Here is a 72,089-nt window from a genome sequence, read left to right as displayed (position 1 = left end):
GAGTCCTATTCTGTCTTGAAAATTTTACTTGCCTGCTTAAGCTTTTTTGCGAAGTCAAAGTAAAGCAAGTGTTCCACACATGCATTTAGTCTCGCCTTTGGCACATGCATATTTCTAATATTAGGAGTCACTTCTTTGCACACACTGGAAAATTTAAATTTGCTCAGGTTAAAGTAACAATCTCTAAGATCTCCGTTTCTCTGTTTTTGGCAGCACCTATAGGCGATAAGCGGTAATTGCAGGTGTGTTTTTGGACTTCACTTCCCAGAGATCCAAACAGTGTCGCCGGTGTGACATCAGTCAGTTGGCACCTAGGCCACTCCTCCATAACAATTTGAGGTCACCAGTACACATGAAAGCGAAAAGGGAATGAAGGCTTCTGAGATGGTAACTATAACACTTACTATTTACTAAATAAAAAATGTTTGTTATAAAAGTAATGTTATGTACATACTCATTCATTGTCTAACATTAGGCTAACTTATTCCGATCATTATAATATATTGATGAACTTGATGGCAATGTAAATAACAGTAACATTAGTTAGCTACATTGCAACGTTACAAGGTAGCGTTGAATTTGAGAGACGATTTGCGAGGTCATTACCAGTCGGTAGCATTAGCTAGCGTTTTTTATAATTGTTAGCTGACATTAGATTATGGTAATTACATTAGCTAGCTAGCTAACATAACGTTACCTGATATGAGAGATGGCTACTGTGCGCAATGTTGTCTAAACTAATGTTGCCTTTCTTGACATGGTCCGGTAGCTAGCTATTTTCTGAGGTAATTTGATCATAGCTAGTTCGCTAACAGTGAAAATAAATTAGCCCCGAAACAGTCCTGTTCATTGTTTTCAAACCTAATGACGAACAAACAGGCAATCTGCGATTCCACCTGGGGACTACCCCAAAACAATGGTCCACAATTTAGGTAGAGTGGATTTCATATTTATAAACGTTAGTAGGACCTACCAGTCCAAGAGAAAGAGAGCCACATCTGTATCTCCGCTCAGTCCCTTTTCTTCTTTCAATGGCCTCCACCTTGGCAAGGCAACGCTGATGGTAACTCTGGTTTTTCCTCGCAGACGGTCACTTTGCTTTTTTGACTGTTTGACTTCATCTACAAGTCGAATTTGTTTCTTTTTCTTTGGATTTGCACTTGTTTTTGAAGTTTCATCATCGGCAGAGACCGGAAAAAAACAGTACGTTGCTCACACACAAGTGAGTTGAAGAGCAAGCCTGTTGCGTTAGCTCCGTCTACCCTCTCTGGCAGACCAACCACTGCTGGGTGATGGAAAACACGTCACTAACTGTGCACTGTTTCTGATTTTTCCTGGGAACATTGCCACAGACACCCAGTTCATAATATTGGTAATACTGCAAATGCAAGGGCTTTCATCCGTGGGCCATAGGCTCAGTCACCATTGTGTTACCTCATTACTTTAAGCAAATGTCCTCTGGGGAACAAAATTGTTGGTTCTTGAATTCCAATTACAATGTATCTATAATATACTAACATGGCCAAACATATGCGGCACATGACATCTAAAATCTCTTCCAAAATGATGGGCATTAATATGGCTTTGGTCTATCCTTTTCTGCTATAACAACCTCCACTCTTCTGAAAAAGCGTCATACTAGATATTGGAGCATTGCTCCAGGGATTTGCTTCCATTCAGCCAGAAGAGCATTAGTGAGGTCGGGCGCTGATTGGGTGACTAGGCCTGGCTCGCAGTTGGCTTTCCAATGGATCCCAAAGGTGCTGGAAGGGGTTTGAGGTCAGGGCTCTGTGCAGGCCAGTCCAGACTAATCCGAGACTGATTTCATGAAAGCAGATCTTTGAACAATATTTCAGTAAACTTTCAAATAACTAATGTAAAAAGAAAGAAATATTTCTTTGTAAAAACATGCAATATTAAATCACACGTATATCACCTTAAAATGACCACTGACTACCAAAAAGCATGGTTAATTACATTTTTGTTTTAATATTAAAGCAAGCTGGTGAGTAGAGAGATTACAGTTTTGTGTCTACAACAACATCATCTGGTATTGCAGTAGGGATGAGGAAAATGTTCTAATATGTTAATCTACATTTATATTTGTGCCTTGATCTTATTTTGAAAGTAACCTTAAAATCACAAGTAGTTAAAATTTTCTCGCCAGCATGCTAACCTCATCAACGTTAGATATAATTAGCTAGCTTTTACCAAAAACTAATTCATTATTAGTTTTATGGTTCCCTTTATTTTTCTAATGTTTCACTTATGAATAGCCTGGTTTCTCAGTGGTGGCTGCCTAGATCTTTGGGACTACTCAAGCAAAACATCAATCTTTGCTGAGGTTATAACAACTACCGCTGCTATCATTAAATGCCTAAACTTGTGGGGCGGGGGGGTTCAAATGGTTACACTTTTTGACAGTTTTTTGTAGTACAGAATTTGTATTACATAATGCACAACAGCACAATGGAGGCATTGCACAGGCCAGACAAGAGGCCTTCGTAGCAAAGAATTTAACTATTTTTATTTTGTGTCAGAAGCAATGGGGGGCGGGGGGGTGTAGCTGTGGCAGGAAGGTGAAGTGAGGATTGGAAGCCATGCCTGGGTCCTGTCTGGCCGCAGGGTTACCTGGTTTGACCGGCAGGTGGGCAAGCGTGGAAAAGGATGGGGAGTTCTGAGAAAAACAAGTGCCTTTCTGTGAGACTAAAGACCTTTTGTAGGGAGGCAACCAATTATATGAATGGGCTTCATCTGTTCCTCTGGCTTTGAGATAATTGGCTGCCTGATTCAATAATTGCCCCTTGTGGAGCTGTCCATGCTTGTGTGGGGAGCAGGGGTGCTGAACTTTCTCCTGGTCCCACTGATGCTATCCATGGTGCTGATTTCCCCTGCTGTGGAAAGGAATGGCAGGATTTGATGCTGGCTGCATGCAGGCAGGGGTGGGGAAACTGATCACTACTCCACAATGTGTAAGTGTTTCCATAACAACTGCTATATGCACTCATCACCTTGGTCAAATCGAAAATATGGGCTTTAAAAATATGTGCTTTAAATCAAAATATAAATTATCATATTTTGCCACAAATGCAATAAACTGCCTCTTAAGATATAATAATGTGCTTTTGTGAGTAGCAATAATATATTATAACGCAAACAATTGCATGCACTTTATAGATTCGTTATGGGTAAACCAGTTAAAGAATACATTTGAAAAGAAGCCACGGGGATATGTAAAGGACTTTAAAACAGCATGAATTCAAAAGGTCAAACATAAATAACATCTAATCTGTACATCAATATTGACACCACTAGAATACACAGACTATTCCTACATACAACTAGTCAGGATATTCATATGGATATCAAAACATTATTTTGACATTTTAATAGCAAATATTTAAAATACCAGCAATTTGTATTTATGTCCAGGATTTTAAGATACACGACTGTAAAAAAGCAGTTGCTTGCTTGCTGTTTGGTTATCTGCAGTATCATTGCATAAGCTTAAAAATCTAAGCCTGAAGAAACCATGGGCTGTTAAAGGAGAGCCTTGTACGGCAGCCTACAACAATGACAGCATGCAGTGATCTCTGAGATGGATATGCTACTGGAGGAAAGCGAGACATGGCGATAATGTATGTTGCTGCCCCTAATAGCTGAGTTAGCAGTATATTCCTCTATTTGTCTTCAAAGGAACCCAACTACATAGAGGAACTGGATTAAATTGTCATAGCGATATAGTATAGATGCCGTAAATGATGGTGACTGAAGTTAACCTAGCCCATTCAAACTGCCAACTATAAAACCCTGTGCTGATAAACAATTAAACGCTCTGGATAGCTAAGCATCTTTCATCTGCAGTCTCAGGTCCTCAGCCATGTTCTGTGTCTTACAGTATTGGCAATGCATGCGTTTTTCCCCCAAAGGAAGAAGAATTAGCTGGAATAGGTTAAGCAGTTCAAAATTTGTTTTAATAATAGTTGTGGACAAAGAAGAGATGTATAAAATTTCATACATGAAATGCAACACTTAATCGCACCTAATAGGATCATTAAAGTCTCATTCTCAGCTATTGGGCACAATCAAATGAAGACAAAGTACCCGAAATCTAAATGTTGACATTTTCAGATCAAAGACATATTGTGCTGTCATTAGTATCATTTAGTAAACATTAATTCAGAGAGGGGCTGGCTGTGCTCCTGCTGTAACCCGCAAATGATGCACAACTGTGTTTGAAATTATACCGGATACGTATCTCATTAAAATGACAAAATAGCTTACAGTTCAAAGCAAAATGCTTGGTGTGAGGCAGAGCAAAACGAGCAGTATACCCTGTAATTCTACTGTAACACAGAGGACATCAATGAATTTAAAGTTAACTTTATCATGTTTTGCAATTATGCCTTTATTTTACTGAAATAACTTATTGAGATGTTGCTGATGAGTCATAAGGGAAAGAAAATTGTTATTTGAAATGACGCTTTAGTTGAAACTATCAGGTCAGAAGTGAAAGCAAGAATTATGTAAATAAAGACCTACAACCTAATAACTGTGCTTTTAAAAAATCTTCCTCCAGGTAACAACCTTGATGTTGCCTGGCCATGTCTGTTCTTATAAAGACATCAATTACTGTATATCATGCAGCAATAATATCAATTCAGCTCCTGCTGGTTTTTTCAGATCGGTTGACTGACATGGCAAGTCAAGAATTTTCCCATTTTTGGCTTTGAAAAACTTGTTAGTCAGTATGTTTTAGATCATTGTTTTGCTATAGGGTGAAGCACTGTCCAAATCATGGAGGTGTTTGTTTGAATATTTAGAATATATATAAAAAGAGGAACATTATGCAACCATGACAACAAACATACACAGACTGCCAGCACTTCAGAGCAGCCTGAAATCCAATAGTGCAGAGTACATTGACATAGAAATACAGTAAATGTCAAGCGTTGTAACAATAACAACATTTTGATGACTGCTGCTCATAGTAATTATGCTGTACATTTACTCCCTTGCAGTTATGGCCATTATTGTGATAATAAAACAATACATCAGTGCGGTGGGTGGAACTAAAGTCATACATTCAGCTACGCTGTAAGTAATCAAGAAAAGGAAAATAAAATCTTGTAGTATTTATCGACAAAGTTTGTCATGGTGAAATGGATCGTTTCCATGCGCGGCAAGAAAATCATCTCAGCTTTAAAACATGGTGGAGAGGCTGATCTCCACTCTTTCAGGATCACTTTTTCGCTAACAACCATCCCTAGCGTAGTTATTGCAAATTGATCCTCATAGGCTCTGCTCTGCAAGCTCTCAGAACACCCAAACACAGCGGTTTTGAGGTCTGGAGTGATGTCACATTTCAATACAGTAACATTTGAAAATATCTACCCAATAATTGTAAAGTAATGCAATGTAATTTACTACGCATGGCGCAAATTACCATCAGGGCCGCAAAATTATGTCAATGTTTACGTCTTCTTTCTCATGAATAAAGTGCCATGCTTATTGTCTAAGGATGTGGCTGGTCTCACATTACCATTAGAATTGTGTTTCCTTGATTAATATTAGCATATGCAGAAAAAACATGCATTATCAAGAAAACATGTCCTTGCCCCCAGGTTCTACAGCCTTGTACAGCCATTCAAGTACATACAAATTCACCAATAGGAATGCAAATTCATCCATCCTCTGTTCATGTACATAAAAACCAAACTTTCCCTTTTGCCTTTCAACTGGTCATTCACACAGCATTATGTCAGTCACCATGACCATCTGTAGACCAGCAAGAAGCTTATTACCATTCCGTTCAGTCTGAGTTTTTATTGAAATTGAGATTATTTAAATGTCAGTATAGAATGGCCAGGCCATCATTGCCACAGACCTCTGATGCAGTACCTCAAAAACAGATCAAAACTAGAAATCCCTGTTTATCTGACCATACCAGGTGGGAGCTGGAAAGAAGTCAAAAGCTCAGTGCTGCGAGTCCCTCCTGCACGTTGGCATTTTGACACAGTGTCCGCCAAACATGCAAAAAAAAGAAAAGGTGAATTAATTTCCTGTTCAGTCAGGTACTCAGTCTGGCTTGCTCACATCAATGCTGTTTCACTGTTGACTTAGTCACTAATTGATCTGTGGCCTCAAATCTCATTTCACTAATAACAGGTCTGGATTCACCGAAGCACCATGACCACAACAAATTGCTGATTAGAACTAAAGACTGTGGTACAAATACAAATGAAATAAATGCATCATACTCCACTGTTCATTCTCCGATGGAATGCTAGCTGCTACTATAAGAATACATTAATAACGTACTGAAAATAAATCATTATGGATGCAGCCTCTTTAGCTTGTAAGTAATAACAGTTATTGAAATGGAAATTAAAAATGCTAATCAAATTTCCCAGGTATAATTACTGGGGGTAAGCACAATTTAATAATCCTGTTTATAAGCAAGAATGCCTGGCTCTGTTGTCATCAATTACATTCACCATGTGAAGAGGATGGAGCTAGATGTGTTTCAAAATGGACCTATGGCACACTTGAGCATTATACCAGGATGAGTAAAGAGGGAATGCAGGTGTAATCACATGGGAGTTTATCATAGCCCATACCAGTGTTGGGCAAGCTATTGGAAAATGTGGAAAGCTACCGGGTACTCCACAAAATCATATCAGAACTACAACAAAAATTATTATTATTATTGATAATAAACATATGCTTGCCACCTTTTTATGTGGCTGTGTGAAGATGCATCCAATATGAGGTCAGAGGGTTGATTAGGATGTTGGTTAGAATAGAGACTGAGGGCCCAAAGATATTTCTGTGGGAAACCCAAAAAATGGCAAACTGTCAGTACTGCATAGCTTCGGGCTATGCTCTGTAACTTAGCAGATGGCATAGCTGCCATCCCAATAAACAGAGCTAGCATTAAGGGGGGGGGGGGCTTAAGCCAGTTTGGGGCCAATTTACTTTTGAAATATTAAAATCACAGAAAATGACTTGTTGGTGAGGGTGAGGCATGATAAGTTTTCAATTGCAAACTGACCTTATGAAGTATTGGTCTGTGCTGCTAACTGTGAGACAAGTTAGCTAACCTTTCCCATGGAAGTCACAAGGTCTGAGTTCTTTCAGAAAGCAGTCCTTGGTTAAAAACTTTCTATGATCATCAGCATCCCAGGAGAGACACTGTTCTTCCTTTAATTAACACTGAAAAGGAATTGGAAGTTGACTTTAACAATGCCGTGAGCCCTTTTTCAGCAGACAAAGTGTGCATCAAGTCAAACAGAATTGATTTACATTACAGCCTGTTGACTGTAAAGTTAAACTGTCTTATTTTATATTCAGGCTCAGACAATAGATATCAAAAGGTTTAAAAATCTAATTATGAGGGTCAATGATTGATGAGGCTTTCAAATGGACACAAAAAAATGTCTAATGGAAAAATAGTGAGAAAAAAATGTTTTATGTTTACTTGAGCATTGCCTATGCATTCGTTTTTTTATTCAATACAAAATTGTGGTAATGCATTGTGAAACAAGCTGGATATGTTTACTCCCCCAAATGGTGTTGAATAATATATCTTCTGTGCATTACTCATAAGCAAAATTTGATAAAACATCAACATTTATACTGGCTGAAATGTATAATAATAATTGGGATGGCAGATGCACCATCCCACCAAGTTATGTTTTGGTGGGGCAGCATACCCCTTACCTATATTGCACCAAGAGTTTGGCACTTTTCAGGTAGGGGTGTGTCATTCATGAACGATTTGTTCTTTTAGAAAAAATTATTTTTAGTGAACGAAACATACTGACTCATCTCCATGTAAAGATTTGTTCATTTGATTCAGCTCTCAGTAAGTTGCGAACTTGCCATTTGCTGAAGCAGCAGCTACTCCTTTTTAGCTATTTTCACCATTAGGCTGTGTAGTAGCATTTAGCCAGCAACAGCATTTATTCGTTTGAGTGGGCCGTGCTTTCCAATCCCCTCCTGTCTGTGTGATCAAAAGAAACAGTCCCTAACTGAAAGAAGCGGCAACGTTGAAGAACAAATGAGAAGGAAATGGGACCAATGAGTTGCTGGAGACCTACCACTTTTGGAACCTCTTGGACAAGATTAAGTTAGTTTGTTTTCAGTGGTACAAGCCTGATATCATATATTATATATCACATATGGGAAACACTTCTTCTTATCTACCAATGGTGATCTAGGCAAACACTACTAGGCAAATTCTGGCAAACCAGAGGAAGCTTTATTATAGTTGTATACACCAAATTGATTTTTACAGTCTGTCCTAAAGCAGAATCTACTCTTCAATTCCAGTGATCAAATGTTAGCAGATGGTGTTTCGGGGTTTCACAACTTACAGTATAAACCCAAAAAAAAGGGTCTATGTCATGTGTGAAGTGCTTTATAAACCATTTCTACTGAAAGCCAGATGACATTATCTCCACACAAATGAGAAAAGTTTGACTGATCTGGATGGCTCTTTGGATTGGAGCATCCTTCAACTTCTATGGTGTGAAGCAGTTACTGTAGTCATAAAAACTGAGCAGGCCACCTGTCCATCAAGGTTCATTACCCCCATTGATTTATCCAATGCTGGGATTCATGCAGAGAGCTGATAAGGACCCTTCTTTTCAAATGATGAAATTGAACCAATCTACCCCTCAAACAACAAAAAATGTCATTGCTGAAAGTTGCCAGCTTGTGACTGCACTTTATATGTATTACATCTAATTCAGGCACCCTGACTCAAATTAAAATCTGTCTTTGCCAATTTAACAAGAACAATGGGAGTTTCACAAGTTTTGAAATTAGCAGTCCAGTGAGATTAATTTCCATCTGTTTTCCAATGACTATTAAATTCAGAAATTATTGCACATACAGTAACATTATACAGTAATGTGTGGTCGACGACTATAGGGTGCCATTAAGGGAAAAAAATGAGATAAGAGTGTTACTGTACAAATGTATTGGTTGCTTGGCATATATATTTGTTTTATATGCATATTGGTTGTAATTGACATCTATTGGTTTGTAATTGGTGCTTCTATTGGTTTGATTATCATGCATATTGTTTTGCTTCAGAAAGCAGCTCTTTTATATCTGTAACATTGTGTAATAATAATGATCAGGACAGCAACAGGAACAAGTAAGTTTTCTCTGAGAAGATACACTAAATTATACATGCTGGAAACTAAAAAATCTAAGCCTCAGTATAGTCTTTGCATCCGGGAGCTATAGTGTAGTACATGAAAACAGAGAACACATTCTATTTTCTTTAACATAAGTTCCTTCGTGAAAACTGAGAAACAGCAACTGGCCTAAGCTGAGGATTTAAAGCATACAGGGTTTATTCTGGATATCATCAGAAGGACAATAATTTACTCTTAGGTACACTCTGTAGTCATGTCCAAATCTTTGCTTGATTTTTCTTTGGTCACTCAATTCCTTATGTGAAAATGATATGATCCCTGCAGTGGCTGGTCCAAAGTTCCAAAACAATTTTGGAAGTAGAAAGTGGGTACAGCATGCCCTCCCCACACACAGGTGCTCATTTCTCTACTATTCTATTTGTACCTACTTTATCTGTCTTCAAATTAAATTCATCTTAATACAAACAACAAAGTCACACTTGAGGGGCTTTCTGCAGACCCATATAGTATGCTTTCACATCATAGGCTTTAATAAAGACTTTAATAACCAAGATTTAGGTACCTGATATGTTCACCTGATAGCATGGCACTAACCTGAATAATGAATACAGTGTACAAAAATTTCTAAAGCTATTTGAAATTGGATTTTAATATCTGTGGCCATGCTTTACGTGCATGTTGGGTCCCTCAACCAACTTCGAATGGTTATCTCTTTCTATTCATTCCTAACTGTCATGCAAGCCAGAGCTCAATTAAACATAAAGAAAGTAGGTAGCTGGATCAATTCCTTCCTGATCCAAAGCCAAAAATAATAAGAAAAATAATAAAATCCAATCCATTAATTCATGTGATGAATGGACTCTAATTAGCCACCTTGACAAAAATGTGACCCTTGCTAAATATGTAAATGCATGAGCATGTCTGGTTAGTAATCATGATGAAAACACATTTCAAGAGAAATACTTAACTGAAATTCCATTCTAATTTTGATCATTTCCATGTTCAATCATTAATTCACAAGACTGGTATTAAAATGATGACACTGATCCTGCCTGCTGTGTGGTCCATTAGAATTCCATCCATTTCAATATTTGTGATAAATGTTAACTGATCTGGTCAGATTATTTTGGTGTTTGTCTCAAAATGAATAGCCTAGGAAGGTTTCATATACAATGGAGTTACACAAGTGGGAGCATAGAATGTGTACCAAAGAGTACAGCGGGTGAGGTACACAACAATATCACCGAACAAGCCAACTAAAATACAAATATTTACACCAAATACTATAAAAACATGGAGAGTCAATGAGGTTTCACGTAGGATAATTCCTTGTATTAAAAGACATCTCTGGAGACACATCTCTCTTCTAAACCAAACTTGCTAGGCATGTGGACAGTGGACAGAGGGCTATCAAATTTGGCATTAGAAGGGAGAGAAGCTTTGAGAAATAACACAGGAAAAGTTATATATGCTGTATACATATTAGTGCATAATTCTATTTTCTCAATTATATCATTTTAAGTGCACTCACTCTATTAGTAAAGCCTGAATAGGACATACGTGAGTGACAGAGTTCAACTTTAAATAAGACTCAAGCATCATGCTGTACCCCACATAAACTATTGTTCTTCTCCCTCCTCAGCCCAATCCTAGCCCCAACTCCCTCTCCTCCCACTGCAGATGACTTTGCGACCTACTTTGACATGAAAGTAGAAGACATCCGTGGTTCCTTCTAATCTCCAGCACAGTCTTTTAGCCTCCTCCCCATTGATGCCGACACCAGTCTACCCTCTCTGTGCACTCTCCCTTTACAGATGCTGATGTCTCAGTACTTCTGATGGCTCACCAAATTAACACCTGTTCACTGGGCCCAACTGGTGACACTAAACTGTTTCTCTTCTTTCCTCTTTTGACACACAGATCTACTCACGTATGCGCGTCTGCCTTTTGATATCTCATCCTGGATCAACAGCTCACACTTGAATCTTAATCTGGCTAAGACTAAAATGCTCTACATCCCAACCAAGTCTACTCTCCTCCAGAACCTCTCCATCACCCTGGACAATACTATAGTGCAAGCAATGCTGCTCAACTCCAGGTCCTACAGTGCCGCAGTGTCTGTAGTATTCGTTCCAACAATGCACTACACCAACTTATTTCACTAATGAGCTTACTACCTGTCATTGGTCACAGCCTGTTTTCATTAATTTCCATTGATTAACAAGTGTGCCAAAAATCTGAATAAAACGTACATTGGCAGGTCAAAACACAGCTTTTTTTCTTCAAATCATGTCAGGAAGATTAAATTATAAATTTAAGAAAATCTTTCAATCACTAAGTACACGTAACAAAAAAGATACCCACTCAGTTAATTACCACGTTTCCTTTCAGCACAGCCGTGACAATAGATACGACCACAACCGCATGATAGATACAAAATAGATGCAAATTTGTTGTGAGACCAGGATGAACATTAGCTTGTTAACGTTATCAGTTAAATACAGTTAGTTAGCTACAGTAGCTGTTAGTAACATCATTAGTTTACCGTTCCCTTTATTTTCACATCATTTCTGTTTTTGTACCACGGAATGTACTAAAATTAGGCAGTATGCAATGTTCACATGGGTGTGTGTGCACATATATGACAATACTGTGTGACCTATTTCACCCATTTGTGCATTGAAAATCCAAAGTGGAGGGAGATAAACACCTTTCATGATGTGTCATGCAGCTTTATTTCTCAAATGATCTTTTTTTTTTCTTTTAACACACAAGCCATACATGGAAAGAGCCAGATGATTGCACTCTCATCAGACGGTATTTTAATAGAGGAAGGGGCTACATTCAACTTTGTGTTGAGGACCTATGGCGATATTTTACCACAAATTCACAAAAACAGCCTGTAGATTTCAGAGAGCTCTAATTCCACTTTTTCGTAGATAAAGCCCATTCTGTGTTTAGAAGTCTAATGGTCCAGGAGTGCAGTGTCCTTCCGTTCCAGTGCCCTTTTTTCCACCCGTGTGCTGCATGTGCATAACCTAAACTAAATGTGCCATTTCCATTAGTTGCAAGGAAGCATTTCCTAAAATCCAAGACAAGCAAGTGTGCAAGGTGAGACTGAATGCATACTGTACGTAGTGATGACGTGAATCTGCTAAGACTAAATAAGTCTTGCTGATTTATAACATGTCTTACAACATTTAACTATTTCAAATTTCAGACTTACATACAAAACATTACATTTTTTATCACTCTTATCTAAAAGAAGATACAATATATAGTGCAAATGTGTCACCTTTAACAGTATTCTTAACTATTAGAATACATGCCAGCTAATTCTTACTGGTAGCGATAATCTATGAGGTAACTCCAATCCAATTCTGCCTAAAATACAAACTTTATTGAACCCACTTGTAGATCTATTATAACGTGCTTTGTGGTTTTCGCTAGCTATGAATGCTGGCTATATAAGACTCCATGAATTGTGGCGTCAGCTTTACAGCTGCTCACCAAAGCGTGTGTCCAACTGGCCATAAATTTTCTTCAGACCGCACCTCAATTACATGCCAATCCCCATTAATTCACCTACTAGCCTGCTCTTAGTCTCTTGGATTGTAACACTGTGATCCTTCCTGTTCATTGCATATTGTAACTCGTCCGTTTGTCTTCGTGGCTGTACGCCGGCGCGGATGCTAACCTAAAAAGAATTGTAGTTTAGGCACCAACCTCTGAAATAACGAAGGTGAGCAGTTTTGGAAATAAACTGACTTCGTCCATTCTTAAACTATGTCTGAATAAGCCGGACCCAATGGGCGATAATGAGTGAACAGTAAAATTGTTATATAGATTTTGGCAAAGCCATGGACTCTCTGATACTTTTTCATAATCTGGCATATTTTAAAATTGTGACAGCGGTAAATTACACCTGCAGGTAAACAAGTGATCATACAGACGCAATCAGATGACTGCACTGCTCCTGGTTTCCTTCATTCCTGCGCAAGGACACTAGAGGGAGTCTTATGATGTATAAAAATATAATGAAGAAAGTTCAACTTCAAACGCGTTAGTGTAAGTATTTATTTATTTATTTATTTATTTATTTATAGAATGTACTTATCAGGAACTTGTATTCGTAATATGCCAGTCGGAAGATCTGCAATCCAAAGTTACTACGTGATAAGAATATGTCACTTTAATAACAAAGCTGCACATATGTCACAATTTGAAGCGCATAAAGGTTACAAATTAGGAATACGTATGCGCATGCTGTGATTCTGTTTTCTCTCTATTTAAATCCCCTGTGTTATTAATGATGACGTTGATACATCCTCGTTGTGTGACTTCTAATTAAAAAGAGGGGAACACTGCACCAATTTTGAAAGTATCACAAGGATGGACTGTTTATAATAGTATGTGTATTTTATTGTATAATTATACATTAATCTTCTGATTTCAACTCCAACCACAATGCGGAAACAACATAGATGTTGGCAATTATACATTTTATAAATGTACTACTCGGTAATTCATAGTATACTACAAAGATTTGAGGGCAAGGCTATACCTAGAATGTACTCACGAAAATGCACGGCAGCATAGGTGAACAGAATATACGCTTAAGTAGCCTGCGCCAGTTATTCTGAATCTATAGGCTTAATTAACAGCAATATACGAAAGCGTTGTGTTTTACGCGTTAGTATTTCAAGTGTGAAATGTTCAGGGTATTCCTTTTATAAATTAAGGTATTTAGGAGGATAAGTACTGACGTCAGCTGGCGCCTTTAAATATTTATCATCAGCTCTTTGCTACTGCAAAGGCATTCTTGGGAAGTTTGAGAGAGCAGGCACCGAAATGAGCAGCCTCATAGCTCTGAGATATTGTAAAAGTAGAAGGAAGCAGTCCTGGCAGAAAGACATGAGACAGAAGATAGCATAGCGCATGTCGTCATACTAATAGTATATATTTATTTAATTTATTGGGTTTCCAGTATTGTACGCAAGAGTTCCAAATTTACAAACTGAGGAAGCACGAGAATCTGTTGGACAGCACGGAATTGAAAGTCGTTTGCCCTCGGACAATGCGTAATTGGCTCACATTTCAATTGGTTCAGTTCTGTAATTTAAACTACGATATAACAACTGACCCATCCGAACATTTTTTTTATACAAACGAAATGACTTGGCAGAATGTTTTATGTGGCAAATCAGCTACCTCGAGATCACTTACTGGTCTTTTGCAGGAAAATGTAGTCAATCTATCTAGGCAATGGTAATGTCTCAATCTAGCGCGCTGGTTTCACCGGAGCTGATTTCAGCCTGTGTATCACATTGGAATGCTGCTTGATCCTACAGATGTCCTGGGAAAACAGACCTGCCCAGGGAAAATCCAAAAGGAAAAACATGCAACCTTTTAATCCATGGAGACATGGCATATAGGTTCCTCACTAGCCGAGTTGTGCCATCTTCAAACAGGCTAACCAGAAGATTTCTTTTCGTATTCACGCTGTCTTTGTCCTTCACATATTTATGCTACAGTCTCATATTCTGCTCTGATACCATCATGCAAAACCAGAGTGATGAGCAGCACAGGTGCCTGCTTTTCCAGAATGTCGGGAGCAAAAAACTTCTGCAAAAATCGCATTACTGCACTTTGCCTGTGGATGCGAAAGGAATCCGGGATGCCACTTCTAATATGGGTCTTACTCGCCAGGGAACAAGTCTAGCTCACAACCAAAGTAAAAACTTTGTACCGTTCCTCAGCACCCCGCGGAGTATCAGCGCGCCAGATCGGAGGTCTAATAACAACACTGGCTCTCCAAAATTTGGGAACAAAAAGTTGCCAAATGCCATCATTGTTGGCGTAAAGAAAGGGGGTACTCGAGCTGTGCTGGAGTTCATTAGGATCCACCCGGATGTGAGGGCAGTTGGCACAGAGCCGCATTTCTTTGACAGAAATTATGACCGAGGTTTGGACTGGTACAGGTAAGCAACTCTCCTTGTGCTGATTTGTTTTCTTTTGTGGTTTACAGTATTCCGGACTCACACCCACACACAGCATCATTTTTTGTATATTTACAGAATAACATCCCCAACTAATTGTTTTAGTATTAAGGGAGTAAGGACAGTTTAAACTATGCAGATTCACACACAAAGCTACGCTTCTGTGTGCAAATCCAATGAAGACTCACATAGTAGTGTCGGTTGCTCTATTCTACACCTACAGTAGTTATTTCAACAACCGGACCATGTGTAAATTGCTAGCGGTGTGTTACGGGGTTGGGGCTCTGTTCACACAATCTACAGAATTGTGTGACTGAGGAAGTTTAGGTACATATCACCTTTAAGTCACGTGCTATCTGATCAAATGATTTAAAGGCGTTTGATCCACTAACCCAGCGAGAAAGTGGTGTTGACAACGTACTTTATTACAATTCGTGTTTTTGTGTTTCAACAGGCCTACTAATTTATTCAAGCGGTAACTGGATGATTTATTCATCACAGCAGTCAAGCATAATGACCAAGTTGTCCATTACCCAGACAACATTGATATCAGTGAGCACAATCCTTTGCGCGCACGGGAAGTGGACATGTACTTTTGGATTACTGACATAGTTTAATTTCTTCGGTATCTTATTGAGCATTTGTTTTTCAGTCCCAGAACTCTCCATAACATAGAGAAGGGCACGGAGAAATATACCGTGACCGGTCGAGCTAATGTATAAATTGTGGAACTATTTTATATAGAAAACAGTGTTTCCATGTTCTTAGACATGCATTAGAGTGCATTTTTCGTGCAATGACAACATACTGTATTATGCAATGTTTAAAAAAAAAACAAAAAAAAAAACGAATTGACAACTCGTGAAAACAAGCGTTTTTCATTATTTCCAATTTAGCATGAGAACGCACTAGAGGTCGGTACTCGGTAGTAGGATATCTCTCGTCCTCTCTTTGTCGTAGTCGGCACTTAGTCTGTCTCCACTACACAAGCACAGCTAAAAGCATCTTAGCATTTCCCCCAACATGTATCGAAAAATTTAACCGTAACGTGGAATTTTAACAATGTATTCAACCGATACAACTAGCTATATTTTGACAATATGTCCACCAAACAGATTTGCCACTGAAAAGGAGAATGTTGATTATTATTATTATTGCTGTTGTTGTTGCAGATATATTGTATGCAATATAAACAAGAATCAAAGATTGAGAAATGGCACTACACATTATAATGTAAAACATGTAGAATAAGGATGTTACCCAGTAGTAAAAAATAATATAAAAATTGACTTTTTAGAGATAGCATTTATCCTTCAGGAAGGTCAAAGCAAGAAAGGATAATGGATTGAAGAAAGGTAAATTTGGTCTATTGAACTGTACACCAGTGGCACAACCAAAAAATTTAATGTATTACCTTAAAATTACATAAAATGAATGTCCTTAACTGAAAATAGAATAGGTCGTCATTGTGAAATTAGCTGCAATTAAGATGCTGTCATTATAGTTTTCTTGGAATTCTTTGATCAAATGATTGTAAAACGAAACTCATAATGTTGGGATTTGAAGAATGAAACTGGTGGTATAAAGTAGTATGTTGCATGGAGTACTGTAATTCAACATATGACTAGGTCAGCCTTTTATTTACTAATTTGCTATTTACTTGTTTTATAATATGTGCAATTAAAATACTGGAGAGTTTTAGGTTTCTTCACAAGTAGTAATGATTTGTATCTCTTATTTTCTATAATTAAAAATGTGAAATTAGGTAGAAAAAAAAAAAAATACAGTGCAAAAAATACAGTGTAATGATGGCCTGTCAGTCAGAGCATGTTGTATGGCTTCACAGGGATACTTCACATTCTGGAGTTTTAGTTTATATTTTCCACTGGCCCAGACAGTTACACAAAAGATTGGCCCTGACCAGGATGAAGGATATTTACAGAAGTTTCTGAAGCATTGTCAGCTTTATAAGGGCTGGTATAGGGGTGAAAAGGGTTTCATTGTCTTGTAATTTTGTAGTCTTTCTGTAAGCAACAAAATACTCTGCAAGTAACTACAAAGTACAGCAATGTTATGTCTCCAGAAGTTGTGTGTGTGTACATTACGTAGTTATTCTTCCAAAAATTTTGTTTAATAATATTTTCAGTTTGGAGTATTTTCGATGGTACATGCAACCTGAAACCACAGTGCTTAAGCAAAGATGTACTGACACAATTTAAAAAGTGATATTTATGTTTACCATTGTGAATAAATGCTATAAATTAATGTGTCATATAGAGAGCCTCTGGAAATACATTGTTGCTGCATAGCCTGTTCTGCAGTTATTTGAAGTATATTTTCTTCCTTTAAGTCACAGACCTATATAATAATAATAAAAATAATAATAATAATGCCTATATCCCAGGCATTGTAAAGCAGGCAGGTTGTCAGAAACTTAAATACATCTAAAATGTTCTTCATCACACACAGAAACTGTCTATGCTAAGAAAAACACACTAAAACTGAAACACCAGTAAATTAACTATCCTTTTAAAGTTTCAATGAGCAGATATTTCCTTTCCGATGATGTGGCAGTCCAAATATAGACTGTAATCCGTAACTCTGATTAAAAACATTCTCGAGGGGGTTTATTAATAACTGGGTTATTGTACATTTTTGCTTCATAACCTGTGATGCAATCTTAATCCAATGGGTGGGTGGGTCTGAAACATAAATATGACCCATCAGCCTCCCACGGATGATGACAGATTGTTCTTTGGATGGCGGGATGGTTGTGCAGGTTGTGTATGAAAGGACAAAAAAAGCCGCTCGCTGAAATTTTCATATACCATGTGTCTCGCTCTAAGCCACACATAAATACAGGCAGCTCATCCCTGCTGTAAATTAATTCACTTTGCACCTGGCTAGAGCAAAAGTGTCCGTCTTTAATGCAGTAAGCATGCAGAGTCTGACAGAGAAAGAGGTAGTAAGAATACAGGTATTTCACCACAGTTATGGCCAAAGGACCAGAATAGTTCTTAATGCGTAGTTTTTGCTTACATTTTCATAACATCATCACTAATATCATAATGGGAGGAATCAACTTGTTGATTCTTATGATTTCCAAAATAATTTAAGGGACATACATACCTAATTACACATATAATGCCCCATATGCGAGTACTAATATTGGGTACAGTGTGGTTCCTCTTGATATTTAATCTTAATTTATTATTTGGATTTATTGATATTTAATATGCTTGAATTGATGTCTGCACATTCACATGCAGATTCTGTTAACTGGAAGAACTGCTGCAACTTTTCAAATTCCACGGGGTATATGGTAGAGGTGGGAAAAGACATACCATGGCAAGTTACATTCATGGACTGCATAGATATATATTAGCAAGTCAATTTAGCATTTTAAAAGCACATCATGCAATATGAATTATACATTTTAAATTAGGCCAATGTCGGAAGTGCCGCCAGAATGGAGGAAGTGTGTCCTTTTACAAATGTATAATATACACACGCACACATGCACAAGCACATGCATGCACGCACACATGCATGCATGCATGAATGCATGCAAACACACACACACAGTAAAGCTGCAAGCTGTACTATTCAATTTTTGTCATATTTGAGCATTATAATCAAACGTTGCATATTTCACCATAATTATCATTATCAGGAGTTTGTTCCAGGAATTTCCATCTGAAAATGTGTTCCTTGTCTAAAATCCACAGTGACAAAGCTGGAGACATTTTGCTGTTAATAGGGATGAGTAATGGCAGACAGGAGGGGTGGCTGTAAGATGGGAAGTTGGCATGGGAAATACATTCAGAACATTTTGTCCATGTCGGTTGCAGGATTTACTAGTAGGACTAGTTAGCCTGCAGTTATTTTTTGGCTGTATTATTTATTTTTTTTAAATAAAACAGAGTAGTTATATAAGTATGATAAAGACCCTTGCCTTCAATGTCCCCTGTAAAGTTTTCTTTCCATATTTTTGTTGGTTGCTTTTGTTTTGCAACAAGTTATATCACACTTTCATATGTACGGGATATTGGTGAACTACAAATTAGTCTTCTGTGTCTCGTAAAATCATAACGAGGGTAGTAAACTTGCCTAATGCAGCTTTTCATATTTGCACAAAACATTTGTGTACAAATTAATATAGAAGGACAATACTGGGTTGGTTCATCCCTACTTATTATTCACTGTAAATATCGAAGTCACATTTAAAGTTCCTTCCTAATCCTTCCTGAAAGCTACATTTCACCCTTCTGCACCACTGCATTGGTCGTTCTGACATGTGCAGTCACAAGCTAATCAGGGAAGACAGCAGGGATAACATGGCCTGAAGTAGCTCTGATTCTATAAGAACTGGACCTATATCTCAAGACTGACTATCAACTATCATTTTAACTGAACAGTTCTCCTGTTGCTTCCTCCTTTTATCCCATTTTGCTACTTTTGTCTTTTTGAAGCTAACCAAGAGAAACATCAATTTTGCTCACATTTCCAAAACAGTATCAGGATAATCCCCAAGCCTTTTGGTATAATGTTCTATGGACAGACGAGTCAAAAGTGGAACATTTTGGACAATGTGAGTTCCATTATGTGTGGCCTAAAGTGAGTACAACATTTCACAGTAAGAACATCATAACAACTGTAAAACTTGGTGGTGGTAGTGTGATTGTGTGGGCATGCTTTTTCCATTATGAAAGGAACCATGAACTCTGTTCTGTACCAGAAAATTCTTAAGGAGAATGTCTGGTCATCTGTCCTTGAGCTGAAGCTGAAGCGTAATTGGGTTATGTAGCAAGGCAATGATACAAAACACAAAAGCAAGGCCACATCTGAATGGCAGGAAAGAAACAAAATGAGTCTTGGACTGACCTAGTCAAAGTCCTGACTTGAACCCAGTAGATATGATATAGCAGGACCTTAAATGAGCAGTTGAGAAATAATTGTAAAAATGTATTTTGTGTTTACTCAGATTCATTTTGTCTAATATTACACTTTATGTAAAGATCTGAAACAAGTCTGTGTGACAAATATGCAATAATAGAAGAAATCAGGAAGGGGGCAAATATTTTTTCATGGCACTAATATTGTCTTTTATCACTATTGCAGTGATTTATCTTTATATATTTATTTGCATAGAAAGGTCATTAATGTAGTATTATCTGTTGTTGTGGACAGTTATTAGATTATAGAATACCATAATACTCAACCTGGGGTGGCAAAATGACACTCCAGGTTGATTATTATGCCTAATTTTTTCTTTTGTCATCTCAAGAGGTTTTACCAACTGAGATGGGGATTTTTGCATCAAAGTGCGAAGAGTCTAAGCTTTAAATCGGTATATGGATTGTAGTGCTACACCTTGAATCAATAACAAATAAAAGCAATAATTTAAAGCAATGTTATTTTTAGATGCCAGCTTCTAATTTCATGGCCAGTGGGCTTTCAACCGATTCTCAAAAAGCCTAACCTTGATGCAGACATTCTAAAGAATTACAGACCAATTTTGAATCATCTGTCTCTGATAAAATTATTTGAATGGGTTGTCACTAAACTGACTGAGCACATGTCCAATCATAATCTCTTTGAAATGCTTCAGTCTGGCGTTAGGTCATTTCACTCTACTGAAATTGCATTTACTAAAGTTGTGAATGATGTACTCCTTGCTATTCAAATGCAACATCTGTTCTTCTGCTACCAGCATTGAAAACTGTTGACCATAAGATACTTATAGATTGCCTAAAAATGACTTCGGTGTTCAAGGCCTGGCTCTTTCCTGGTTTGAGTCTTACCTGAATGAGAGAATAATAATACTCTGACACCTGTATGATGAAATACACTGTCCTAGAAGGGTCAGTTCTGGGTCCACTGCTTTTTCTCTATCTACATGCTTGCACTTGGCAACATTATTCACAATCATGTTATGCTGATGATACCCAATGACATGTATCAATTAAACTCAATGATATCACTCAACTGCTAAACCATGAAAACTGTCTTCTGTCTATTATAAACTGATGTCCTCTCAGTTATCCCTTCACCTGGTCATAAGCACCCATGTCTGAATATTGTCAGAAATTTGGATTGTATCATCTCTCAGAATGCCACAGTTAGAAATCTATGTGTTACATTTGATCCCAGTGTGTTATTTAACCTGGACATCACACAGATACCCAAAGCTACCTTTTCCCACCTCAGAAACACTGCGAAGATCCAGCCAATCCTAATGATGCCCGATGCTGAAATACTTGTTTATGCCTTTGTTTCCTCCAGGTTTGATTACTGTAATGTTTTCTTCTCTGGCCTCCCATCTGAAAAGCCTTCAGCTTGTGCAAAATGCTGATGCCAGAATTCTTACCAAAACTAAAAAATGAAACCATTTAACACCTGTCCTAGCATCCACAGCTTGGCGTGCAAAAAGGCAGATTCAATTTTAAGGTACTTTTGCTTACATATAAAGCGCTGCACAGGTTTGTGTCAATCTACTTGTCAGACCTCATTGCACCTTATATACAATCACAGGCTTTAACCCTTAACCCAGTATATAGGGGGTACGATGTATAGTTTAACGTTCAGTTTGTGTGTTGATCCAATATTTTTTTCTTGTTTTTAATGCGTCTTTTAGCCACTTACAAATGTGGCAATATAAAGCCCTTTGAGACATTTTATGTGTAGAGGGGCTATATAAACAAATAAACTTAGAAAAAAATAAATAAAATAAACATTATGATAAGCGCCATAAAGACTGCTCAGCCCCTGTAGTAATGAGGAAGATTATTTGGCTGATTGAATCAAAAGTGCTTGTTTCTATGGCTATTATAAACTATTTCAATTTGGCAGTGATTAAATTAAATTTAATTAAATTTAAATTAATTAAACAGAAATGTGTCCAAGATTCAAGATTGCGTCTTTATCTTTTATTTTACTGCATGTTGGCAACAGGAATGAATGCAAATCCTCATTATTGTCATCCTGTGTGACTGGAACCCATAATTAATTGCTTACCAGCACTGACTGTTCAAAAGCAGATAAAGCCTTGTTTATTTCATTTAGTTAGCACCAAAGGTATTGAAATGACATCTTCTTTAAATGGCAATAAAGTACTGGAAACAAGCAAATTAGCATAGTAAAATACTTTGTTGTTGGGTAAAAAATCCTTTTTAAAAAGAGTTCCTCCCCTCTGAATTTGTGAGAACATCTATTCCTTAGTACAATCAAAATGGTGTATTTAGTACTGCTGCGCAACGGGCCCAACATGGTCTTCTTTCGGCGGTGCTGAGTAGGCAAGGTAACTGCCAGGTAAGACAGCTATTGGAGGGTAGTAGGAAGAGAGGACTGGATCAACCAGAGATATATTACATCCAGAACTGTATACAACAAATATATGTGCTGATTCGGATCATTTCCATCAATAACTATGGAAAGTATTGAAAATACAAATAGAGGTGTGAAAGTATCCATATAAGGATTGTAACTCAAAGTATTCAATACAGGTAATACAAGTCATATCATATAATACAAACAGAAGTGCATGTAGTTATAACAGTAGAGGCTATTATTATATATTGGGTTCTCCTCAGAATGCTCTGATGCATTGGCTAGTTATTGTTTTGACTTTGCTGTGTGTATTGGTTTACACTGTTTAGTTGTTCAGCCTTATTGTATGTTTAGTGTACTGCGATTTTTCTACTCTCAAAAACCATGTCACATAACAAATCCCTGAACTGTGCCAATGTAGCAATATTTGATGACCATCCCCAGGTCCAAAAATTTTGACTAGAAATAGAGGTACTGGGAATGGTACCACAAAGCAGAATACCCACTGCCCCATCTCATTCTGCATGGTGCAGGTGAGATTTTTATTGGACGGTCTAAACCTTTCTCCATTAGTGCATTCCTTGGAGCCGCTGTGTAGTGCAAATTTCTGTTTTGACAATGCTTAAAAACCTTTTTAACAGCCCCCACAAGCCATCTACAACTGAACAGTCATTTACTGTACAGCAGCAGCGCTCACCACATCAGCAAGGACTACTTTCAGACCTGATGCAATTGATTTTCCTTGCAAAACAAATAAAATGTTCAAAAGATAATTGTCTGTGCCATTGATTGACTCGTCTGTGACCACAGACATGCTGTCAGCTGACTAGAGAAGTTCCTTTATGTTTTCTTTATGCACACTAGCCTCCCACAGCACATAGTTCTGCCTAACCTATTTTGGCATGGTGATGGCCCTGCCATTGATTACATGTTTATTGATATTCTGCTAATAAGCAATTCGAGAAATGCACACAATTTTGAGTTACATAGTTTATCAAGTGGAATGTTTACAATCAAAAGTAGAACTGTCAAATCATGGATGACATCTATCTCAGCTCAAAGCACTCTTGTGCCCTGTTGCCCTGTTTGTGATGTTTGTTTAGTAAATGTCAATCTATCGTAGTTGTGTGTGTGTGTGAAGGGATAAACTGCAAACTGCAGAATATTTTTGTGTGCAGTGTATCAGGTGGAACAGCATTGCACTCAGTCACTCAGACGTTTTCTGAAATTCCGTCCAAGTTTTCTTTGCTTCTTCTCTGTGTCAGCATACCAAACTTTTATGATGGTAAAAATTAACCACTACTTTTATGATTAGTCTGGGGATTGCACTATTCCAGTACTTATGGGGATCCTACAAGGACATATTGTAATGCAAGTTTAAATCTTATTTCAAAGCGAGAAGCGTTGTGCTAATGTAAGTCAATGAAGCCATTATGAGGCTGAGAAATAAGAAAAAAACGTAAATGTACACCATGAAGGCCAAAGACGTAGGCCAAACTGTAGGCTTACCAAAATCAACTGTTTGGAACAGCATTAAGAAGAACGAGACCACTGGTGAGCTCAGTAATCACACAGGGCCTGTTAGGCTAAGAGAGACATCTAGAGTTGATGACAGAAGAATTTTCACCATAATGAAGAAAAACCACCAAACATCAGATCAGCAACACTATTCAGGAGGCTGGCATGGATGGGTTAGTGAAGCCTGCCTGCTGAAGACTTCACTAACAGAACTACAGAGGCTATACTGCAAGATGAAAACCAATACTTAGCTGCAACAACAGGAGGTTACAGTTTGCTAAGTACCTAAAAGTTCTGGAAAAAGAAGGTCTTATGGACAGACGAGAAGATTCAAGTGTATCAGAGGGATGGCAAGAGCAAAGTAAGGTCAAAAGGAACTTCCCAAGATCCAAGTGTTATATTTATGGCGACTCTCCCCTTCATTTGTGAAAGGATAGAATCTTTTTAAATATTTTTAAAACACGTCTCCTTCATTTTAGGAACAGCTGCCTGTTAGAGAAGTTGAGAGACGGTGACTTTGAAGATGGTTGGCTATTGGGTGCGGAATTAAATAACATGAAATATTAAAATTGTGTTCTGAAGTTTTTACTAATGAGACATGTTATCATTTAAAGGTGACAGTGCCTATACATTGCATCCATGGATCCTGATATCTGTTCAAAACCTGACGTCTCCAGAGATGGAGCAGTACAACAGAGTTGCTTTAAATACCAGCAGTGCATTTAAATGAACTTGCTGAGGCTATGCTCATTTACATAACCAGTCTTATTAAATACCCCACTAAACTGAAAACATGCGGCGATGCAGAATTTTGTAGCACTGACAGCAATTTGTGGCATGCTTAGTAAATATGGCCCTAGATATCATAGATATTTTGCTAAAACATATTTCTTTGCTTACTTTACTAACTGGCCGTAAACTGCTGACTAGCTAGGTAGTAAACATATGTAACTAATTATATTTGATAATAACGAGCACTAGCTAGCACTAATCTAACACCTGCCACCTCAAAACATTAGAGTTAAATGTTAGGTAATATTAGGTAACTAATTTAGCAAGTTAATAGTTGCTCACTTTGATACACTACATAGCTAGTTTCCTATGTCAGCAAATTAATGCTAGCTAGCTATTTGTGCATTTGTAAGTAATATATAATTGTGGCAAATGATGTTGTATAAGCAGAATAAACCACTTGGTTAACTACTGTGCCACGGGGCTCTCATGTTATGCTTGTGTTTCTGGCCACAAGGTTTTCTGCCTTTTTTGTCTGGGCAATGAGGTGTGCACGTGTGCAAATATATCATAAGAACCACACACACATGCTCTATATATAGGAAGAGAGAGAAAGGCTCACTCTTTTTTTAACAACTTTTATGAATTAAAACCCAGTTAAAAGAAAAAAAAGTGCATTTCAGCTCTATTGATTCAGCTAATGTCTGAAGTACTGCAGGTAAAAGTTTTAGAATAGTGCTTAGATCAAGCAAGTAGCCTTCCAGCATTTACTGCAATTGTGAATATCATCCTGCTCTACCATAATTGACTCAGGGGGGGTAAGGAGCTCATAAATATCACCTTCAGAAAGGCTGACGAGGAAGGACTCTTTGATGGTCCTCATTTAATGGCTAAAATGGGACATTTTGCTGTGTTATTGTAATAGCCTAGCACCTTCTATGCATTATTAATGTACAATGTTAATTCCAAAATAGCCCTGAGCCTCCTGAGTGAGATTAGCAATTCACATTAATTGCCTGCACAACCCCCCGCATGAAGGAACCTGAAAATATTCCCAGGGAAGTGCGGGATTAGGTTTAGCCTACGTTTTATTTATTTATTTATTTTCATCTCAGTAATTACATTGTGGAGTGAGAGAGGTCAAGAGTTGTGGCAATGTCCTTAAGTGAATGTATTTTTTGGAATTCACTTTGGTATATTTTGATGATAAATAACATCCTAAAAACTAGCAGGATGACAGACAGAAAAAGAATGAAAACTGAAAAGCATGAGTTGCATCATTGCATCCAGTGGCATGTTAAGTAAAAGCACCACCCAAAATTCTAGATCAATAAAATGCTGATCCAGAATCTCATGAATCATTGTCATTATTCATGAATAATAGATAGTTTAACTAAATGGTGTCTGTAACCCCCCCTTTTCAGAGTGAAAATCAGCTGTAGCTGAGAAGTGAAGTGAGCTTCAGCCGAACAAATTTGGCACACAAAACCAAGGGTAACAGGGCTCTAAGGAATGTTTTAAGTTTGCTTAACATATCTCCCTCTGTCGTGCTGCTTTTCAGTTCTTTCCCTCCATGTTATGCTTCTGCATTTTCTGTACGTAAAAAAGCCAAATTGTTTAAGTGCTCCTGCTTTCAGTTTTCATTGATTGATGTGCAACGTGATCTCAAATGGAAAGGAAAGGCCACTAGTCTGTAGGTCTCATTTCTTGGCAACCACATAAGCCCAATGACTTCCTTTTCCTGGGACATGGGAAATCACTATCTGTGAGTGTGGGGTTTCAATAAAGTGTCTTTTAGGGTTTCGATCATATAAAAGGATATGAATCCGTTTTAAAAATCTGACCCTGTCTGGAAAAACAAGGTGTCTAAATTGTGATCAGAAGCACTATATTTACATCATCCTCAATGTAGTAGGCATTACCTGACTACATACTGTAACTGACAGTGATGAGCTATTTGGATCTGGGGGCTCGAGGAAAACAAGATTATCTGACTGTTCACTGCAGCTGAGGATACTAATAAGTGCACAGAGAGTGTTTCCTTTTCTTTATGACTCATTTTATGTGCATCATCATCTTCATTGGTTGAAATTTCAAAAGGCTGCCCCAGTGCAATTTAATTTGTGTGGTTCTCATTTTAATTGTATTCTTTCTTATTGTATATTTGAATATAGCATCTTTATCATTTGGAGCAATAGTCCCAAGCTACCCAAGCAGTAATGAAGTAAAACACAAATCTTAAAGATACTGTATGTTTGTTAAAAGGTTGGAATGTACAATGAGATTCAGGACTGTTTCTTGCCCTTTAATGGCATTCTGAAATTTTGCTCAATTATAATCAGATTTTTTTTTTTTTTTTTTTTTTTTAATAAAGAACTTTTTGCCCCATATTCTGTCACCTTTTACAAATGCTCCAAAAGCTCCTAAACCTTCATAAACAGTTTACCAATATATAGAAATTGTGTTTCTTCTTTGCATTCATCCCTGGTTCCTATCGAGTCCTGCCTGAAGGAAGCTTAATGTCTGGACAGATCAATAATGAAATGAGCCTTAGTGGCTGCATTCATTCCTGTTTTATTAGAAATATTACAGCACAACAAACATACTCATATACAGAAAAGGGCAATTTAGTTCCAACCATCTATGTGGAGGCCTCAGGCAATTAAGTGATGTAAAACGTTTTCCCAAGGTTAGCCAGAATAAATGATCAGACTTCATTGTCCTCTAACATGAATGCTCCGACTCAGAGGTTAGTTTATAAAGCATGACTGCCTCTAAATAAAGCCTAAAATAATAATACATACATAGCTAGCTATCTTGGTATATCTTGGCCTTGTTGGTCACTCTCTAAAATGGCATCTGTCAAAAAATAAAATGAATAATGCTTTTAGGTGAATAAGATGTATCGATTATGTTTGTACTTCAATTAAGAGCACATCACAATGTCAGTCTTAAAGGGCCATGGTCAATACTGCGATGTATATTAATTAGTATTATATGATAATTGGGCCGATATGCATTGTGCTTTGTTTTTTGACAATTTTAAGTCATAACCTGTACACAACAAATCTTTGTTTTAAGGGGTATGCGATTACATTTGTTTCATACAATGCCTTACCATGGATCTTGTAACTTTTCTGGCACAGCACATTTATCTCAGCTTACTTGAAATTATGGAACATTACATTGCCCTCCAAATGTATTCACACACTCCTTAAAGATATTGTATGCTCAAAAATTGAGAAATCATATACTTTTATACTGATATAGTTTCTCTGAGAAAACAAAATGTTTAGCAAGTAACATTTTTTCAGAAAAGATAGGTAGAGATAGACAAAAGATAAGTGTCAATTATTCATGCCTGCTTCTTTCATAATAAGACTACTGACTCATCTTCTACAGGGATTTTTGAGATGGGTGAACATATTTCAGGATGGAAGGATTTCTCCATACACTCTTCAATTCAAAAAAGCTTTTATACAGACTCCTTTATTCATCTTTGTCAATGCTGTGAATCATTTTGGATACATTTTATCTACTTTATATCATAACTACATCACTATATACAATAAAATTAAAAATAAAATATATACTCCTTGGACACCACAGTGGCAGCTTAATGAATCTAACAAATGTGCTCCAATCAGTGGAACATACATTTGAATCATTCCACCATGTAGATTTGGTTTTCATTGACCCTCTAGTTTACTTTCCTCAAGCATGGAATTGGGTTATTTGATTTACTCTCTGCACACAATATCCACTTTTATTTGATTCATTCAACGAATGAAGTTCAATGAAGTTGAACTGTATATGAGGGGAAAATAATGGACTAGAATAATCATTGGTCACACCCATTTCAACGTTGGCATACATTCAGTCAGACTTCTGCGAAAAAAGCAGAAGACATCCCTTGGAGTGTTAATTTAGCCTAGGAAATGCCCGGAATCCACTGAGTAAGCAGTAATGCTAAGGACTATTTAAAGAGCATAGTCAGCCACGGATGACAGGCTGCCTAATTTAAAAAAAAGAAAGACACCTCCCCCCTCTTTCTTCAAAAAGTGGTTGCACCCAAACCAAGCAGAAAGAACATCATATTGAATCGACTTTGTTCAGAGCGCAAGATATGCACACTGTCCACCAAACCTGCTTCAAAGCTGAGAATAGTGGCCTTAACAGCACAGGTATTCATGATGTGATGTTATGAATAGCATACAATGTATTGAATGCATAGCAGGGACATGCATAGATAGACACCAATGTATGCTGAAGCATATGCCCCCTGCCCAGAGACAGCAAAAGTGGCCCTTTGGCTGCAGCATTGTCTGTGACTGCAATGTCTCCATGGCCACCCTCTGGTCTGCCAATGATCACAATACTCCATGGTCCCTCTCCCACCCCCAGTCCATGGTCACAATCTCCATGCATTATCAGATCAGAACGTCTTTCTGTTATAATATAGGTGTTGTAATTTAATAATTGACTCATTTCTGTTTTCTTGACTAGTTTGGGAAAATCTACATGACTTGGCTAGTTGTGCTGCTTCCTGTGAGTGACCTGCGTGTTTAAAAAAAAAAAAAAAAAAACATCTGAATAGGTCATTTCTGGTCCTTGCACTCTAGAATCCTGTAAATGTTAGTTCTTTTACGCTTTACCGCATTGGTATGTTTGTGGCATATATTGAATCCAATATAATAAAGAGCAGTTTAGACAACTGAAGGTACATTTGTTCCACTTACAGAAATTAGAGCATTCATGAGAAGATACTTAGGTACAGAATTTATAAATTTTAGATTGATTTCATGAGGGAAAATGTTTTCTAGAAAAACACATTAGGACAATTTCAGTGTGCTTAGCGGGAGTTAAAACCACACATTTAAACCTCTGGGCCACATAACTGCATTACAGCTGGAAAAACACACCAAAGCTGTGGAATAAGATTAGCTGTTCCGGTTGTGATGCAGTTTTACAGTTTTAGACTCAAGCTACGCACACTGCAATTGTCCAAGAATATCAAAAGGGCACTGGAAGTACTAGATACATATCATTTATTGTTATACATGTTTCGCACAGTATCATGAAAATATTTTTATGCTGCGCTAGTATTACATTCAAAAGATTAATATCTCTTTACTGTTTATGTGATTTTAACTGAAAAAGGAGAGAACATTTAAAACTTAGGAATGACCTTGAAATTAGGCTGACTCTAAGTCTACTCAGAAGAATGCAGGCAAACTACCTGTAGTCCTCTGTTAAGGTGACATTTACAAAAGGAAAGCATCTCATCAGTAAAAAGTATCAAATATGTGAAGAAAAAAAATTCTGAAAGGTGGCACATTCTTCACCTGCCCAGTTAAGAATGCTGATTAAGAGGAAATTAAACTTACTTTTTTAAAGTACTTTTGTAAACTCAATCACTTTTGTTTCTAAAGCCTTCAGAATTCAGCAAGCAGGGCCTTTCGATTTACAGCACTGATGATGGGGTGCTAGCAACTGTACTTGAGAAAACCAGTGCAGAAGACGTCTCCACACAATGAACCCTTTAAATTCTCTTGGTTGCTTTCTGGAATTAATCTCTGACCAGAAACTCATTTTTACATTTTCTCTGTACATCCTGTGATTGAAAATATATTAACAAACAGCCCTAACAGACAGACATGCTAAACTGTGAAACACCATAACATACAAGGCCGGGTCTGGGAAGGGAGCCAGATATAAAAACATACAAGGGAAAACTAACAAAAAACCTTTTAGACATTATTGTTGTTTGGAAAGTGCTTGCTACGTAATTTATTATGTTTCAGTGTAGTAGCTTTCAATGAATGACAGTAATGTATACCCAGCCCCTTTTATAGACAGTCATTCCACTGTGCCTCCACCTTGCATTCACACCGCTGAGCTTCAAAGCATTTGAACATACAGTATGGATAAATACTTGGAAATACTGAAATTGTTATTTATCTGTAATATGAACTTATGTTATATGGTTCTTGTTATCATTTTGAGAGAAGAGGGTGGCAATACTGTTAGATTATTATACTTTGAGCAAGAGAGGGTCCTGCTCATTTGGGCCACTTCCCACTGTTATGCTGTTACTGTGATAAACTCTGAGGAGAACTGCCACAGAAATACTTGAAATGGTCAACTTTTGGTTTCATAGAACATGAATCATTTATCCATTTGAGAGCAGGCAATTACTGGAAATGTGTCATGTTACAAGTGCATAACCATGGTGATACCTTAGTTTAGCATGAAACCATGTATGCAGTAGTATGCTGAATATACTTCCATAATTTGTTCATAATTATAATTTGATATAGTTATAGGTGTATATACTGTAGCTCATCATTAACAGTAATCACCAAAGAGGAGACGAGACGGTGGGGAAATTCTGTAGTGGCAGCAGTCTGATATTATCATTTTGACCTCAAGCAAAAAACTTGGTCTGTGTATAAAATTCATAGGAAAAGATTGAGTCACTGATTATAATTATAAGCATTGCTTAGTGATTTTATTTTTTTAAATCAGGTAGGTGTGTAATACATTGTGAATTGAAACCTTTATTTGTATTCCTTCTTGGTCACCTATTACCCTGTGTGTAGTGTTGCACTCTTCATTTTTTGTTGAAAATCAAGATGAAATTATTGACATGCTGGTACCAGGGAGGATGCAGTAGACCTGTTGACACCCTGATATAGAGGTGCTTGAAAAGGTTGCTAGGACTGCAAATACTTCAGCAATCCATCCACCACGGAATGATAATGAGCTGAACAACCTTTCAAAGCAATTTTGTGCAGCTGTTGTGAAGTGTGGTGCCCTGAGTACATACAGGGCATACTTATATGCAAACAGTTGCAAAATTCAAATTTTAGTTTGATTAAAAGCATGAGTTCTGATTGACTCAGCATTTTCCCTTAACTCTTTAATGTTACTTTTTTCAATGCAAGTAACTCTGATTCTTTTTGGTGTTCACTATACTAGCCAACTATAAAAAGACAAAAGTATTGACTTAAAGCCATAATCTTAGTTCAATTGAGAAACCTTTTTAAAACTCATTGTACTGGTTTCAGGGTGGACAGCTGTGTGTTAACTGCCTTTTTGCAGAGCCTGTCAGCCAGACAGGTGTAGAAAAGAGCATTATCTTCTGGTGGCTTATAGAAGGAGCTAGTTAATGCCAAACCCCAAAGGATATTTAGCCACTTAAAAAAAACAACATCCAAAGATGTATAGGTAGCACTCACCAACTTAGAAAAAACGGAACAGGGACAGTGCCTCAATTTCACCAGTTTATTTTGGCCATCCAAATAAGTCTGCTAACGTTTCGACCTAGTCGGCCTTCATCAGAGCATCACTGCGATATTTAGCCACTGTTTTAGTAATTTAGCAAAACTGTAGGTTGTGAGCATAAAGAAAAGATACCGTGGTAGCAGTATGCCATGGAAGAGACTGAGCAAGGACTCTGAGTTAAGTAAAAAGGTCTGAAGTTTCCCAACTCTTGTTATTTCAACAAAAACAGATCTGTTATTTTCTGAACACTGAGCATTTTTTAAAAGAATGAGATTTCTGGAAGGTTAATTTATGGCCATACACCACTTTCTGTACAAATTAAACATATCCCAGTGGAGTAGAGAAATTGAAATGACCAGAAACCCATGGAATTCTGATTCCACAGTTAGGATTCAGCCAGGACATGACTGCAATGGTAAGGAGATGCAGTAGTAAAAAATTCAGCCTTTCTAGAGATAAAGCATTATAGGCACAGGTTGTCTGCTAATGACACACCCAGCACTAGCTCATGTGGCTCTAAAATACACTACATGACCAAAAGTATCTGGACACCCCTTGGTCTGTGGTTGTTTTTCATGGCTTGGGTTAGGGCCCTTAGTTCCAGTGAATCTTAATGCTACAGCATACAATGGCATCCTAGATGATTCTGTGCTGACCAACAGTTTAGGGAAGGCCCTTTCCTGTTTCAGCATGACAATGCCCCCGGGCACACAACGAGGTCCATATAAAAATTCAAGAATGGTGTGAAAGCACTTGACTGGTCTGCGCTGAGCCCTGACCTCAACCCCATCCAACACCTTTGGGATCAATTGGAAAGCCAACTGCAAACCAGGCCTAATTGCACAATAATAACATCACTAATGCTCTTCTGGCTGAATGGAAGCAAATCCCTGGAGCAATGCTCCAATATCTAGTATAAAGCCTTACCAGAAGAGTGGAGGTTATTATAGCAGCAAAGGATGGACCAACTCCATATTAATACCCATAATTTTGTATGAGATGTTGGATCTCAGGTGTCAACACACTTTTGGGTAGTGTATTTAGCCTGCCCCCCAACGACTGTTTCCTCCAAGCAACTTTTTCAACTTTTGTTGTATCTCTCCGTTGCTGTAGACTGCTCCCAGCCCAAGTCTCAGGAGCTTGTCTGGAAGTTTGAGTAAGAGCACAATAACTGAAGATGTTCTCCACCCAGGGAAGCTTTTCGATTTTTTCATTAATTTATCCAAGCTTATGCTATTTAAACATACAGGTAAAGTGGGGCTTCAACAAAGACAGGAGGAAAAAGTATTCAAAGTATTTGTGTCTATACATAGGGTAGCAGGACGGCACTTCATCCTATAACAAGACAGTGATCCTAAGCATACAGCTAAAACACCAAAGGAGTTTTTCAGACCCAAACACTGGAAAACATGAATCCAACTGAACATTTGTTTTGTATGCTGAAGTGAAAACATAAGGCAACTAGCCCCAGAAACAAGCAGGAGCTGAAGTTGGTTGCAGTACAGGCCTGGCAGAGCATCACCGGACAATATACTCAGCAGCTGGTGATGTCTGTGGGTCAGACTTCAAGCAGTCATTGCATGCAAAGGATATGCGACAAAGGACTACTTTGACTACTTTCATTTGCATAACATTAATATGCCCCAAACACGGTGCCCTGAAATGGGGGGCTATGTATAAAAACTGCTGAAATTTCCACAAGTTTAAACAAAAATGAATACTCTCTGCACTATATATATATATATATACACACACATACATATACATTATCACAATATCAACATTCTCTAAAATAAGATAATTCAATCCATAATAATCGATATTTCATTGCACACCGTCTCGGGCCAATCAACACAAAAACTGAATTATTAAAAACCTCAAAAAGTGACCTATCCCTTTAAAGCCATGAACAGTAAGTCTGCAGTCATATAGTCCCTTTATTATCCAAAGGCAGCACAGCACACTGACACATCGGTTTGACTCACTTAAATTTAGACCAATAAACCAAAGAGACTTCTTTATGGCGGCGTAATTTTCCCTCAAGTATGAAAAAAAAAATGTAGAAGATAAATTGATGACTTTCCCAACCATATACATTTTTAAAGAGCTACGTTTAGATTCAGCTTTTTAATTAAGTTGCGTTGCTCCGGTTGCTACTCCAGATTCTCATTTGGTCTGATTAACGAGCCTGCTGACATGCCTTCTAATGATGTGGCTGTTTAGATTGTTCCTTGTTAACTCTTAATTGACTTTCATCAAGGCCATATTCTAAAGCATGGCTGACTAGTAATTAAAAGCTGGACTCTCTTCCAGCAAAGAATATAAATATATAAAATAAAATATATAAAATGAAGGAAGGCAGATATTTTACTGGAAACATAATGGAAATATTCTCCATTTTATCTGGCGTCGAATGCAGTTCAGGGTTGGTTTGCATTGAGACGAGGGCATTATGTGTGATTTAATCTATTTTGGCACATTAAGTTACGGTGTACAGTGAAAACACAATGAAACATTGACTCAGGACGCAGACAGTTTGCAATTAAACCACTCCGGTGGCAATGCAGTTGTTCAGGACATAAAACAGCTAAATCCTTAACCTCCAGTTTACGTGCTGCAAATCACTTTAATGCCCACCAGCTCAGGACTCTCAGCCCGGACTACTCTAATTTCAGTGCAAATACAAACTGTCTTTATTGAATTGAAGCATTAAATCTGCGGCAGGTCCTCCCCTGACAGTAACTTGCATAGGCGTTACAACAATTCAATTGGTAATACTTATTCCAGTTAGTATAGCACTACAAGAGTTAAAACTTGAGTGGAAATGCATTCCATTCTGCTTTACTACTGTAACTTTTGAAACTGTTCTTCTCACTCCACTGCACTGCTAAAATAAGTTGCTATTCTTTAGTATTATTCTAAACACAAAATGTGCCAAATAATGTTTGTCTGCATATTTGTTTTGATATTATTAATTTGTTCATATATGTAGTGAGATTTGGTGAGAACAAATATAAACTGATTCACTTTATTTGGGCTTCAACAGTCAGCAGAGCCCAATTTCATGCTTAATTTATTTTTATATATATACAATTAAAATTAGAACAGACATGATAAAATAGTTCACTGAATAGAAATACAATTGATCAATTGCACAAATTATCAATATTAATGTTAATTGAATTACTGAATACAACTAAATGACAGCTAAGCACAAAATTTATTGATTAACCAGGATAAATAAAAATGACAGGTTAATAAAATGTTGGAATCACTAATGGTAGGGCCACGCTATTAGTTTATGTTATGGGTGACAACTATCTTTAAATTGGTTAGCCTAGTTAATTAAATCAGTCTCACAAAAACATATCAGTCTCGTGAAAACAACAATGCATATAGTATAATACCAGGAAGTTATTACTAAACAATATGTTTTTTACATGACAGTAATTATTCAGCAGTTGAAAAACAAACAGAATATTGATGATTTTACCGTTACTGCTCTTGGGGGCTTGTAACGGAGCGAACCCTCTGTTCCTGCTGAGACCGTATTTGTTAAAACGAACGAATTTTAACTGTGTAGGCTATCTGCTCATGGTAGCGGCTGTTTGGCACTTTCATAAATGTAGCTAGTGCGCATCATTTATGTTTGCCGGTTTATTAACTCAAACATATTCGCTACTGTACATCTGTTCACCACCATACTGCAACAAGTAACTTAAACATACACTTATCTGGTTTCAAACATTAAAGGTATAGCGTGTTCACCTTACGCAATGTTGCTACTAACCCGTTGTTTGTTCCGTTTGTTCCACATTCAAACCGGAATGACGTAATCCGAACGTCACGATTCTGTGTAATTTTATTGGAAGAGCTGGACACGAAAAATGAGCTATTTTAGACCATAAAATATATTCGGTATTATTTTCTAGTATCTAATTAGGTTTCATTACTATATATAAAGTAGCAATATATATATATATATATATATGTATACGAGCCTCAGTGCTGCTGCCAGATATTCAGTAGATACTACAAGCATTATTTCTCCTGAATATTTTTCCATTGAGTTCAACAGGAAAATTAATCAGAAGAAACAATGCCTGTAGTATCTACTGCATATCTGGCATCAGCATGGTGGTTTGAGGCTCATTTTTATACCTTGGACCCTTGATGACTTAAAGCCATTTAGCCACCAAATTTATTCCATACTGTATCAGCATAATTTACAGCTGAATCTAGTCCCACCCCCTAATTCCCATAAAGATCCATTCAAATGCAAAGTTTTGTATCGCTTGTAGGACAACCTGAAAATAAGATATCCAGACTCTGATGATGTTGATAGGTCACAGACATCAGGAAGTCATGGCATGCAAATGATATGCAACCAAATACAAAACATGACTCTTTTATTTGACATTATGTTAATTTGTCTACTGTATAAGTGAATTTCCCTGTTTCTAGCTTTTCCCCAAATAGTTCACTGCAGCAAAAGTAAACGAGCAAATGGTGGCACAGGAGGTCTGAGAAATCATATATATATATATATATATATATATATATATGATTGCTAAGGGTAAAAATATACGGCCATTTCTTCTGTGAGATAATCGAATACTGTTTGGACATGGTATAGTCTGGATAATGTGTAGTAGATAAGCAGGTCATCTGCTGGCAGTAGGTGGGTGTAATTGCATGGGTACAATTGATATGCTGATTCTTTTGTTTTGTATATGTGTATAAATGTTTGTTTAATAGTTGGGGGCACTTCTGTAAATAAAATACCCCACTTGGGTTGCACAAGTTTGACTCTCATCTCCAAAGTTCACTGTAAAATCTGCCGACCGACCATCTTTGTAACAGGGCTTTAATTTTCCCGAATCAATGTCGCAAGGCACATGGGTACAGTCAGTGGCACAGCACGTGGGTGATCTGGCCATGGCTGTTGAATGTTGGTATTTTCATGAGCAGAGGCAAGAAGCACACATCTCAAAGTACATGGCTCAGGTGTAAAATGTGAACATGAACTGGCCCAGTGCTGCCTGCTCCATGATGTCTTTGGGAGTGGTCCACTCCAGTTGCAGCCAGCATTAGTGGGATTCAAGGAGCTGCTGAGCAAAAGCAAGGGGCCGATCGAGTGCACCAAACAAAAGTTAGTGAAGCTCATTCCGGTGGGCCTCTGGTTTCAGTCCCACCCATTCCCAGATGGTGGCCTGAAGGGTTGGGTAATCAGCCAGGGCACAGGCCCATATGTTGTGGGCAGCCATTTGTATCTCGCCCAAGAGCAAGGGTAGGAGGGCACAGCTCCCACTCTTCCAACAGTCACTTACAAGCTGTAGTCATCCTCTTTAACAGTTCAATAGTCGTCCTCTGGTCCCATTTTCTGCCGTTTGAGGTCTGCCGGTTGGCATGAGACTGGCTGTTCACTCCTTCAGCAGCTCCATTAGGACAGCTCGATCCAAAGCCTGCAATGCAGATATTGCTTGCATCGCTTGTCACTGATGTTCCTGTAGGCTGCAGAGAGCTTGGTGTAGTGACTCCTGCATCTGTGCTAGCTGCTTCATTATCTGAACTAGTGGAATGGTTTCCATCTTCGGAGACTCTTCTATTCTGGGTCTCGGCACCAAATGCCATGACTAACCTAGTAGGGACAGAAGATGTGGACACAGGAAGATGTGGAAATTCTAGATTATTCCAAGATTTATTTGGAAAGAGAGAGAGAGCATGTTTCAGAGTAAAAATAATAAATTAAAACACCAAAGGCAAAATGAATGAAACCAAAAATCAACAGCTTTTTAGCCACGTTCATCCCGTGCACATGCTTTCTCTTCAAGTGGTGTGGGATCCCCAGTCTCAGATGCCTACTGTGGACAGATTTGTAACACAATCCAGGTGTGTACCTAATTAACCAGTAGGCGTGGTCCTCCAATTGCCCTGAATCCCTCTCATGAACCGAGCCCCGCCATATACTGCTTTATTAATTATAAAAGTAGATTTAGCCAAGAGAAATTAGATTACATTAAATTTCACACATTCCCTGTTTTACAGCTAGATATTTTACAAAGAATTTGTACCTTGCTTCTGAGCACCACAAAGGGGTCACACTTCAGTCATTTTCAAGTATTTAAATTAAAATTCAGCTGAAGTACATTTTTGGTTGTATATGAATATTTAAAAAAAAAGGAATGCATTCAGATTCTACAATGCTCTGTGCACCCCAAAAACAATGCCATATTTAGCATTTCCAGTACCAAGCCTCCTTCAATAACACTGATTTATTTTTATCACAATTGACTGCACTGAACTAAACTGACCCTAGTTTGAGGATGGTTTCATTGTATAACAAAGGTTATGCAGAACTAGCATAAGTGTAGTAGGTGTTATGCACAGATAAGATGCAATACGTTTGTTCAATTACACAGAGAAAAAAAATGAATTGACATCTTCTGTTTTGTCAAGCCTTTTGTAAAGACTATAACTCATTTCCAGGGCAGAGATTCCCAAGAGAGGTTCATTATTTACTGTGGATGATGACAGGTATTTCAACTCCCGTGTCTTAGGGGAAGAAACCACCTTCAACATATTTCTTTTTTTGGCATAGTTCTGCTATTGCCCATGATGGATGGCTTCCAATTTAAATACCAATAAAATCAGTCCAGGCTTAAGCAATCTCTTCTTTTTCTAATCCTCCAACTTATCACAGAGTACCATAATTAACACAAGCAAGCCTCACTGGATAATGTGTGAAGCATTATCACTGTCTACTTCTGACTGGCAGAAGAAAGTTGCAATAGATACCTGCTCAAAATATTCAGTAAATGACCAATTCCCTTTATGTGTTAGGCATTTTAGAAATGTCAAACAAATTGGCAAGTCATCTCACTTCCATTCAAATGCAAAGTGTACAAAGCTGGGTTGCATTATTCATCTCTTCCTTTATTTCTTGGACTATTCCTGAAATGAGACTAATTTCATGTCAGAGAAAGTTTGTTGCATCATGCAAGGTAATGCTTTTATCTGTTTGTCATTTTTTTTATTTCCATGAATCTAAACATCTAGAAACATCTGATGTCCAGCACAAAGCTCCCAATTATCTCCAGGAAACAGTATGCTACAGGCAAACAGGCAACCAGCAGTACAGGTGATCAATCAACTGAACACAACAAATGTTCCCATATAAAGCAACATGCTAAGTGAACCCAAGTGCATAACAGTGGAGACTAAGTATCATGAAATAACTTCAATCCCACATCTACAACAGATTTTTTTTTCACTGTATACAAAAAAATTAACTTTTGAAATGTAGCCATACCATTTTCCAATTAAAGGTCTTAGTACTATTAAAATTTTCCCTCTGAACTGTGTTCCGCCTTGTTGGGCATTGGTTGAAATAAAAATTAAATTCACGCACAGAAGGATTGCAGTAAGTGTAATTGAAGACTTACAGCAAGTGCCATGGAGCATCAGTGAAAAGCCTTTGTACACAAAACACTACGTTGGCAAACATTTACTCAAGAGCTTTAGAATGCAGTTCATTCTTTTAGGCTGCTGAGGCAAAACACCACTGTAATGATACTGGTAGAATCCGAATGCATTCATTGTGCAGGCAGAGATAATCTCTGCAGTTGGCGTTAGTGTGTGTGTGTGTGTGTGTGAGCCTGAGGGTGGGTGGGTGGGTAAGTGAGTGTGGGTGTGAAACATCAAAGCAGTCAGGCCAGAGAGAAAGGGTATGTTTCTTTAATGCCCCAGTGTTGTACAAGCCACAGGGTGCCTGAAGGGAGATTAGAGCCAAATAAATAATTCAGTTCATAGGGAGATACATGTATATAGGGAATAGTTAGCCATTCTAATGCTGGCTGTCATTTAACTTATTAGGAAGTCATATTTATAACAGATCCACTTTCTTTTTCATATTTGAATAGACATCATCCTTAAAAGCAGTCTTTCAATCAAATCTCATCACAACGTTGTTAAGTGTGAGTACAATCAATGCATGGTTGGAACATCCAAGTAATTCAAGCTCGATGTCCTTTCAAAATGGTCTTCTGGAGAACAAAATTTAGATTGGAAATGCAGAAACTGTGGAAACCAGTCACTTTGATGACCACGTCTGTCTGTTCGAAGATTCTCTTGAAATTAGAGCCTAATGCTCTCCTTCCTAAATGTTTTGTAATACACGTTTTGTAATATACTCTATTTTGTTTGTGATCATTCTAATTCCATAACAGTGGACGTTAAATCATCCATCACTATTATATTGATTCTAGCTAAGTTTTAGCTAGTTAAGTCTCAATATAATCATGATTTTGAAACATTTATATTATGTCCCATCCTGGACCATAATATAAATGGGAATTTAGAAATTTAGCAATTTACATTACATTACATTACATTGCATTTATTTAGCAGACGCTTTTATCCAAAGCAACAAAGGTGCATTTCATGGCCATGGACAACTACAAAACACAGGTTCAATAAGATATGATACTCATTTTGCACAGCTATTTCTGGCCAAGAACACAGTTCAGTTCACACAGTTAACACTATAGCCGCGTTTCCACCAAAATTACCCGGAACTTTCAGTCCCAGGAACTACTTTACCAGGAACTAAAAGGTTCCTTCAGCCAATGGTTGCCTGCGTTTCCACCGGGGTCTAAAGTACCGCGAAGATTAGGCAAATTAGCCCACTGACGTTGTCGTCGGTCCATCTGTCATATGATTTCTTCTGTAACCCTATACTACCACCGAAGTAGCCTACATTTTCTAATAACCGGGACAGCCCGGAGGGGTTTATTCCACTTATATACAACGGGTTACCAACAATGACTATATATGGTTACTTTTGTATTTATTGATTTTCATATATCCTCTCAAACACATTCATTAACAGCAGAAAACATGCACACGTTGTAAACAATTTGCTGTTTTATTACTTTCTCGTCGTCAATTCCATATAGGCTAATCGCAAAATGACAAGAATAGAACGAAAATTCGGACTTGCGTGAAAATGTAAATTAGTAGTGGTACAGCCACCGTTTGCTTTCCTTCGAAGTTACTGCTAGCCGAGCAGCGAAGTGTGCCCTCCAGATGCGAACCATGCACCATAAATGAGTCCATAGTCTTCCTGGTCTTTTCGTGGAATTGAAAAATGGCAGTAAAATTGAGTAAAATTACGGCAGTCTGAAAAAGCTAAAGGGAAGATTACTAGAATTAACCTGTTATTTTACCCGGATAAAAAGTGCGGAAGGTGATTTCCAGTTTGCTTGTACTGTATCACCAATGTTAATTATGCAGAACTACCGCATACCTCACATAACTGTATCAAACGTTTTGAGTCAATTACAACGGGCTAACAAAGAAAATCCGGAAGAAAATATTCAGCAACCGAATTAATCCGTTTGAATGTTTTGGTAGCCTACGTAATATGCTGTCCCAGCACGAATGCTTAGCATTTTATAAAACGAATACTAAAGCAAGAAAATAACAGAAGAGCACACGTTATAATTCCAAGACGTTGACAGGCCATAACCAAAAGTAGTCTACTGCGCCGCATAACATACAAGTTTGATTTGAAGTTATTATGAAAATAAATTGGTTTGGCGCTGCATATTTTCAAACATGGCGGGTAATGGCGGAGAATAAATACAACACAAATGCTACGAGTACTCGACCAATCAGAAATGTTCAGCGCTGCAAGCTCCACCCAAAAGGTTCCTGTACTTTCGGAAAGTACTACCCCCCGAGCAGGAACGTTTTGGGGGGTAAAACAAAGCCCCCAGAACTAAATTTAGACCCTAGTTCCTGCGGTGGAAACACACTGAGTTCCTCAAAAGGTTCCTAGTTCCGGGGTATAGTTCCTGCGGTGGAAACGCGGCTTATTCTGACCTAAATTATGCCAAGCCAAACTAGGGAGAAGAACAAGCTACAATATTAGGACAAATACAAATTACCAAAAGTGCTGGAATGGGGGTACATGTAACATGAGTGTCATGAAAGGGGGGATTTAAAGTGAAATGATATACAGAGTGGTGGCAGTTAGTCCAGGTATAGTCTGAAGAGATGCATCTTCACACCACGGCGGAAGATGGGTAGTGAGGGAGAGATTCGAAGAGGGAGAGGGAGTTTGTTCCACCACTGGGGAACTAGGGTGGAGAAGCTCTGTGATGCCTTTACTCGAGTGGGAGGGTGTACAAGGCGCCCTGCTGCTTCAGAGCGGAGTGGTCGAGCAGGCGTATAGAATCTAATCATGTCCTGCAAGTAGGTAGGGGCCATCCTGTTGGCTGCAGTGTAGGCGAGGGTCAGGACTTTGAACCTGATCCTGGCAGCGACCGGTAGCCAGTGGAGTGACCGCAGGCTTGCAAGGAGAGAGTTGCAGTAATCAAGGCAGGAGGTCACCATAGCCTGGACAAGCAGCCGGGTGGAGTGCATAGTCAGGTATGGTCAAATCCTTCTGATGTTGAGATGTGGCCTTGATGTGCTCCTTGAGGTCCAGCGGGTCATCCAGGACCACCCCCAGGCTCTTTGCAGAGTGAGAGGCAGTCACTGTGGTGCCATCAACCGTGATTGAGAGTTCATGTAGTAGGGAGGTCTTGTATGGGAAGAACAGCAGCTCAGTTTTGTTGTGCTTGAGCTTCAGGTGGTGGCTGGCCATCCAGGTAGAGACGTCAGCCAGGCTGTGAGGCAGAGGGTTACGTGTCGTCTCCATAACAATGATAGGAGAAGCCGTGTGAATTAATAAATAAACCAAGAGATTTAGTGTATATGGAGAACAGCAGAGGACCCAGTACAGATCCCTGTGGTACTCCCATAACAAGGGGATGAGAAGCAGAGGCAGACCCCATCCAGGTGACCTGGTAGGACATATCTGCAAGACTGATGAAGGTCTAGCAAGCTGTTCTGATGGAGCTTATTTCACAACTAGGCAACATACTCCATTATAATTCAAACCCGATTGAATTATAATTTCTGTTGTGCTGAATTTGTTTTAAATACATAGTAAAACAAAAACTGTCCATGAAACTTTGTGGTGGACTCAATGTCATGATTAAAGTAAACATCCATTTATGTTTATCAAACTCTATATGTTATACCCAATTTAAAGGTTAAAACAACCGTGCTATTATTGTATGATCGTTGGGCTAACAATGTCGAAGATCCAAATCATAAAAATTGGCTCAATTCACTGCTTGTTTACCAGAACATTAAACACTAAATTTAAGATGCCTGTAATGTAAGATGCTGCTCCCATTTTTCATATTTCCTCAGCTGGTGTTTTTAGCTGAAAATTATTTTTGCTAAATTTTAAAAAGTAATGACGGTGCTTCTGTGGCGATTGTAAAAGCAACAGATACAGCCAGAGCCTTTAGCGTGTAAGTAAAATAAGCATTTTGTTAAAATGCACCCAGTATGGGATGGTGAGTTATCTAGATTTATTTAAATTAATTGTCACATTCCAAAAAACAGAAATGATCATTGGTGTGCATGATGTTTGTGGTTCTTTGAATGTAGTAAAATAAAATCACAGTTATTCTGGAAAGGTGTAGTCTCATACATACCGTGAAATGTTTCATTAATAGGTTTCTAGCTAGAAAACAGCTTTACCTGACCTAATTGTGCACTGATCAGATATCATTCTGTCGGTGATACGACTATTCAAGTGGTCTCAAAGTCATTTTCAGCTTTATCACCTATAATGCGTAGTTTCTTTTACAGATATTACTAGCAATGGAAGAAATAACAGTTTAGTGTTAATAGTGTAATTGCAGTTGTAGTAATTGCCACAGCAGAATTATTATTAGCAGTATATTATAGGTTTAATGGTATGATCGCATTTGCTTTATTGAATGCAAAACAGTTCCCCGGACATGATATATTCTCAGTTGAGTAAGTAAAAAATATTATTTCCTTTCTACACAGAGGTTTTAACAGCTCTCTGAAGTAAATGTTGTTTGCAAGTCCCAGCAATAAATATATGAATACTATGGTCATTAATGCTGAATTTACTGCACTGAAAGCTGAAAAAATCCATGAGAATTTGCCCTCAATGAATATGAGCAAACACATGTTGGGTAAAGTTCAATTGTTGATCAAATGTTTTCGATGCTGAACAATATGAGACAATTATGTAATTGTGTATTATGTATTGCGATACCATTGCTCAGAGAAAATCTTTTTTTTTCTGAAAAAGATGTGTCAATCATTAGCAGCACTGCATTCAGTTCAGTGTGTACCCTCCCCTTGCCAATGTTTGATGAAGTGGAAGAACACATAGCATGGGTTCCTTGTGGAATAATCTCTTCAAATCTGTCCTTAGTCTTCATAAGTCGACTCTTTCTTCTTCAGGGCTGCGTTTCCGAGTTTCAATGTACCTTAACGTTTTACAAAGGTTTCTAAGGTATACCTTTAAAAGGGAAACCGCTTTTTTACGAGTGTTTCCCAGACTATACCTTAACAGTTCCCTTAAGGGACACTTCCAAAGGTACGTTGTAACTTGGAGCTAGCCTTCACTGTGGTTCTGAAAAGTTTATCAATCGATGCCAAGCAAATCGATTGTCTCACTTGCACAGGCTTATGAATGACGTTTTAATATAACAAGTGTTGTCATAATCATTTTACATCAATCTAATATTGCAGAAGAGGAAGCTATACCTACTAAAGATAATCTGCTAATCTATTTTAAGAGTAAAGACGAGACCTTGTGATAGTTTCAATAAATACGTACATATAGGCTACAAAAGATAAAATAAAGAACATCAATTGGGACATATAAGCTATAGTCTGGGACTTCTTGGAAGCCCAGTAAAAAGGATATAGGCTACATATGGGTGAATTATTTTGTTCTTATTGAAACAAAGGTCTAACATTAATTTGTTTTTGTCACACAATATATAGGCAACTGTAGCAGCATATCCACTGATTCCTGCGGACTTCTGCAGTGCAAAAATGATCGTAGATGAAAGGCAAAAGCGCGTCTATGGAAATTGATCATGATTAATTCTATACCGGGTATGCCTTATGAATAGGCCTACCTGTTAAAGTGATATGTTCATTCACGTTGATTTGCTGTTGGATAATCTTAAGTTTAACCAAAAATACCATTATTGGGTACCATTATTACAACATGGTAAGAAAGAAATGTTCGGTAATGTTGATATTTACCCAGTGCTATTTTGTTTTATATAGGAGGTATGAGCTAAAGGAAGGGGATGTAGATCATTCGGCTATGTTTGTTCATTATGAGCCACCGTACCTGTATGTGTGTTTATGGCTAGGGCAATCAACGTGCTCTAGTTCCCTCTCGTTCGGTCATGCAAGTAGACTCACTCCAGGTCGGCTTTGCTCACACAGGTTTTATATTTTTAATAAACCGGCAGTTTGTTCCAAGTCAGTGTGATCATTGACTCACACACAAACAAACTAATTTCTACAGGGTATGCAGTCAGAAAAGCCATATCCTCAGTTAGCTCCACTACGTATAAATAAATAAAAACTTATTATTTTTTTTTTTTCCACAAATTGGATTAGTATTATGGATAGGCCCTATACTTAATTACCATCATGATGGGAATAGACAGGTGAAACGACAACATTCTCATGACGTGCTATGCACAGAAACGTTGATTGGATAACTAATTTTCGTGAAGTTAATATTAAACCGTATGTCATTTTCGCATGCAAATGTGCTACTAGATGCGCACTGTAGTACAACTGTCAATTTGAAAAGCAAAATGTTGGCATAATAAGGCTAAAACTGTGACAGGATGAGCAGAGCGCATTGCTAAGGGACAGCTTACAAGTGCCTCAGACCACCCTTTTAAAGGTAGACCTTTCAGAAGGTATACCTTAGCTAAGGAGGTGCTGGCAACAGCTCGAGACCTAAAGGAAGACCTTAAGGTATACCTTACGACGCACGTAGCGCTAAGGAGATTCTGGGAAACGCTGCCCAGGTTTTCTAGTGGGGTTTGGATCAGGGGAGATGGGTATCTTCCAACTTGACTATAATTGCAAAATCTTCATTCGGCCATCAATGAACCACAAAAAAATGTGAATGACAAAAAAAATTGATGACAGAATCAAGGTTTTGCAATTATAGTCAAGTTGGAAGATCCAACCACGACCCAGTTCTAGCCCTTTGGCAGAAACAGCCAGATTTTGGTCTACAGTCTTCTAGTACTTGACAGAGGCTGTGATGCCATGTATCCTAATAAGGTTCCCAGAGCCTTTGGACAAAAACAGCCCCACAACATCATATGTGTCACCATATTTCACAGTGGGGGTTAGGTTCTTTCCTGCATGACATACACATAATAAAATTGTTACTGTTCTTGAACCTGCTATACTACAGGCATAATCCTGGTTTCTTCTGAAAGGCAACACTTCGGAGTTTGATTTGCTGAAACAAAGCAACAGAGTTTTTACAGTTTTGAACAGTATATTGTGTTACCGGATTGATTGAAAACTTCAGCATGAAAAACACAATGAATGCAAATAAACCAAACCACTTACAACCCAAATTAGGGCTGGTGCTAGTATAACAGGTAAAACTCATTAATATTTCCCTAAGAGTGGAGAATGGTATTTTCAAGTGTTTCAATTGCCGGATTTGTGAAGGTCAGAAAGGAGAGCTGAGGAGAGTTCAGCGCATGTGTGACCTCATATTTATGCCCAAATAAAACAGGAAGGCATGGATGACCACTTAAGAGAACCTAAAGACTCAGATGACTCATAAATATAAGTTATGTGTGTGTGTGTGTGTATATATTGTTCAATAGAATTGCTAGGGATGCCAGTAATTGTGACACGTTTTTGAGGAAAGTATTTTTTTCTTGATTAATTTTTTCTTAAAACAATTTACAATTTGAGTGCAAGATCAAGCTGATCAACAGCAATTTTTCATAGTCTTTTTTGTTTATCTTCACCCTTGGTAAAGATAAACAAATTTCCAATCCCAATTCCAGGGGGCACTGTATGCCTCAGCTTGTGTAGTGGGATTGAATTGTACCTTTGTGTGACCTTCAGAGGATATTATTTGAATATAGTACTAGGTACTGTAAAGAGCGATATTTATACTATGTATTTGTTAAGACAGGAACAATGAATAAATCAAATATGACACCAATGATTTTTCCATTCCTTATAAACCATCAGTTTAGAGCTGTTATTTTAGACAAAAAAAATGTAGTGAAGAAATAATTTGGCATATTTGTTTTTTGGACAGCTCTCAACCATATTTTTTTTATAATTTTGTTTCTTAGTCAGTAGCTGAGCACTTTTGAATTCTTTGTAAATTAAAATACATTATTTCAGTCCTTTACAAAACCTTGATTAAAAATGTCAATTTCAAGTCACTAACACATCCTGACTTCAGATATTTAGAGTGTCACCAACAGCCCGTACAGCTAGGGCTGTGGCGCTACTGTAAATGAGTCGTATAAATCTTTCTGTGGCAGGCAGGCAGGGGGATGGTCACAGGGAGGCAGTCTATAATGCAAATGTTCATCAATCTTTCCATAGTGTGATTCATGTCCGTTTTAATGGTTAAAGTGTCATTCTGATGACTTCAGCTTGGTTTATGATATTTCCTGCATGAAATGTGCTTGTGTGGATGTGTACATGCTTGGGTTCCATCGTGGTTTCACGGTTGAAAATGATTGACCACTGCTCTGGAAACGTAATTATACAGATGTTTCTTTTTTAAGATGCAACTTATAAAAGTGAAATCATCAGAAAATCAAATGTTTGATTTTGAATTTTTGTCAAGAGAACATGATATTGTGATATCATGGAACTGCTTAAGTTGCTAATTACAGTGCCAAAATTATTGGCACCCTCAATTAATATGAGTCAAAAATGCTAGATAACATTAATTTTATTGTTTATCAAATATTTAATATGCTCAACAGTAAGAGCCATAAAATCCTTAACTCAAAATCATTTTTTTATTCTAAAAATATGTGTAACAAATATTGGCACCCCTGCATTTAGTACTTTGTGCACCCTCCCTTTGCAATGATAACAGCACTGAGTCTTCTAAGAGTTCTAAGACTCTGGTGTGCGTTTTTTTAGGGCCAGTTAGGTCCATGCAGAGAACCTTTGAGTGAGAAAAGGGCACACCAACCTACAAGAGCTGTTTCATGACCCCTGGTTATTGTATGAAATTTATATAAATCTGCATTTCCCACAGGATTTTTGGAAACTGTGGTGGGGGGAGCCTGAACCTCCTAGGGGGCTGCAGGGGCATGCCGCCCTGGGGGAAAGTTTTGTACATGTTAACAGTTAAATGCATAAATCTGGTGCAGAGATGATTGAGAGGCTAGATCTGTGAAGAATTTGCACTTTTGTAAACAATCCAATCATAAACCCATGCAGTTGTATAAACTTGTAAGATGCTTGAGCCTACACTTGAGCAATCTAAGAAATTAGGTGAAAGCTGTCACATGTTGTACTGGTTTATTTAAAGTGTTTGGATTCACACTCCAATTTTGCAGTAAAATTATGGCACTGTATGCTACATCAAATTTAGAATTCACATTCAACTCAAAGCTTGATGGTGAATCAAAGCGAACATATCAAGGAAAACAACAAATATTTCTACAACAAAAATTACTTCCTTTTTTTACTTCAAAAAGCGAAAATGTTCAATCAACAGGTTTCAAGCAGAGATTCTCTAGAAGGGAGACAGTCAAACCTCATGAATATTTGGTGTTTGCATTCAGCTTAACAGTACTTGAACTTGATTAAAATTCAAAAACTTTCAATAAATTTACACGATTGACATAACATTACAGTTGGATGTCGATGTTGGAAATAATACTTGTACACTACATGTGCAAAGCTAAGGTTAGTTGTTTTAACTTGACAGACCACTGTAACCACTCCATTCATATCAGTGCAATGTAACAAGAGTTACCTCAGGGAATTGGCTACTATATCAAACTTATTTCTGTAAAAATGTCAGCGAAACCGAAATGTATGCATTTTTGTAAAAAAAAAAAAAAAAAAAATGTTGTAAATCTATCATCTGTAATATGTTTTTATAGATGGCTCAGATAATCACTTGTTGCTTCATATAACTATACATCTACTTAGGATCCAGAGGTAGAATTTTAGTGGTAATATCATCCTTATTAGCTATTCTTTAATAACTGGGAAATCAGAAATAGGGGTGTTGAGGTTGGGTTGTCTGTGTAGGAAAGAGCTGAAGTGGCTGGAAAACCTATAGTTGTACATTCAGTATGCATGATTACCAATGGTAGAAGCAATTTTGTGTGTTTGTCTATTTGATAAATGCTCTAATCCCAGCAACATACATTATAAGGCCATTATGACCAGACACATGCAGACTACTGCTTACTGAGCTTATTACAGCCATTGGTCAAATGTTTTTGACCTTCACACTTTTACAGATATATGTGTCCTCCTTCATTTATAATTATAGTAGTGTCTTCCATGTTTAATCAGTGCACAATCTGTTTTTTTTTTTATTTGTTTTTTTTAATTTTTATTTATCATTAAACGGTTCCAATGCAAAACTGATGTATTGCATAAAATAGCATACAGCTCTGTGATGCTAAGGGAATTCAGAGGGAGCGCTCTGTGTATCATTGTATATTAATCCACATTTAATAGTCCTACTTATTTACTTTTAGTAGTGCAAAACAGTAGTACAAAGGGTATAGTTTTTTGTACAATAACAAGAAAATATGCATAGCTTATGTTCTGCTGAGCCTCTGGGAATTGAATTACACTGAATTCTACCAGTAAGACCGTAACAATGTCCCTTCTGCCAGAAATGGCTTAAATAGCCATCAAGAAAAGGGGGACAGCTATCTCACTGAATTTTAATAAGAAGGAAAATATTTCCTTCCATTTATATATTTTTTATTTCAGACCTCCGGGGGAAATATATTAAATGCAAGCTTAATGTTCCTTTTTTGCTAGTCTCAATGAATTCGCTACAGTTGAGCACATACAGAGCATGTCTGAGCCAGAACACCCAGCCAGATCCACATGCCAGAGCAGTGACATCTAGGATAGATCCACAGGTTGCTGGTATCTCTTTTGAAAGAGGACGTAATGGCTTAATTAGAGATATAGCCTGCATGGAGACTTTAATTTTATGTTGTTTCGGGTATCTATCAAGGACATTCACTGCGTCAAAAAGAGGAGGGGATGTGACAGTGGAGTAGAGAAATGGTGATTTGTGACTTACTTTCATAACCTTCAAAAAGCCTACAACATAAATGCTGGCTGTCAGCAAAGGACTCAAATTAAAGAGTTAGCACAGCCATGCATAGTTAAATGTTCAGGGATAAATCAACTCTTTCAGAGTGTATATGGTCCCTATTGGACTCATATGTGCTCTGTTAGAGTTGAATTGACACGGGATATTTTACTGTGCGTGATACTATGTAAATTCAAGCTTTAGACGCCAGAACGCCAAGTTCCGTAACGTTCAGAAAATGCTCATTTATTCACTTATTTTGGCAATTATAAAAAAAATATTCAAATAAATACCTGCCTTTCACCAGGTACAATATATTAATGGAAGTGATCATTGAAGAAGTGCTAGAGAACACACATTTTAATTGTGTATCTAGAATATTCATTCCCTTTTTTGTAACTATATAGGAAGTAATCTATCTGTATATGCACAGTAATATACTATTTCTGGAAAGGATTGTGTTTCATGGTTATTTATATGATTAAAACAATTGGACAGAAATTATGTGCAGACTTGTCCCTAAAAACTGTGCTCATGTCAGGGAGATCAGGAAGTACTGCACAAACTGGAGAATGAGTACCCAGCCAAGGAAAAAACATTGGCTCATATTCACAAAGCTTCCCACAGTTGATACTGATCTGGGGTCAGTGACCAGGAACACCTTCATGACTGAAGCTGACTCTAGATTAGTACCCCCACTTTTTGAGGCTTTGTGAGTATCGACCATTGTCCTATTAATACTATTTTGTTTACGTTTCTATATTCAATAAAATTCATTTAAATATGTTAGGCTCAAAATAAACCTGGTTAACAAAGAAGCCTGGTTCACATTGACGTTGATAATATTACTCACTCACTGTAATTTATTCCATATATAGTATTAAATACATGTCTACATAAATAAAATGACATTTTGTTCTTGACATGCTTCTATATGAAACTGCATTCAGCCTGGTGCTGCATTTTAGCCTTTAGTTAGTGCTGGATTGATGAACGTCAACCGTTTTTTTTTTTAGTCATTTTGGGTGCAGTAGTAGTTCCTGAAACCTTAGTTTGTCAGAATGTTCGACCTTCGTCAGGCATTTCACTTAGCGTGATCTTAAGAGAAAAAGTAGCTGCTGAATTATGAAGCTCCAATTAGAATTTCAGTGAGCGCATATTGTTAAACGTCTAATGTAGCTCTGGTCAAGCAAATATGCTTTATTGTTGAATGTCTTGACTGCTTCGCCACTATCTGAGATATTGGTAAATAGCTCTGCACAATAAAAGTATGCCTTTGGTTGAAGAAGAAACAAACAATTACAGTATATTCACATGGGTGCAGTTTGACTGATTGTACTTGGCAGGATTGTTTGTTTGCTGAACAGGTTACCCTACAGGGTTGGAGTCCTGATCTATGTGGTCACTTCTGGCACTACGATCTTTACTTCACTCTAGTGTGTTTCTTTTGCACCTCTACACCTTGAACTGATGCACTTGTTGTACGTCGCTCTGGATAAGAGCGTCTGCTAAATGCCTGTAATGTAATGTAATGTAATGATAAAGCAATTTGTATCATGCAGTACTCAGGTGATAACATGTTGGATTACTTTTCGCTTTGCTTTCTCTGGCAAACATGTTTTTAAATGGTAAGGTGTCATAATTACTATCCTTGATTCAAATTATTTTTGAAGGCTCACTTAAGCCATTGTACTAATTAAATTGCACTTTCTATCCAATGGCTTATTTACCATTTAGAACAACACATTACAGTCCATGACAGTGAACAGTTATCCACAGTTATCTATTCATACTCATATAAAAGGAATTTAATTAATGCCCATTAAACCAGGGGGGAGAGGATAATAGAATATACATCAGTGGTTTGAATCAGAAAGCCAAGTGATTGTACACTTACTGGCAAAAGCAATGTGAAATTCTGAGTAAAATTTCACCACTACAGTTATTTAATAAGTGTCCCTGTGATTAAAGTTAAATATCCTGTATTCTAAAGAACAGCCTGCAGTACCCACTCCTTGAGAATGAGGTTTCAGCATGTTGTAGAAAATGACACCTTCACTAATGCCATGAAAAGTTATGGGACAGGCACTAATTTAAAATGATGAAGACAAGAATAAGAAGGTGATATGGAAGTTTACTTAGTGATAAATCTGTTCAATCACAGGGTTTTTGTTGCCTCAGCAAACTGCTGCTAACGGCTTCTTGGGGGGAGAAGGGGGGTGGGGGGGTTAATTGGAAATTTCCTGTTTCATTTTTCTAATTTATTGTAATGGATTCTTTCATTTTTCATAATTGATTGGAGCAGGTGACTTCATTTGTCAAATACATGGATTTAATGGACACTGTAATGAAAATGTAACAAGCATGAAGATGTTCCATTAATGTTACAGCAGCTTTACCAATTTCTGTTAATAGCAAACAGTTATAAAGCTGTCTGCCTCTGATTGATTGTGGAAACTTGGAGATGGATTGAAAAGACCAATTTGCTCGAAGTACATTAGAATAGTCTGAGATACTTTGTCTAGGCTCAGAGAAAATCCTCTTTCATAAGCCAACCTTCCAGATATACCAGGATGCCTTTCATTTTTTCATGACTTACATTGCATTAGTGTGGTTATAAGGCACTACTGGAAAAGATGCATGCAAAGGTTGAGACGCTATGAATATGGCTGCAGAAATGTTAAGTAATGAGGTGATGAGCCTCTTTGCAGCATATATGTGACCTGCACTTTAGATAGCATTGTTGGAGGTAAACACATGAGCCTGTCTCTATGGTGACAGAGGTTTCTGCCCTAAGAATGAGAAACTACAGGCTTCGGGCTCATATTGAATGTTGGAAAGAAATTACTGTAAATGGCAGCAATGTATTACATTTAGCTGAGCAGCGTGACCAAGCCAAAAGTTTCCTTTTATATAATTGCATGCTGCATATAAAGCATTCATGTCATGTCCGTCCATCACTTCAGCAATTATAAATGTCATCCAACTGTGCCCCACAAGTTTGATTATAACCAACATATTAGTAACTTGTATTAATGCTGATGAATTTTGCTCCAGTAAATGTCTTTGAAACCACAATGGCAGATATAAAGAAGTTTAATTGCTGCATTTCCTAGGAACTAGAAATGACCTTGAGAAATGTCTGCGGATGGTTGCTGCCTGAAATCGTGAAGGTTTTACTGCCAAAAAAGGGGAATTACTTTTGTGGAAAACACTGACAAATGAGCAATGGAGGCAAACTTGCCTCTAATACAATGTTTGTAAGTCATTTAATAGATCTTACTCATTTTCCTGCTTAATTCCTAATAATGGAGGAATTAGGTCTACTCGTGTCCACTTAAAAGAATCTCTGAATAATATAATATGTAAATGAATTGGTTTCACAGAATATACATTACCTTATAAGGGAAGTTACAGTTTTCTAAACTTTGCGTGTGGCCCAGCGACCAACAAATGAACCAAAAGCACACCAATCAATGAATACAATTCATAAAGATATCATTGGGATTATGTATGTAAGCCTGTAGCATTTTTAATCACAACAAAAATAAATCAAGACTTGAAAGGGGGTAATTATTGGGGAACAATAAAAGGTAATGATAATATTTAATACTCTCGATTTATCTAATGGGATATGTAAAGGTCTATATGCCTATGCCTTGTAGGCTTGGGGGTTTGTGATGTCATCATATTGTCAATTACTGAACAGGACTTGTTTCCTTGTGCTGGTGGAGCAGTAACAGTTTGTCCAGCCAAATGCTGGTATGCACTGAGACAGAAGTTTTCACTGTCTTGCTCTCCTACCTTGACAGAAATGCCACTCCTTGTTTTCAGGGGAAAAAAATTGAAATGACTATGAAATGAGAGTAAACGTTTACAGTACATTTCACTGGGAGTATATTGTGGTTCAGGGTAAAATGTTGTGATGTCCATCACAGAAAGCCAAAGTAGAAATGTATCAAAAATTAGTGTTTTTACAAAAGAATGTACGTGGACACTGCCTCATAAACGACTGTTTCTGTTATTGTTGCTTACTTTGCAGAGCTTAACAATGATGGTACTGTACGATTTGCTACCATTGACCATTGAGGTGAGCCAAGAACTGCACTGTGTACGGTAGCAGACAGGACCCATTGAATTGTTCACAACCTCATGGGCAAAAGCTTGTTCAGGTTTTTAAAGCTAATCTCTCCAAAGGAATCTAGGTGTATATTTGTGATTCAAATTAAGAGAAATGTGAAAGTGCTATTGTATCCAGGCAGGGATTTTTGTTTGATGTGAGTTTACATTAGTGGAGTGAATAGGGTTTACAGATCCTTATCCTTCTTCTGTTGGCTCTGGATGACTTGCCATCCTTATCTACCCTCCAGGACAGACATGACAAAATGCTTACATTTTAAAATAACTAAGTACTGTGATATGAAGAATAGCCCTTTTCCCCATTGAAATCTTGAATTTGTCATTTTGATGTTATTTATACTGGGAAGGATGCGGTGAGTGCTTTTGCCAGCCACAAATGAAACGCGGCTCACTGTGCATTTCCCCCCTTTTCTTAACTTCAGTTGACACCACTGCTATAAACAGGATGTGACAGGCTACAGGATATGACAGGCTATTAAATTTAAAAGAGAATTCAACTGGTTGGCAGGCATCCAATAGAAAATGATTTCAACATAAGAAAGAGTAAATGTAATGGCTCCATTTTGATAATTGTTCTGAAGGCCATAAACAGAATTGGTGATTACACTGACATCATATTTTGCTATATTTTCTATTACCAAGGCAAGGTCATTGAATGAATGTTAAATTGGTTGTTTCCCTCTAAACCGTGAGGGATAACAACTGATAGCAATTTGAGATTTACATGAACAAGTGTTCTACAGAGACATAGAACTGCATTAAATTCACAGACATTCAGTTAAATGCGAAAGTATTGGGACCGTGACAGAATTTTATTGTCATATATGGGTCCCCCAATATGGATGTAAATATCCCCAAAATTAAAGCTGATCATCTGCACTTTAACCTCATATTAATTGTTTTATTTGAAATCCAAATGCTGGAGTACAGAGCCGAAACAACTCAAATTGTGTCACTGTCTCAGTACTTTTGCATTAACTGTATACTGACTTCATATTAGGTAACACCACAAAAACAGCACAAGTATCAAAGCCAATCCTCCTTTCTTAAAGTTTTCTTGAATACTAATGTACTGTAGGAGTCTTACTTGCTACCACCATCTGCAAACCCCAGACGTGGAATGACAAACTCAAAGAAGATGCGAGGTCTTATGTGTCTGCTACTTGGATATTGGTGCTCTGCGGTTAGTGTCTACCCTAAAAATTTTGAAGTCTATACAATTTAGCATTATCAGCATTCCCTAGCAAGTGCCACCCTCAAAAATCTGAATTCATGTCTAATATTAATATGCAGAAGCAAGCCTGAGCTTAGAGTCTGCTTCACACTGCACATTTCCTTGGGAACCTGTCAATGGAAAAAGAGTGTTGCAAGCACAGAACTTCAGGCTGCTTTCTTCCCCTTCAACCGTATTGCCAGTGTGCGAATGCACATAATCACTGACTGCATTCCATTCACACCCTTCTGTCCCCCCCAGCTATCCTCTGACCAGTGTGCTTAGGGCTGGAGGCTAAGCAGGGATTGGAGCAGCTGGCTAACAGACATTTAACAGTATTTAACTGGCTCACCTCAAGCAGGGTTAATGGAGCCTAGTAAATGCTGTTAAATGTCTGGTCTCACCTTGGTCAACAGAGCACGATCACAGCGTCACTGAGAGACTTGGCATTTAGCATTGGCACCACTGAGAAGTCCGGTAATTTTTTTTTTTTTACATCAGATTAACTGTGTATGAGGCATGTCTTGCTGGTGAGGTAGAGAGGGGGAAAGAGAGAAAAAGAGAAAGGAGGGCAAAGTGTAAGAAGAGATGGAGGAAGCGAAAGACAGAGGGGACTAATGAGCTCTTTTCCTTTAGTGCTTGCTGCAGAACCATGATGGTGGTTCCCAGCGTGCTCTGAAATCTATCAGGCTGTCAGATTCATTGGGGCTTGCTGGAGTGTAAATTAATCCAGAGAGCAGTGACTTGAGTCTCCAGTGCTCCCACATTGTTAAGGTGGAATATGTTTCCTGTAACTGAAATATTTCACTGTGCACATGGGAAAAGTGGCGTTGGCGTAAATGGCCCTTTCTTTTAATGTCTTTTTTTAAGACGGTAGAGCACGGACAGAGTGTCCCAATGCTCAACTTGTAAAGATTTTAGGTTTCGGCTCTAATGTAAGATATACTGTGAAACTCCATATGCAGCTGCTGGAACAGGTCTTTCTGTTAAACCTGAAATCAGTGTGGATCCTGGCAGATATGAATTAAATAAAAATGATGAACATCAGTGCGGTTCAGTTCTAAAGACCATCTCTAAATCTGTCAAATTGTGGAAGACATGCATTTGCTAAATAAATATGCGTATGTACATTACAACCTCTAAGATACGAAAGCATCAGGAAAGCGGATCATTCAGAACTGGAATGTTCCTACTGTAACTTTGAAAATGTACCAACAATACGCCAATGTAAATAATTAGAGCAATTTTATTGGGATTGCTATTTATATTACCATTACTTTTTATTTTGAAATAATCTACTCTTGTTTTGTAATTATAAACCTTAGTTTAAATTAACCAATAATGTAATGTACATGTAATCAGGATTGCATTACAGCTGCATTTCTATACTGCTCTCCATGCATAAGTCTGTGCAAAGCCACTATCTTTGCTTTTGTGTATTATATTTTGTCTTACAGTACCTAACGGAATTACACAGTGACTTGCAAAAATGTGCACCAGAAAAAACACAAAAAATGTCCAAATCTATATAAAAACATGAAACAGAGTACATGCAATGCATTTTGAGTGTATGTTAGTGGGGAGGTACCATAAGACTGAATGGCACAAATAAACCTGAAAATAATACAGAGAGCACATGTATTTTTTATCCTTTATGTATGGCTTTCTCAGTGCATCAGTGGATCTATACATTTCACAACAGCTTACCAGTCTTCTTTCACAATACTATCGAGACTACTACCATTTTCATCAAAAAAATTATTATTATTATTATTATTATTATTACTACTAAAAAAGTAATAGAGTCCTTATATATTTTGGTCATACAAAACAATAAAAAAGGATATGTACAAATGGTGGTAATGTGAGACTGACATCCAGCTAAGATGGCACTGCACAAAACAGACAACTAGCTCGTGTCACATCTTCTGCCTCTAGTTTGCAGCAGGCTGTCTTGACTAAGGAGGTTTGTTTGAAGTGTCAATATATGTGCATGTAGCAACTGCATCTCCCAGACAAGTACTTCAGAAATGACAAAATTGCCTGTTTGCCATGGTATTAATGCACTGGTATTAAAGTTAAAAAAGTTGATCTGAATGGCTATAATAAAACCAAACCTCCAACACTCCCACAGGTAATGTATTCTATTTAAACCAACCTCTTTTTGCATCTGTGCTGTAGGCACACTGCTGTCTCTAAAAATTACCAAAATTGTCTTTGACATGCCCTAATATGCTCCCACGCTGAATTTGTATGGAAGTTTTACAGTTGTGCCTTGAGAGCAAAAATGTGGCTGCATTTATGTTAAAAAAAAACATTGCATTGTGGGGCCTTCCTCTAATGATGTTTCAGAGTCCTTTGGAGGTCCTACACTGGTCATTTGGGGGTTATACCCCCAGTTTCCTTTGGTGGCTGCAGCTGAGTGGTTTGGAGTTATTTGGGGCTATTGAGCTGCTATGAGGTTTTGGCCATGAAGACACATAGTGACTTACCCACAGTACGACAAGGACAAGATTGAAAAACTATTAGTGGTGAATGCGAATTTCCAGTTTAAACCTGGGGTCTGAAGAAGCTGGTGGGAACTGACATCCTTTTTTTAATATTGAAAAATGTACTGGGGTAGACACAACTTGATTGGCAGCACCAATTTTAGCACAAACAGATTTATTTGACACATGAATAAATGCACAGCTGCAATATTCTGAGAGGTATTGAGGAGAATGTCACAGGGCCTGATGGGTGCAAGAAGATTTGCCACGTTTTTTTGCGGGCAGGAATTAATTAATGACGGACACAGCAAGTCCATCTGATATGTGTGGGATCTTGAAGAGCTGGTCCTGCCAGCCCTGTTTTATATCAGCCCTAATGAAGCATACCATGAGCAGTTTACGCATACACTGCCTGCCACAGGCATATATTTCCATGCAGCATGCCCCTCTGTCCTCAGTATCCATGCACATCCACAGCAGCCATACATACTAATAATGCATTCAGATCATGTTCAAGTCCAGTGTTACACTACTCAGAATCCATCCAGTAGACATTCTCCTGAACGGATTATTATTTTTGGTTTATTGTGGTACTCTCAAGTTACGCACGGCTTAAGCGAGAATTAATACTCGTCTCGTGTTTTTGCTCATCTAAAGGAAGAAGAAGGGAGCAGAAGCTTGGAGTAGTATTGATCAGCTACACATTAATTCATGTAGCTGCTTTAAACAGAGAAGCACTCCTGGGAATTTTCTGCTCAGCAGGTGAATCTTAAGATGGCTCACAGGGACTGCCATGTTGTCATGCCTCAAAAGTGTTTGCTGCGAGCATTTTCTGGCTGATTATTTTTTTTCCATTTCAGTACAAATGAATAACTCCAATTTTTCAATGTAAAATCAGCATTGACATTGTTTGTAAAGAGGGTCATGTCATTTGAATTACATCAGTTCTATTTGTTGACCCACTCTCCCCTTTGGTACAATGCTTCATTTGCAATAGTTTACACAACATTTATTTCATTATTTATTGACTAGGTCCACCCATAATGGGCACCAAAGATGTGCCACCAACATAACCTTTACTGGCCTCTCTGATTCATGTAGCAGGGATGCGCATGAACACAGCTTTTTAACTCTTGGTCTCTCATCAGGCACAGCATGGATTTTTTGATTGTGGATATGCATATATTTTATTCTTATTGTGCATATGTGCGTGTGTGTGTGTGTGTATGCATGCCCATACATGTTCATATATCCATCTATCCATCCATTATCTATACCTGCTTATCCTGGGCAGGGTCGCGGGGGGTGCTGGAGCCTATTCCAGCGTGCATTGGGGCAAGAGACAGGAATACACCCGGGACAGGCCGCCAATCTATCGCAGGGCACACATACCATTCACTGACCATTCACTCACACACTCATACCTATGGGCAATTTAGAGTCACCGATTTACCTACCTGCATGTCTTTGGACTGTGGGAGGAAACCCACACGGACACGGGGAGAATATGCAAACTCCACACAGAAACGAATCAAGCCCAGGACCTCCTTGCTGTGAGGCCACTGTGCTATCCGCTGCACCACCGTGCCACCCTTCCAGTTCTTATATTATTAAAAATATAAAGTTATCATTTAAAAAAATGTCTGTCTCATTTCGCAGAATCCATGTAACTGTCATGCATATAATTGCAGCTGTTTGTTTTTGCCGTGGAATACACACACACACACACACACACACACACATATAAATATATATCTCAATCATTTTTATATTTAATATTTGTGTTAGGTTTCCTTAAAATGCACAATGGCTGTACAAATTTGGCAATTGACATTAAATCTGACATAAATTCTCATCAATGGAAACATAGTCACTGGTACCAGGTGGGTTGTGAAAGAGCACCTCCATTTGAAATAGCAGCATATGTCTGATCCTGGACCTCAACAGAGGGGTCTGTTGATTCAAAGGGTCTTAAAACATATCTAACAAAAAAAGTCATCCTTAAAAAAGAGGTTCCTAGGTTAAATGAAAATCGTGCCCCCTCATGAGAGGAAGAGAGCAGTCACAGATGCGCTCCAAGCTTGCATATGTCCATTGGGCTTCACTGCGGACACCAACTTGTTTTCTTACTTTTGTTAATGTTGCCATCAACTCAGTGGTGGCAACACTGTCAGAGTACAGAGCCGTGAAAGAACTTTCTCTTCTAAAGCATTTCTACCTGGAAGGAGATGTGTCAGCCCTGGATCTCCAAAGAGTTCTGGGCCTTTCTGCCTCCTCTTTGATCTTTCTGGGTCTCATACACCTCAAACCCCTTCATAGATGCTTCAAAGGACCTGGTGTGCTATACGCAGAGTTGCTTTCCAAGCAGAGTGTGAAGACCACAGGAATGTGGCATTCTAAGGGCACCCTATCTTCAGGTGCAAACCGGGGGAGACCTTTGAATGGACATATTTAATTGGTATACACAGTTTATATATATGGGTGTGTCTCTGATGCGGTAAGACATTATAACAGATGGGCTGTCTTTCTAAGGCATCTGGAAACCCCCTTTAAAAAAGCACATCTATGTGTTGGAGCTATGTGTATGGAGCTACGCAATGCTATGGAAGGCCCAGTCTTCTCAAGATGTGAGATTGAACAGCACAGGTGGATCAGTGGATAAGGCAAGATCTTCAGCCAGCTGTTAGGACGCCACCACCAATTCGTTATATGTACAGTACACATGTACTTGCCTTGAGTTTTGCTCTTATTGTGCACAAATCACGAAGCAATCCCAGAGCCCCGAAAAATTACAGATGTGCTCAATTATCTCCTGTCCACTAGACAGATGTTGCCTGTAAAGCAGGCTAAAGGTATATGCCCCTGCTGTCTTTGCTTAACAGGATGGGGTAGATAGACACACCCATTTGGGATCTGCACACTTTAAAAGGGCACATGCCACCTTTCGCACAGGGACCTATCTAGAGCGTAACTGCAGGTCAATCTTACCAAAAGGCCAAAATCCTTCTGCAAAATAAAAAAGGAACAGGAATGCTTGTGAAACCTTGTTTCATTAACTAAAACCAGGAATGTCTGGCACATATATTTAAACACATTATTGAGTTGCTGGCTGGGAGAGGTGCTTTTTCATTCAGCTGAAGATTAATGGTCACTAATGGCCCTGAGCTGGTAAGGCTAACTGAAACACCCTGGCACATAGCACCAGACTCATAAATCATGTTGGATTGATAAATATTTCTGTGATACTCAGGTAACCCAGGGATCTTTCAACAAGAGAAAGAAGGTAAGAATGTTATGAGGACTGAATGGCTAATAGGCAAGACTTGACACCAAAGCATATTTCAGTGCTATATTGTTACACAGATTCCTGCTCATGCCTGTTTTTAATCAAATTTACATAATAAATTTTCTCAATTTGATGTGATGTGATTTTGGTAAGTTTGGTTTAGTTCAGGTGTGTGTGTGTGTGTGTGTGTGTGTGTGTATCGTACTGACCATTATGAAAATCCACATAATAAAATTTCCATTATTGTGATGATGGGGAGAAAGATTACCCCTAGTCTCTTATAGTGAGCATACTGTTTAATACTTAACTCCTGTGAATTGTTATATCTCAATTGGCAATTTATTTTCCATGTGAGGAACTTAAATATCTCCATCATTAACACACTTCATTAACATTAAGCACATCTTACAATGCCTCAAGCTGTACTTTCAAAATAGTTCAATTGTATTGAAAGTATCTCTTAATAGACAACACATTTTTGAAAGCCTGTTTTCCTGATTACATCCTGATTATGTCTTGTAGTGGTTAGAGTATAGCTTCAAAGGAAGAGAGATACAAACAGAAAAGCTTGATTTTAGCATGGCATGACATCAATACAGAAAATGGCAGGAATACTGAACATTTAAATTCTTCTGCTGACACCACACATTGTTGTTACATAAAACTCTTTCAGTTCATTTATTGATTCAGACTGTTCTGAAATAGCATTCAGTTCAATCAATCCAACAACCTTGCAATGTACGTCTGAAATCTCTCAGAACATCTTTATAGAATGAAAAAGATCTTGTGTGGCGTCAACAGTCACCAGTATGCCTCTGAGTTATCACAGCCAGATTTGGAAAACAATTTGCACTTTGGTCACAACACATTGTAGTTTCAATTTGACTTTGTGAAAGGCACTCTATAAATAGGAATACTTTTTAAAGAATTTAGCAATGTGTCATCAAGATATTTATCCTTATTAAATATCTCATAACCTGTCACATGGATTTTGACTTTTATCACTATTTTCACAGTAGCCTTTTTTAGCCAACAGTATGTTCATTCTTTAGTTTTTGCTGGTTAACAGTACCTGTTTTCCCACTGTCCGAAGTCAGTGACCCACAGACAGCACCAGATGCTGGGTATCTTCCCTGGTGATGCTGTTCCAGGCCTGTACTGCAATCATATTCAGTTTCTGTTTGTTTCAGGGGCTTTTTGCTTTCTGTTAATGAAATGCAGGTTCAGTTGGATTCAGGTCAGGTGATTGACTTGGTCAGTTAAGAGCATTTTTTGGCCCGGAACAACTCCTTGGTTGCTTTAGCGGTACGTCTGGGGTCACTGTCCTCCTGCCGGGAGAAGCACATTCCAATTAATTTTGAAGCATCTGGGTGGTTTTGCGCAGATAATATGTTTCTACACACTTCAGAATTCATCCTTCCGCTGAGACAGAAAAAGCTGTGCAGCCAATTGTCCAATTACTTTTGGTCCCCTAAAAAGAAAGAACTAGGTATAAATCAGACTGTAATTCATACATGGTTCACCTGATATGGATTTAAATAGCCTCAAATTAAAGGTGGCAGTGGGTACTTTAATCTCATATTCATTTTTTCATTTCAAATCCAATGTGCAGTGGAAGCATGACCATGTGCTGAAGAGGCATGATTTTGTTAACTCTGCTTCACTAACCAGATAAACTAGCTGGTATTTAGAAGTAGCTACTGTATCTAAAGTAGAAGAAGTGAATCATAACAGCTAACGTTCCTCCACATTTTAATGCGCATGTACACTGACTGGAACTTTAGAAACTTTTGAATACATTTATAAAGTTCCTGTAGATGTACTTGCACATTAAAATGTGGAGGGATGCTAGATGTTATGATTCACTTCTACTTTAGATACAGTAGTTACTTCTAAATACCAGCTAGTTTATCTGGTTAGTAAAGCAGAGTTAACAAATCATGCCTCTTCAGCACATGATCATGTTTCCACAGCTCTTTTGCAGTATCTGGCCACCGCTTGCTCAGACAAGACTTACTGGCACCATCATGTGCACCAACAAGACCCTAGCATTGCCGGAAAAAGTTATATGGCTATATCCCATGTTCCATGTGTGAAAGCTTATTTTAAGGTCATTGCTTCCCAATGATCCTCCTTGTTATCCTGTCTGGAAACAAGCCATCTAAAAGGAGCTATTACGTCTACTCATTACGCACTTGCACATCCAGACAATATTTTTAGTTTACTACATACCTGCTTAGGATTTTACAGGATTCTTAGAAATGTAACCTCTCCAAACAAGGTACCCATTGGGCAATTCGCACAGCTGTAAATGTGAATGGCCCTCTTTACTGTGTAAGGCAAACATTGCCAATAAATAAGTGTGTTGCATACTCCTGAATTAAATATAAATGGTGCCTTAAAACTGGCCTACTTTTCATTTGAAATACATGGTCTGGAGGGAGGGAAGGGAAATGGGCATCTTATTCAATTACAATATATGTGACCAAGTTATTACCTACTGCCCATGTAGTATTTAGCTGTGTTTCCACATGTACCTACTGCATCGTTGTTAAGTGTGCTGATATGAACCAAATCCGTAAATGTTGAATCTGATTGTGTAGAAAATTGGCAGATGTGCCATCTGACATTGGAGAGAGACAAACATGATAATGAACTGTAAATGAAGGTGAATTAGGGGCAGGTGAATTAAAGGTCATCTGCTTGTCTCAATTATTCCCCAGACTCCTCAACCATTGTAGCTCATACTCGCTCTTTTATTCACAGCATCATGAAAACCTGTCAATAGGATTCAGAGAACCCCATAGTCGATGCACTGAAAATTATCAATGTCCAGTGTGCTGAAAGAAATGGTACCTGTGTTCTAAATATTTTATTGTTCTCCCCTCAAATCTGTATTTGTTTAAAATCTAAATTCCCCAAAGCTGGCATTGTTTTGAGTGCTATTTTCCCTAAGGATTCTGTTAATGGTTGCTGTAATGTGCCACTTATTCAGCTTCATAACACTGAAGCATATCACAGAGACAACTGTGCCTCAGTCCTCACACACACACATACACACACACACGCGCGCACACACACATTTTGATGCATGCACATCAAAAAAATTACATGAATAATATAAGAAATAATATAAGAACAAGGGATAAGAAAATGTAAGAAAATAAAATTATGGAATGACAGACATTGTCCATGCACATTGCCACTGTATCTGCCTACAATGGTAACCACGAAAATGAACTGGCCTATTTCATGGCCTAGATTTCTTAACACCACTCCTCCCATCAGACCTCGCTACAATACATAACTGTGATTTATGACCAGAAACACTAGATTAGACTGAGACTTGATAAATCTGCACTGGCTTCGAAAAATGATCATCACACTGAAGAAAGAGTGCTGAGATCAGTCACCAGGAACACTTGGAACCATGAAAAACCTGGAAGCACCCACTTGGAAACAGCCATCTGTGACATAACAAACATGCGTTTAATGTGTCAAACAGGTGCACGGGATGTGGAAGTGCAGTATGCATGTCATCTACACAATATGATGAAAAGTACTGGATACCCCTTGGTCTAGGGTGAGGCCCCTTAGTCTCAGTGAAGGCAAATCTTAATGCTACAGCATGCAATCACATTTCTCAACAGGAGGTCTAATAGAAATGGTTTAGTCAAGAACAGGGTGGAAGGACTTGATTGGCCTGCACAGAGCCCTGAGCTCAACCCCATCCAACACCTTTGGGATCAGCTGGAAAGCCAACTGCGAGCCAGGCCTAATCACCCAATCAGTGTCTGACCTCACTAATGCTCTTTGGGCTGAATGGAAGCAAATCCCTACAGCAATGCTCCAACATCTAGTATAAAGCCTTTCCAGAAGAGTGGAGTTTGTTATAGCAGCAAAGGGTGGGCCAACTCCATATTAATGGCCATAATGTTAGATGAGATTTTTGATGTCAGGTGTCCACATACTTTCGGTCATGTAGTGTACATAAGACATCACGAGATGTGCATCTCTTCTTTATGAATACAAATTTAAGGGAGAATTGCACAAGTAATGGGCAGAGATGTCATATGTGTGGCTGATTATATTTTCCGCTGAATTTATTAAAGTTCACGCAATTAGCAAGGGTAACTTTTTTCATGAAGTTTCTCTGTCTCCAAAGAGCAGGCATTAATCTAGGCACAAGCAAGACTGAGACACAGGTAATGGCCTCAAAGATGCACTGACAGAATCTTTGCTTCAAGAAAAAACTCCCTGAGCAAGAAATCATAAAATGGTACAGATTAACCCCTTCATGCAGATGCCAAATCAGGCCAATCATAACCCATTTATGTAGTGTTCTATTTAAGGCTTTATATTTCCAAATGTGTGCATCACAGAGACTTGGAAAATGGTTGAAATGAAGAAAGACGCTTGTAGCATTTACAATGCTTATAGATTTGTTTACATTCACAATTTAGGTAGAAATAAAGAGCCACAAATAAGCTGCTTACCTTTAGTTTGAAATGAAATACTGAGAGTCACATGCTGTATGTAAAACCAGTAAAACTAAACTCCTTGGCCACAAGTGTGCAAAATCTGAGGGTGATATGCGAAACTACTAAAGATCTATGAAGCAAAATATTAACAGTGAACCCTGGTGTCCATTAGTGTCTCCAAATCTAGCCAAAATGTCTAAATTGTGCATTGCTGTTAATCATAACATAACCATATATTTGACTACAAATCAACTGTTTTGACTCATGAAACTCACTTTTGCATCATTTCAAGTAGGAATTACCTTTCATCAGTATTGGGTCTAAAATGTCTAGGGTTCAAAAACATCTTGTACATTTTTCTGTACTCTACAGTATGTAACCTATTGTTGCGTGGGGATAGGTCAACATTAAACAAATTTTACTATCATCACTCAAAGGGAAATTTCATGTTCATCTATCACATATCAGCACACACTAAATTTGAATGAGTATATATCATGCCCTAAGTGACAAGTATAGACAATGGAGACTCCACATGTACAATAAGATTACAATAAAATAATACTCCATCTTCAGAAAAATGTTGGCGATGTTACAACTTCTTGGTAAACTAGTGCATCAAACATAACACATCCACCAATGAATGCTTATACTATATTATGTGAAATGTCCGCATTAGAGAATAACACAAGCCTCTTGAAAAACATTCAGTTTCATTGTGAGCGGTATGAATTCTAACAAAGCAGGCCACTCTGAACCACTACACTAACAATGCCCCTATACTAACAGCTATTAGCTTGCCTCCGATACAGATATGCAGAGCATTATTAGCAAAGCCTAACAGTTGTCTATTATGACCAATGTGAATATAACAATATCAAAAATATGACACACAACATAAACAATTGAAATGTTGCAAGCAGTAATACATACCAACATGGCGAAGATGTATGTATACACATTAGACTTCATGCTTCCCCCTCCTCTTCTGACCCACTTCCCAAATCTATGTCAGCATGGTGAAAATTTGCTTTAGCCATGCAGATATATTGGTGGAATTAGTAAAATATTCCAAAAATCAAAGGAATAGAACAATTACACCTCAACAAGTGCTTGTATTAATGGTATGGTTGACTGCACAATGCTGTGCTAAAGCAACCATTCATGCGCTTGACTCTCAATTGCTGTTATAAGCTTCCAATGTGACATGCCTTTTTTTTGCATTTTTCACCACTATATTGGCACACATGAGCATATATGGGAAACTGTTTGCTTTATCTTGCTCCTATGATATTACACACATTTTTGGTGATGAAAGAATATTTTGTATGAACTCCCAGATAGACACTATTGTCGAATTTATTACATCACATTACAGGCATTTAGCAGACACTCCTATCGACTTACACAACAATGTATCACACTAGTTGCAGATAAGACTGTGGGGGTGCTTGCAGTATAAAATGTCCAGTGTTAATTCAAATATAACTCTGGCCATAGTCAACTCATTTAAACTCATAAGAGGTTATTTAACACTGAACATTTTACTGGTGGCATTTTACCATAAGACAGCCAATCAGCAACAAGACCTTGCAGCTTCCATGTAATTAATGAAAACACATCACATGATCCCATGGAAGCTGTACGACCTTGCTGCTGATTGGCTGTCTTATCAACACCCAATGGATAACAGCTGTTACATTTGCATTCACATTTACATTATATTTTTCTAAGAAAGCATTTCACACAGCCTCTGAAGCATGGTTGTTTAGAACTGCATCAGGTTTAATTTAGGGGAATGAGAGGAAAAGAAAGGTAATACACCATATGGTGGCAAAGACCGTTATTGTGTTCAATAATTACACATTAGCTGTATTGTTTATTTTATGCAACCTTTTTTATTCTTCTTTATCAAATGTGTGAATCAGTTGGAGGCCACTTATATATAGCAGCTAGCTATATGAAATGTCAACCTTTACCATACCATCTGTTTGGGAATTTCATTTTATGAATGATTGATCCGCCAAGTTGGCAGGTGTGACTTTAAGAATTCATAAGAATTTTCTTAATTTTATTTTATACTGCTGGGGATTTAAAAAGTAAGATTCCTTGTTGCACCTTACAGCCTAAAATGATTACACATTAAAGCTGAAGGAATCATGCAATTATTTAAATAAATAAAATTTATTTATTTATTTTCAGGAAAGGAAATTACACTAACATATCACTTGTGTAAACTTCTAGTCAGCAGTGTCATTAAATATTAATTGTGTCATATCAGGTCTGGTTTACATTGAAGGTGTAATTTTTTGCCACTGAAGTGTCAATTACTGTAGACCGGTTACTTCATACCACATGTATATAACATTTATGGAATTTCCAAGAGTTGAGTAGCTGAAGTCAATAGTTTGTCTCCTTTTATCTTAAAATGTTTCACTATAACCAGCTTACTATTATGGATTACTACTATTGGAAACAAGTGTAACAAGAAAGAACCAAACAGCAAATTAAATAAAGGACCTTTCACCATAAAACAGTTGCAGACATGAAAAACAATACGTCATGAGTAATATAGAGTATTCAACTGCACAGTCTGATGCTTTTACTCTAATATGTTACTATATATTTACATATGGTTGTCCAGGAGGACTTAACTAAATGGGGGGACTCGATAAATGGGGTTCATTAAATATTCTGACTAATTAACAAAGGTCCACACTAAATACATGATGTCATTAGCATAAGAAAATAACTCCAAAAGCCTCCAGTTAATTTAGCGCAGACCTTTTGACTTGTACTGTATGGGTCGATACGGTACAAATCCAATGCTCTGCAGAGTAATTCCTTTATTAACTATAGCTGTTACAGTATAATCACTACAAAGACACCTTCAGCAAAACTGGAGAGAAAGAGAGGACATTTATGCCAATAGCTTTGCTTTCTGAGCTGACTTAAATAGCAGGCTCAGCCCTTTCTTTGGGATAAACGTAGTGCCTTTACATCCTCAGCCTGCGGGGACTTTCTGTTCTGACCATGGGCACTCATGTCGTGGTTCCCCACCTGTTTTCGATACTTGCATGTGATAAAATACTTTAATGAATGTTTCTTTCATGCGACTAATAAAGTTGTTCTTCATATGAAGTGTTTAGGTACTGTAATGAAATCTGCCAAGGGACCATGGCCACAGAACTTTAATACAATTGTTTTTAATCAAATTTTTAAAATCAAATGTATTGGTCTGAAAGAGGTTGTTATTGCTTGCCTGAAATTAAATGTTTTATTCAGCATGCTTTTGTATAATAGTTTATGTTAAAATCAATTCCCTTCAGAATTCTCAAGTGTCCACTATTATCCCGCTCGTTTCCCTTTTCACCTCCTCCCTTTTCTATGCCATTTATACATTTTTATGTCACATTCTGACAGGTTTAATGCTTTATGAAGGACTGTTTTAAGGTTGGCAGATTGTTTAAATTTAACTGATATCGTATTTTCCTTGATGGAAAGTAAGATTCACATTTTTATATACTGTACAATATTTTCTCAGTATATATTCTCAGGGGGAAAAAATGTCTATCTTCAGCCTTTACAGAAAAAGAAGAATGTTCAAAATACTTTAACACTCTAAGCTTTTAGAAATAATATTAACTGAAAAAAAACCCAAACTGAAGCCTCTGTCATGTTTATTTTTTATTCTTTCTTCCTGTCTGCCTTCTCTTGTGTAGAGGCCTGATGCCCCGGACCCTGGACAGCCAGATCACCATGGAGAAGACGCCCAGCTACTTTGTGACACGGGAGGCGCCCAGACGCATCTCCAGCATGTCTCGTGACGCCAAGCTGATAGTGGTGGTGCGCAACCCTGTCACAAGAGCCATCTCCGACTACACACAGACCCTCTCCAAGAAGCCCGACATCCCCAGCTTCGAAGCACTGGCCTTCCGGAACAGGAGCCTGGGCCAGGTGGACACCTCCTGGAATGCCATCCGAATCGGAATGTACGTGCTCCACCTGGAGAACTGGCTGCAGTACTTCCCGCTTTCGCAGATCCATTTTGTGAGCGGGGAGAGGCTCATCACGGATCCTGCTGGGGAGCTGGGCAGGGTGCAGGACTTCTTGGGCCTCAAGCGCATTGTCACGGACAAGCACTTCTACTTTAACAAAACAAAAGGCTTCCCCTGCCTGAAGAAGCCAGAAAGCAGCAGTCTGCCTCGCTGTCTGGGGAAGTCCAAGGGAAGAACTCACGTACAGATCGACCAGGAAGTCATTGAGCAGCTCAGAGACTTCTACAGGCCATACAATATTAAATTCTATGAAATGGTGGGGCAGGACTTCAGGTGGGATTAGAAGAGGGAGCAGAGGTACCCCTCACTACACATTGCAGACAGCTACAGCTTAAGTCTTCCCTCAATATCAGCCACACCGATGGACTCATTTCCTCACATGCATGAGTGCCAGTCTATCGGGGGTCATCAATGCACCATCACAATGTGTATCATAAGCTCCCGAGCCAATGTCCACTGACACAAAAAACAGTCCAGATGTTCTTCAGAATGATAATAATGAGTTAATGAGATGCACTTTGGCTGTTTTATGGGTGACCATCATGTTTGAGTCATCTAAAAAGCAGAGGTATTTTAAAGTATGTCACTAACATTGTGAAGCCTATGGCTTTAATTCTTTAATGCCTTTAAAGATTGATGTTGTATTCAAAGAGTAAGGTGGGATCAACCCCAATTTTCAAGCACCAGATCATGTCAGTTTGACATTGTAATTTATGCACATGAAGTTACAGCAAAACACTTGGATTATCGAGAAAAACTGCTGCTTAATCATTATTGTTTTATATACGTTCAACTTGTTTACCAAGGCCTGCTGTCACATCAGTTTCAGAGCAGCTTAACATATTCATTATTCTACCAGCTGGATCATTTATCAAAAGCCTGCCATATGTACAAATTTACAACCTAATCTAATATAAATCAATAAAACTATACTGGTACTGTATGGCGAGGTGTGTTGAGATAATTACCTTTATTTCCCAAGGGATACAAAGAAACTAGTATAGCCATGAAAATAATGATGTATGCTTAAAAACATGTCTTCAGGCTTATTGTATTGTAACAATATTTTGTCCTGTGAATAAAGCACAGATTTACTTTAACAAATATGAAATTGAAATCATGAAAACTGATTACTAATACTTTTGACACAAATCATGGTTTTGTAATATTTACTTTGAAATGCATCACACAGGGAAAAAAAACAGTGCTTATCAATTTCCATTAGTGGATAATAATGTAAGATTACCCTAAATTGGCTGTAATAAATTTGACCTCAGGTACTGTATGCTTTCATTAGTTTTAAAACCTTATACATTTTCTCCGCCAAGTATTTGCATATTTTAGACTTTGAAGTTTGAGTTATGTATGAGAAAATTGTTCCAATTCCCATTGTTTAATGAAATGCAATTTTCATGCACATACCCATTTAAAATTAAATCTCTCTATTAATTATCTTTCGATTAGTTTACTTATTTTAGGTTTGGCGGAAAAGCCTGGACTGTGTATCATTAGCATTTAAATAGGTCCCTGTCCTCACACTGTTGTGGTGAATGTAGAACATGGCTCAAACGTACGACAGATGTTGAGACAGTTTTCTACAGATGTGTTCCACATTGAGTGAAAAACCTTGAGATGCTGAATTATAAATTTACTCCGACAGTTACAGAAGATTAGAAGGCCTTCCAGATGCTGAGGAAGAAAATCACACCGATAGCCTAATGAATAATTAAAGCAATCCAAGTTGCCTCCACCTTTGCAGCTTCACAGTTTATCACAGTTACTAAAATAAATATTCACAGTAAAGGATTTTCAGATTGGATACCAATCAATCAAAACTGTATGTATGTATATGGTTCACTCTTCAAAACAGTGGGTGTTATCCTCATTGATCTGCCTCTGCATGGACAGGAACACTGGTTACTGGACAGAATATAATGGTCTTTTCTGCAGATGGGTACTGCCAAAGAAGGGGAAGCTTCCTTTTAACACATGAGGAAGCCAATGTGGAAAACCTTCTGCACTCAATCGTACATTTGGGGCCAGCACAAAAAGCCAGAGCCCAAGACCAGTGGACCATTCATTTCAAAGCCTCTGCTGTCTAGATGTGATCAAATCAATGAAAGACTAAAGAGACCACGATCGTTTCACAGAAGGCTTGAAGCCC

At 37.9% G+C, this 72,089-nt stretch overlaps 1 protein-coding gene across 1 annotated transcript; it reads left to right on the top strand.

The window, feature by feature from the left end:
- Positions 1 to 13,845: 13,845 nt before the first annotated feature.
- LOC135248130 (heparan sulfate glucosamine 3-O-sulfotransferase 2-like) lies at positions 13,846 to 70,868 on the top strand. The gene is made up of 2 exons (XM_064322406.1): positions 13,846 to 15,151; positions 69,590 to 70,868. Exons 1-2 carry the CDS (start codon positions 14,595 to 14,597, stop codon positions 70,206 to 70,208), a joined length of 1,176 nt encoding a protein of 391 aa, XP_064178476.1. The 5' UTR covers positions 13,846 to 14,594; the 3' UTR covers positions 70,209 to 70,868.
- The last annotated feature ends 1,221 nt before the right edge of the window (positions 70,869 to 72,089 follow it).

Source organism: Anguilla rostrata, chromosome 2 (genome assembly GCF_018555375.3).
Source record: "Anguilla rostrata isolate EN2019 chromosome 2, ASM1855537v3, whole genome shotgun sequence".
Classification (NCBI taxonomy): Eukaryota; Metazoa; Chordata; class Actinopteri; order Anguilliformes; family Anguillidae; genus Anguilla; species Anguilla rostrata.
This window is presented reverse-complemented; position numbering and strand designations above follow the sequence as displayed.

Coding starts and splice junctions, on each gene's coding strand:
- LOC135248130 (XM_064322406.1), top strand. CDS start 14,595: ATGGCATATAGGTTCCTCACTAGCCGAGTTGTGCCATCTTCAAACAGG. Junction 15,152..69,589: donor CGAGGTTTGGACTGGTACAG/GTAAGCAACTCT, acceptor TCTCTTGTGTAG/AGGCCTGATGCCCCGGACCC.